The 72,089-nt window shown below is 38.7% G+C and overlaps 2 protein-coding genes across 3 annotated transcripts; one reads left to right on the forward strand and one right to left on the reverse strand.

The window, feature by feature from the left end:
* Positions 1-4,203: 4,203 nt before the first annotated feature.
* On the reverse strand, positions 4,204-7,931 carry nmur1a (neuromedin U receptor 1a). The gene is made up of 2 exons (XM_053322388.1): positions 7,013-7,931; positions 4,204-4,586 (listed from the first exon to the last, which is right to left on the reverse strand). Exons 1-2 carry the CDS (start codon positions 7,929-7,931, stop codon positions 4,204-4,206), a joined length of 1,302 nt encoding a protein of 433 aa, XP_053178363.1.
* A 28,293-nt stretch (positions 7,932-36,224) lies between these two features.
* hykk.2 (hydroxylysine kinase, tandem duplicate 2) lies at positions 36,225-40,806 on the forward strand. 2 transcript variants are annotated; one of them, XM_053322023.1, is made up of 5 exons: positions 36,225-36,383; positions 36,883-37,191; positions 38,061-38,203; positions 38,611-38,791; positions 39,078-40,806. In XM_053322023.1, exons 1-5 carry the CDS (start codon positions 36,230-36,232, stop codon positions 39,518-39,520), a joined length of 1,230 nt encoding a protein of 409 aa, XP_053177998.1. In that variant the 5' UTR covers positions 36,225-36,229; the 3' UTR covers positions 39,521-40,806. The 2 variants fall into 2 exon arrangements, with proteins under 2 accessions (XP_053177998.1, XP_053177999.1); XM_053322024.1 differs by having other exon boundaries at positions 36,886-37,191.
* The last annotated feature ends 31,283 nt before the right edge of the window (positions 40,807-72,089 follow it).

Raw genomic sequence — 72,089 nt, forward strand, 5'->3', positions numbered from 1 at the left:
CGTAATAGTATTACCGATTAGCTCGGCTAGCCACTCAGCTAAGTGAGAAAAGCTATAATGCCTACATACCTTCAAAGTCTTCCCTTTATCCACAACGATCATCTTATGACTCAGGACTTTCTGTACAGCTCGCCAAGTATCCATTCTTGTGAAATATGAAATCCGTTTTCATAAAACCGGAATATTTTCCTAAATATGTCCATGTATTTAGTCCAACACGTAATGTAATAACACAAATAACAAACCATATACGGTCCGTTTACGTCATTTCCTGACCTGCGCGTCCATCTCAGACTACACGTGACTAGACGTTTACGACCGTGAGCCTCTTCTGCTTCTGATGACACCACACACAAGCCAATCGGTGTTTAGGATTAGGCAGTACATGCAGAGACATTGCTGCTACTCCCACTGGCGTTACCATAGACATATGTCTATGGGCGTTACAATGTAATGTACCTCGGTGGTTTCAAGTCAGTTACAGCGAGGGTATGTTCGCTTCCTGTTTTCAAAATAAAAGCACCAACTCTATCGTTATGGTTTTCTTAATAATAAAAGGCAACGGGTGTTTTATTTTGTGAAAATGACCGGAAGTGCGTTACTCGCTACGGCTAACTTGAGTGGCTCCGAATTCGCAGGAACAAAACTTTAAGCAGATGTTATTTGGACAAATTAGCGTCACATTGTGGATCTAAAGGGCTACTTTCTCGCCTAAAAAGGTTAGACATGTGGATAAAGTGGTATATTTACAGAGTTAGAGCTAAAATAAAATCCGGCACCGGACCTGGCAACCCGACTGCTGGAATTACTTTTTGGTTGTTGCGACTACGATCTCGAGACATTAGATGGCGTTGTTCTGCTCATTCTACATATTCTACCTTTAACCTGTGGCTCAAGATCAGAACATACATAATTGATGTAGCCTGCAGAGCTACCTGCTTGTAACAGCGCGGGGGGAGGGGTACTTTACGCTGCAGATGCACATGACCTGAGGGACCTCCACTTTCTCTCTGACGAGATGTCACATAAAAAAAAACCCGCTCATACCGCAGGAATGGTATGACCGTGACTTTTTCATACCGTGGTAAACCTTGAAATCGGTAACCGGCCCATGCCTAGTCCGGGGTTGCCTGATTCTTCAATTCATCATGCCTGCAATGGATTTACGGAGTCCACTTTGGGTGCAGACTCCACCAATTAAGGAGGTTATATAAAATGAATAGAAATATTTAACCACTGCTACTATTACAACAATGTCAAACTAGGCAGAGGCCTAATAATGTAGATTTGTTTGTTGTAATCTACAAGATCAGTGAGTGCAGGGATTTTTTATACACTGACATCAGAGTAAATTGCAAGGTCCTCAGCTCAGAGTTTCAAGTGAGTGTAATATTATAAATGCAAATGCTCAGCTAATTCAAATGATTAAGTATATTAATTATTTTATTCTGAAAATATCAAATGTTATACTATCACATTATTAAGAATTTTATTTAGAATCTCAAATCTATTTAAAGTAGCACTCTTTGCTCAGATACGTCTTACATGAATTTCTAATATGGGTATTGTTCTTAAAAAGTACTCAGTGTGATGGATTACAAGGTCAGTATTGTGACATCTGTTTTATTTTTGGCATTTAATCACCTTGCAGCCCAGCCTTGGGTTGGCAATGAGTACCTCAGATACATATATTATCAAAGCCCACAAAGGTTCAATCTGCAAGTCAAGTTCACATTCAGCAAGTGTTTAGCTGTGTTCTGCTCTGCCAGCTAACTCTGGGACAGGTCGTAATTTTATCCAAATTTTTGATTCAGGCTAGGCAAGGACTAACTCTAGTGTGACACGAACTGAGTTGGTGCAGCAGTTACAAAAGACAAGAAAAACATTGTTGCACCCAATTATAAATGAAGCATCTTGGTAAGATAAATTGTCAGTTAATATGAAGGAACTAAAACACTATATTTACTTATTGAATATATCATGCAGGTCCAGCTCTTGACAATCACCTTTGCACTGAGTGGTCTGTATTTCCAGTGAGTTTGCAGCAAACACTATATGTGACTTTTCACTCTGCGCTCATGGTAAATTAAATTAACTGTAGGACATAAAACCACATGAGGACTGTGATTGAAAACTTGATTAATCACACCAGGTTTACCGCATGAGATAACCTTGCACACTACATTTGATGTGCAACAAAACTGTGACATCCTTTTTAAACAATGCCAAGAAGATGTGCATGAAAACTGTAGGAGATCCACAGCACCGTGTAGCTAAAAGAACATACTGGGCATGATGCCTGTGGTCTCACCGAGCACTGAAGACCTTTAAAGATGTGCTTTAATCACATTTGGCCTTAAATTCAGATGGAGGATTAGCAGCAACTAAAACTAGTCTCCTCTGCTGAGGTTGTCAGCTCAGAGATTTGATCATTTTTAAATGCCACTAAAAACACATTCCAATTGTAATCCTTCCTTTTCAAAGAAGGAGCATCCTCAGTTTTACCTGAATTCATGTCACAAGTGAGAAACACCTTCAGTGGTTTTCTGACCGTTTCCCCATCAATGGCTTAAATACTGTAGCAAAGCTAAGTATGGATGATGTTTCCAATTATATTGTCACATCTCCCAATTACATTGTTTTGGTATTTCACTTAAAAGAAAAAAACAACTTTTTTGTTGCCTTAGCATTAGATATGGTTATTGTTTTACTTAAAACAGAGATTTGGGGATGTTTTGACATCAATTGAAGTCCAACATGCAAAACAACATTAAGTTAAGAGGGTGCCTCAAACAAATCCATTGCTTACACTCTTGGTGTTTAAGTGACAGAAAATGTGCTAAATGAACACTTCTCACTCAGCCCACTGGTTTGCGACTTAAAAAGTAAACTGAAAACTAATGTAGGTTGTTGGCCAGAGTCCGTTGCTCTTTCCTCTATTGAAATAAGGTTTCCAACTATGTAGATGGATAACAGCACAGTATTTAATCAAATTATAGTGGGGAAGTCAGGATGAAACCAAAGAATTAAAATTACTCCCATTTGTTTTTTTTTAGCTTTTTTTTAATGAAAAACACTTGACACGTTTACAGGGTAAATATGTATGATGTAGACAAAAAAGCATAAGACACTGGATGGTAGGAATCAAATAGTTTTACACTCTGCTTTAACAAAGCAAATCGCAGCATATGAAAAACATAGTGTTACATAGTAGTCACATACACTTTTTTTTGTACTTGACAGTGCCATGTTTCTGACAACAAACATCCCAAAAGCTGTTTATATATTGGGAATCAAATGAAATGCCATAGAATGAATATAAAAAACATTATAAAGACATTTAGCAGGAATTACTATATGTATACACAAACACTACAGTAATCAGTACACAGGTATCAATATCTGAACATAGCAATGTCTTCTTAAATTACGCAATTGTTAAGCATGTGTATAATTTACTGTATAACACAGCACATTTCATTTAAATCATTTCTGTGCATACAGTGTAGTTTATTCTGTACATCATAAACCATTCCAGTAGCAGTATTATGAATAAAATACATCTATCATCTTTTTCTTTTCTACACATTGATCCCTTTTCAATGTTGTTGTTTTTTGTTTTTTTAAATCTTCAGTCGTTTTGTGTATTTAATATTCTGTAGTTTACAAGATACCTCACGTTATTTTTACTTAACATCATAATGTTTCACATTCTTACTGTACATGGCAAAGTTTAAGTTTTCAAGCCCTGTCTGGTTTGGACCAACGTTTGTATTCATTGGTCAAACCTGCTTTAACTCCAAGTGTTATATTCCAGTAGTTTTGTGAACAGTATTATCATAATTTTAATTTTCCAAGTGCTCACAAAAATATATATTCATTTAAATGGAATTTGTACATACATGAGATATCAAACACAATGGCGAACTGAAGTGGACATTGTAGTTTACATATCTACATTATTTATTACGGCTATAAGAGCCTGCAGTTCAACTTATGGGAGTTATGGGTAAATTCTTCTTCAAAAGTACCATAGTGAAGCTGAATTTACCCATAACTCCCATAAGTTGAACTGCAGGCTCTTATAGCCTCAATTATACAATGAGTGATTGCATAAAAAAATATCACACGACTGCTGAAGCTTTCAGATTGCAGTGAAAGCAGTAGTGTGATATTTTTTTCTGCAGTGTTTAGTTATTTTATTTATGAAAAACTGGTCTCATCTTTCATCCGGCCTTCTCCATCTTCTGCCTCAGCTTCAACAACGGCAGTTCCATTGCTGAGTGGAGCATCACTCAGGGTGCTGCGGAGGGTCACCCGGGTGACGCTAAGTGAGTGTTTTCTGGGAGTAATGTGGTGTGGCCGATGGCACATGACCTCCTTGAACATCTCTCGAAAGCGTGTGGACATAAGGTTGTATAGGACTGGGTTGACTGCTGAGCTGAGGTAGAAAAAAACTCCAGAGATGATGTGCACATACTGAAAGATTTCGTGTTGGCTGTCAGTCCAGTTATTGATGAAACTCCACATAAGGCGATCAGTGTGAAATGGGGCCCAACAGATTCCAAACACCACCACTAAAACAACTAGAAAATAAGAAAGACAAGATAATGAGAGACTCCTGGGCGTTTTAATAGCACTGCATTGATTGATGTTGCCAACATGCATTCTCCTCTCTCAATTAAATTGTTCCTTTAGGGCCTCTGTGTTAGATTCATAATCAGAAAATGCCTCTTTAAAGGCTGTTTATATTATTGGTATGCTTCCCAGTATGTGTCCCCAATCCCTTTTGGAGTCGTCTATATGAAAGAGCTTGACTATGGGATTCAACACCTGACATCTTCAAAAACGAAGAACACAATGAAACCATAGTATAAGAATCGAAGGACCAAGTTAATTGTGCATTTTGTTTAACAAATTGTAGGAAATTTTGAAACATGTTAAGGCAGTGTACCGCTCCCTGCAATATTTTGGTAAGTTTTACATTATAGATGGTTCAGTTTAGCTATACTGTCAGAAATGGCTAATGGGACATATAACAACTTCAGTAATTGTTACTAATATACTTGTGTCAATGCATTTACACTTGTGAAAACTGATATTTGACTTAATATTTATTAATATGTGAAAGTCAGTGAAGTCAGTCATTTCTGTGGTAATACTTTAGCATTGGATAAAATAACAAACTTATGCAAATGCAAGATGTCAAAAATATCCAATAATACATAACATGGGGTATTATTTTAAATATTAATACATGAATTTATGAGAACATTATGTGTTTTTAAAATATTTTGTGGTATGATAGATTTATATTAAGATTTATTTATTATAAGGTTAAGATTTATTAGTTTATAGTATATTTTTACAGACACGCTGTCCTTTATTAACATTTATTTAGCCAGAAATTTCTGACTGAAAATTTACAATGAACCTCCAAATTCATGCACTTACACACATTTTCACCCATTAGTTGACCCTTAGCAGCTGCAGCTGTTTATGGCGTCATCATCAAAAGTAGTTACTGACTTTTCCTGACCAGTTGAGATTTGAACTGCCTGCGTTCTCTGTGTTTCTCTGACCTTTAGGGTTCCACCCTTTTAGCCATATTGGTGAAAATCTTAGAATACTCTGACCTTTTTAAAGGTAGTATTCTATAGCTTGAAATAAAGATATTTCAACCCTTGAGACAGCTTCATATTTGTTATGTCTCTGGGGAGAAGTGTAGTCACAGCTGTGAGGAGACAAGTCCGTCCTGATGACTAAATTAAGGTAAGTAAGGTCTAAAATAAGTCTTATGAGATTTGTTTGTTCTATTCCTTTTCCAGGAAAGCTGTTCAGGGGATCCATTCGACAGGCACTCCACATCTACAAATGTGCAGGCAAGGAAGAGAATGTAAATCAATGTCATAGCATTGTCAAGCCAAGGTAAAGATTAATACCTGCACCAGGAGTGTGACAGATTTTTCCCTCTAGACATGCTTTCACCTTCACCCTTGTAATACAAAAGCACCTCATTTAGTGTCTTTTGCAGTCTGTATTAAATCCAGTTACATCTGAACGTGTCTGTTTCTGATATGAAACTGGCTAGCTTTATCTGCCATATCTGGTTGGTGTCACCTTTAATTATCATATCTTCAATATTTATTTATATTTATTATAAGCTGTTTATCATCTGCAGAACATGTTGTTGGGAAGTGTAATGTCATCCAAGTTATACCTTTGTGTATCTCCAAGATTTTCACTTTCAACATTTTTAATTGTTTACACCCAATAATTCATATTGGTACCGAAACTGCACCTGTTGTGTTATGTCCAGAGTAAAGTACTGTAATAAGATACTATGTACATTAAATAGACAACAGATGTCAGGTGTGACTGATTATTTGCCCGGATGTTTTAAATCTTGCAGGTCACTTATTTATGGGTTCAAGTCCCCAGCCCAATATGATGTTGTCAGATTGCTTATTTTGTCTGACATATAGTCCACAATCTGAATACATGTACTTATATGTAGGTATTTAATATGTATATTACATTTACAAGAATGTAAATAAGAGAGGAACATAAAATCTCCTCATTGGGTTTTTGTTGGACAGATGGCTTAAACGTATGATAATGATCCATTAAAAAAAGTGCTCGCTATTTATTTTGTCTTCAGAAACATTTGAATCAAAAATAGTTTCATTGCTAAATGCATTTGAGCTCTGCTACCTGCCTGAACATTCCCTGCTGCTGCTTATTGTGCTTGTTAAGAGGGATTTGCTGTGTCTAATGGAAGATAAAGGGAGGCAGCACCTCCAACTAACTAACACCATCTGGATGGAGTCAACAAATCCCCCATGAGTGCTGCAAGATTACAGATGGCAGGATGAGTTATCAATGGCCCATAATGAATGTATATTGGTTAGCTTCATCCTGTCACATGTAAAGGTATTAACAGATGCAGTTCAGGGTAAGATTTAAGTGAAGAAAAAGCATGAACAAATCATTGGAGTCATTTGATACTCACACAACATTTTAGTGACCTGACGTCGGCGAGCCTTCTGCTGCTGAGTACGGATGTTACAGAAGCTGTCCTGACCAAAGCCCGACTTTGCTTCCAGTGCCTGATGCATCTTTTCCCGCTTCAGTTGCAGCCCAATGAGCATGTAGAGCACGCTGATGGTGAGCATGGGCATAATGAAAAATAGGAAGGTGGTCGCCTGGATGGTCAGGTTGTATATCCAGCGTGGTTTCACCACTGTACAGATCGCTGTGTCAGGGAGCTCCACATTTATGTTCCTGCCAGGATTGATAAAATGTCTGTAAAGGGTGGCAATCCCGTGCAAACTTGTGTTGGGAACGGCACACAACACTGACACACCCCACACCGTCAGGATGACCCGCTTGGCATGGGTGCGCGTTACAACATATTTTGCACGTAGTGGGTGCACCACAGCAATGTAGCGCTCCACGCTCAGTGCCGTGACATTGAGGATGGATGCCAAACAGACGGTCTCGAATAGAAAGGTTTTAAAGTAGCAGCCTCCCTTCCCCAGAAGGAAAGGGTAATTCTGCCACAGCTCATAAAGCTCTAATGGCATGCCGAGCAGCAGTACTAGCAGGTCTGACACTGCCAGGCTGAACAAGTAGTAGTTTGTTGGCGTCCACATCACTTTGTTGCGTGCAATGACAGTGCATGTTAGCACATTTCCCACCACACCTACAATAAATATAATCATGTAGATGAGGCAGACGGGGAGGAACACAGATGAACGACGAGGCCCCAGATATTTGTCTAGATACTCTTCTTCGGTCAAACACACATCCTCCAGATCGGCTTGGCTGAAGTTCATGTAAGAGGTGAGATTGAGACACTTTTCCCCTGGAAGACAACCCCACTTGCCTTTTTCAGCCATTAGATCAAAAGAGCAGTTATTAGTTGACATCTTGCTGAAGTAGTCAAACTCGCTCTAGGAAAAATGACATGAAACAGCCATCAGCATTAAATTCCATGTAAATGACAAAGCTTTTGGAAAAGACTCATAAGAGATGAAGGACTCGTAATGACATATTCAAAACAGATTTCTGAGCAAAGTTTTACATGAATCAAAATTGTGTTGATCAATACAAATGGGTATGAGTCAGAACAAAAGACGAAGGCGTTTCACATCTTGAGATCCATCTCTCTCCACCATGTTTCCTGACCAATTCCCAAAACTCTAAATTAGATAAGCTATGACTGCTGTTCCTGCCAATGAGTTTTGAATTCACTCCTGACAGTGAACAGAAAAACGAGGGATTCCTGCCCTTTCAGTTGAGTTAAAAATCTTCACAAGCGTTGCCTCTCACACTTCTTAGAAATAATTTGAAAAGTAGACATCTAAAATATTGTTTTGCTGCTGTCACTACTTTGTAGGATGTAGTCTACCAGTCCATGCTGCAATTGGAACAGGTATAGAAGAAGACCTAAGACTGAGGCTGAGTCTGAATTTTAAAGTTGAAGGCTGGTGTTGTTGGTCGGAATAATAGTATTACTTGTCCTGTGTCACAGCTTCACACAGTTGTATAGACAGACTTACATTTTAATCAATACAGCTGTCTACACCATGTCTTGGCTCAAGTTTCGGTCAGGTTATGGGTGTAGAGCTTCCAGTCCAGTGATTGTGTATTGGCCTCTCAGTGCTGCCAAAACTCAGGTGACCTACTGTACTGTAAACTCATATATACATACATATACTATGTCTGAATGCATTTCGTGCAGACAAACAAAGGGCTGAAGCTGCTACTGGCACTCTGCTAATGTGCCGCTTTAACTATGCCATTATTGTTGACACTGTATAAAAGCAGCTCCACTGTGCGTTGCTCAAAGGCACCTCAAAAATGATACGCTCCTCCTCTACCTCCCCAACCAGATTTAGGGCGCACTCACACTAGGCAATCGTACCATGCCCAAACACGTTTGCCCCCTAAAGTCAGGATTATTTGGCTAGTGTGAATGCAAGTGTACCGTGCTTGAGTACGGTACACTTCCCTGGCCCAGTACGGTTGGAAGAGGTGTGCTTGAGCACGCTACACTTGGTCACGCATGCGCACTAGGGATTAATATTTTCCTGAAAATAAGACATTTTAAATCCCGGGAAAAGAAGCCAATTTCCCTGGGAATCCCGGAAAATCAACGATTTTTAAAAGGCAGCATTAGCTGAGCCCTGGTCATTTCAAGCAACACTAGGCCTAAATGCAACAAGGAGACGTTATGCATATATGGGTTCCCAATCCGACCAGTTTTTGTGTATTATTTTATCATTATTAAAGGGATAGTTCGGGTTTTTTGACATGAAGTTGAATGACATCCTCACAATCAGTGTCGTGGCTTTTCGCCCACTGCGTCCTGTGAGCGGAGTTCTGGCCCGCTTTCGGAGTTGAAGAAAGTAGCCTAGTTCCGGCTAGTTTCTGGGGTCACAAAGATAAAGCATTTTGCTTAAAAAAAACAATATGTGTTCAAAAGAGTAATACATTTACATCACAAAATCGTTGTCCGTAAAAAAGTCAGACCTCACAATCACCTGGCACTATTTTCCCTCCCCTCGTATAACTGCGCGCTGCCACCTGTTGACAGCTGGGCACCTTTCCATCAGCTGTTTCACAGTGTTTATGGTTATATTCTAAAGAATAACATAGCATGCTATGTAAATATGGATCCACTACTGTAATGAATGCTTCAGGCTAGCAGGAGACAGCAACTCTGGTGGATTTGATGCATTTATTGACTGCACATCAATAGATTCCTCATGAGCATTCTGCAAGTCATGTATCCCTAATGTTCTAGTTTACTTAACAAGTTTAAGTAACTTGGATTGTCTTTCATTTATTTCAACATTATCATATTAAATATATCTTGAATCAGTTTTAAATGTCATATATAGAGCAAGTGTTAAGTTGTACCATGAGTTGTTTATGTTCCAGTAACCATTTTGAAAAAGTGCTTTACAGGCTTGTAAAGAAAGATAATTGTCTTGTCTTTCTCAGAGTCATGACCTATTTTCACCTAAAGTGAGTCAAACACAATCACAACACGTATTCATATATAACATGTGACAGAGAAATTGTTTTGTAAAGGCTTTGAAGCTATCAAATTGAATCACCTGTTGGTCACAGATGGAAATCTTTAAGGTTATGTGGTAGTTCATATTTTATTGATCTCCAAGGCTCCAGCCCATTGTTTTTGAACCTAATGATTTAGGGCCAGTGAGCAGCTACAGCACTCACTTGTTGTGCTAAACCACTGTTTATCAAATAACTACACGCAGAGCCTGCTTACTGCTGACAACATCCAATAACAAATCCTTTTTCTAACCCAACAGCTGTGCAACAGTTGTAGACTTTTACTTTCAGTGTGTGTGGTAAAATACAGGACTTTCATAGTGAATTTATGTTTAGGTGTACTGTGCAAGCAAACAAAAGGTGACTGAGTTCAGAACAGAGCTATGTCCTGTTTTTCTGGGTGTTCATAAAATTACCTCAACATATGCAGTGGTGCATATGTGGTGACATGGGATGGGAGCCATGTTAAGTGCAGCATAAGGATGACATGTTATGATTGTGAAGGGATCTTGCAAAAATACTTGGCAAGGCATGAATTCAATATATATATTTAAATTTTAATACATGATCTTGTAGTGTTAGTCAATTAAAACAATACTATTTGTAGATTATGACCAAATTACAGAAATAATCAAAATAAATTATTTGCATACCAAAACTGAGAATATACATTCAGATTTAGTATATTTACCCTGCTGAGCACAATGTTACTCTTAACCTGACCAGAGCACAGTCTGTCTGTCCGTCTCAGTTGAGATAAGTTATCTTAACTCTCCCTTAACACTTTTATTCAATTTCTAGAGAAGAACTGAAAGTGACACCAGTGTGATCTGGGAGATGTGGAAAATGTAATGCACTTTCTGTTTCTGTTTCTTTTATTTATTATACCAACATTTCGGATAAAGGCTTTTCTTTAAAGTGTACACCATGTCCTGATTTGTATTCTATGTCTGATAAATGTAGACTTCAGTACTGGTTTACAAAGTGTTTCGCCTACCCCAGTTTAGGTTAAATGCAAACACTTTCTGAAACAGCATACTAGGGCACTTTATGTGTGATGTGTTAAAGGCACAGTCTGTGCCTCAGATATGCCTAAATGATCTTTTCTAGGAACAGGATTTGTATGGAAGTGTTTTATATTTTATTTTGCTCTTGCACCTTTTGGTACATGAAAAAAAAAATCCCTTACCTTATCTGTACATGCTATCACAAAAACATCACTTGTCACGTCACTCCAGTCACTGAAACTAGTTTTGAAATTGGGGCACATACAAAACTAGGCATGAAAGCAGTGTTCAGACCCAAGTAAAAATCCATATCTTGTTTACTGTTAACAGCCCTCCATCATATTCTTAGAAAACAACTCTTTGCCCAGTGGCTCAGAAGTACATCTACAAGCTGCTACCAGTCTGCCACAGTTCTTGTCCCTGGGGTGCAGATCTCTGTGTTTTTCTCTTTCACTTGAATTATGTCATGAATAAGTCACGCAATGCAAGTCCAAATAATGTCTTGAGAAAAGTCAACAGACCAAAATAACACTGGCTCCAGTTTTTTGCTTCTGATGGAGAACATTTGGCTGCTTCCTACAACAGTCAAAAATGTCATTCATTTGTGAGACTAAATGTGTTTAAATGCATGAATGCGAGGTTCTGCTGTGATGTGATTCTTTGTAGTCTTCTTCATGCTTCTTTGTCCTTGCCCACAAGTTATTTTAAGCATTCACTTTAATAACACATTGCCATCTATCACTTGAAGCATGGACATATACCTGCCTCTCTATTCTGACACCTTTCATGGCTCTCAATTGATATTCCTGCTCACCTGCTCACTGTCTAGACAGTATAGTTATTCTATTTATATGTGGTGTTGTTACAAAGTAAAAATTGGTAGGAGACAATAATGACTAGGAGAGAGAAAAGCAACATGGGTCCAATTTTTTGTTTAAACCCAGGATATCTTACTGTCCTGTGTTTTGTTCTTTTGGTTTTTTAAATTTTTTTATTCCTTTTAATTTACTCATACAGCCAAAAGGACATAAACAAATACTGAATTAAGAAAAACTGAATGAACTATTTTCAGATTTATAACAGAGGTTATTCTTTTCTTAATATTCTTACAAAGATTTTCACTCTAATTACATTTCACTGGTTTTAGTTCAATTACTCTATCTCTATACAATCCATTTATACACGACTTGGTTTTGCTTGAACAGAAAGTCACCACTTATTTTAATGAAAAAGGTGATAGATTTGACAAATAATCAATAATAGCTTCAGTGCTGCCGTCAGAGCAAATCCCATTTTGATGCTTTCATGCCCAAAAAATTACAGTATCAGACATGTTCAGGCACATGTGTCCATGATAGGAAACATCAATAAAATACCTTACATGGATCATTGCTGCATAGTAGGAAATACTACATATTCAGACTTTTACAGTTATTAATACAATATAAGGAATTTAAATGTTTCTTTTCCTTGTGAAATGTGATGAATATTATTTTAAAAAATGACACAGTATTGACAAAATAGAAAAATATTACTCAATGATAGTGGCTTCATTAAGTCATTGACTATATTTTCCAGACAGTGAGTGACCAAATGATTATTAATTTCTATAATAGTTAATATATATACATTAAAGAGATTTAAACCTGAAATCTTAATATCCAGCTGTCCAAAGAGTATACATTTTCTTACCTGGCAGTTATTCCCTGGTGTAAACACAGATTAGTGTCTTGAATGGAGCGTGAACAATGTGCTGCTTGCTCAGTCCTCTCTCCTCCTGGTCTGTCGCACTCTCCTCAAGACCCGCTCACAATCACACACACACGCTCACTCACTCACACATACACATGTTCACTCTCTCTCTGTCACCCACCCTCAATAACCTCCATCCTCTCCTCACGTACATGCAGAGATTGAAACCTACATTTATAATTATAGAATTCTGCCCACACTTAAAGCACAATTACTGTAAATGATTTGTAGCTAATTTGAAAATGTCTTTAAACCACAGTGTGACAATTGACATGGAAGCAACAATGACTCCTGCATCACTACAGTCAATTGGTGATTATTGTTCATATCTATAAATCTTGTCTACATGAGGCTGTTTTAACTATCTCCTGCCTAAAAGATCCTGTTTTCTAGAGTATTATCATCTTTCCTGGTTACTTATGTCCTCTTGCAGCCCCCGAAAGACAGAAAACCTTGTCTCAGTAGTGGCCACAGGGGGTTGCAGGACATTGAGCAGCAGCTGTCATCATCATGGACCAGATTCTGCTGGGCTCTAGATGATTTGACATTGCTGCGGGAAGCCTAAGACCACACACTGACTGGATGGCCCAAGCACAGAGAGATGGGGCTGCGTTACAACAAGCTCCCCGGGCATAGTATGTAATTGTTGACTTCCCCTTTGCTGATGGTATTGAGACCCACATCAGCTCTGCATGAAAAAAATGTAGCTCTCTCAGTTATTTGAATGGCTGCAGTGTGTTGATGCAGTTGGGGTGCCAACGCAGAAGGCTTGGCAAAGCAGGATCATTTAAAAACTGTACTGTAAAATCCTGCATGTGGGTATTGCAAACTGCTGCATGGTGTTTTGGCATCTGATAAGCCTTTACTTGCATAAATCCGTAGATAAATGTCAAATTCCTGGATTGTACAGTATTTCATGTCTAGTACCTCAACAATACGCCCCCACCGTCACAGCTATTTACATTGTTTTAACACAGGACTGATTTCGGTCTGAATGTAGCCTGAAGAAAATGACATACAAAAATGACCTAGAGACATTTCCGAAGTTGCTATAAAAGTCTACGAAAGCCGTCCTAGGCTGCACCTCCACAGTATTGTTGGTCTTCTGAATGGAGGATGTTGACTAACCTTTACTAGTCTCGAAATCATCATAACTCCTCCTTTTCTCTCTCTACAGGCTCTGGCCTCAGGGACTGCAAAGCCATCCTCACCAGGGCAGCCTGGAGTGGTGGTGTGAGTGCCCATTGATGGTTGTTGGACAGCTTCTTCCCCTGATCAGGAAGGTACCTAATGAGAACAAGTAACAATGAATTGTCAAGCTTTGCAGATTTTGGCTGTATATCATCAATCAATCATGTGAGCCAGCACAACCAGGGACAGTGTTGGAGACTGTGGAGATGAGATATCTGTACACATATCCTACAATGACTTCACAGTACTTATGTACATATGCATACATCAAGCGTATAATCAAGATCACCATTAGTTCCCACCTTGCGCACCCTTTAATTGTTGGCTCATTTATTGGTTTCTATGGGGCAACAGACCATAAAAGAGAAGCACAGGCATGACAGATGGGCAACTGTATATGTGTATAATGTCCTGGTTGGCAACACACAGTTGGCTGATGCTGCTCCAGAGAGGGAAGAGGAGGAGGAGGAGAAGGAGGAGGAGGAGGTGGAGGGGACACAATGTGCTCCTGTTCCTAATTCCCCCCATTGAAGATTTTTGTGATGGAGCAGTTTAATGACTGTTCACTACACTCATTAATAGTCAGTGGATGCAACAAGGCACAACACTTACGTACCCTGCGGGGGAACAGTTTTTCAGACCTAATGTACCTGACCACTGCACAAGCTGTACAGCTTGCTGGGTGCCCAGTTGAACAGATGGTCTGGAGAGATTCAACAAAGTAGAGACAGGTAGAGCAACATAGTGCCATGGCTTCATTGTCAGAGCATAGGCCAGAGGCTGCAAAACCAGCTTACAGTATGTACCCTTAGACCATTTCATACTGATGCAGAAAGCAAATGCAGTCTGTACAGCATGTTTGTGGAGAGAACAACTGTGGAAGTGGCAGTCACATCATAGGGTGAAGTTTGTTGACAACCCCTGATTATTTGCCTAATAGACTGGGTCAATGCCACCATTTTGGTTGAAAGCTCTGAGCAGAATCTGCAGGTGGCTAAGAATTAGTGCACCTGCTGGTATATACAGTCAAGGCAGCTTCAGAAACCTGACCAATCTCACTTATAAATGTTCTAACTCTTGTTAGCAAGCCAGAGAATCTATCAATTTGTTTAATTGTACTGGCTCTCAATTGTTAGTCCTTAATTTCCGGTGTTTCTCTTGGGAAGGAGGCAGCACTGTCACAGAAGTGCAGCAGTAATGACTGTTTATGCCTGCTTCTCTGTCCTCCAGTCAGTCTGGACCTTTTTTCCTTTCTTACCACGCACACCGCCAGCATATCCCCTGTGCTGCAAAAGGCCCGACTGAAAAGTTCCTGCATAATAGTCATAGTGTCTGCAGCGGGTGTTTAATTTCTTTAGCAGAGGAGTCCTGCCCTTGCTTGGAGGCAAGGACCCTATTGTTCTTGTGTTGTTTTTTATTAATATTCTACCGCCTCTTTGAGCCTCAATTTGACCCCCTAAACATGATTAAAAACTCACCAAATTTGGCAGGCACATCAGGTCTGGCGAGTAATTCGATAAAATGGAAAAACAAACAACATCAAACTCTCTAGTGCCACCTAGAAACACTAAAACGGCCACTACACCTGATAGGAATGTCATAGAAAGATCAAACCAAAACTCAATTGTTTGTCTTATCAAGACCTACAAATCATGTACTGATACCCCTGGCCTAAATCCAACAGGAAGTGCACATTTTGCCCTTAAATGTGTGATTTTCTACGATTTTTCAGGCATTTCAACATATATATATATATATTATTCCTGCATACTTTCAGCTATAGACTCCATTCAAACTTCAAAATGTAGCCTCAAGTCCCATCTATAGATGTGTGTAATTTGGTCTGGCTATGTATTAAACGTTTTGATCTGCGATAGGTTGCGAGGGCTGGATCTCGAGGACACTGGTCAATCAACCTGTCAATCACGACGTAGCCTAATTCATATCCTGCTTTATCGTCAAATATAAACTCAGGGAGGGCAAAATTTCATAAATGAACATCATACTGCATTGAAGAAGGCTTTAAACTAGCGATTGAGACCATAAACACATTTTGAAAACGTTTACTGAGGTTAGAAATCAAGTGAGAAGTTGGTGAATTCTCCATTGACATGTATTGAGACGGAAGTCCTTTTGACACCAAAACGGTCATCCCCTGGTGGCCTTTTGATAGAATGCAGTTCTAAGTTACTTCATTTCAGAGGACCGGAACTCCCCGCCTGGATCAAACACAAATTATAAGAGCATGACCTACAAACATATGTACAGGTTTCACTGGAAATAAGTTCCTCTCCTGCTTGACTTTGAAAGTGTTGGCAGTTAATTTCAGTTGCTCAGTCTAAATGTCTACACAGACAGAGGGAGAGAGAGAGAGTGTGTGTGCTAGTGTGTGTGTGTGTCTATGTGTGTATATGTGTGAGTGTTTGTGTTTGTGTTTGTGTGTGTGTATATGTGTGAGTGTTTGTGTGTGTGTGTGTGTGTGTGTGTGTGTGTGTGTGTGTGTGTGTGTGTGTGTGTCTGTGTCTGTGTCTGTGTCTGTGTGTAATGTATATCTACTTATTGCAGTGTCGGATAAAAGCCCTGGTCTGAAGGCATCTAAATGCCCCTGATGGAAACCTTTCTACTTCGCCACAGCCCGACGTGCGCAAGGATGCGAGGTCCCACCCAACGCTGCTTGCAGCTTTAATTATTTATACAATAGGTATGTTATCTAGGTACTGTATCTTAAGTCAATAAGACAATACCACAATATCTTGTAAATTTGGCACAGAATATAACTCTAAATACATTTTACACCTACTTATTTATAAAGGAACAGTTAACAACTTTTTGACATTTTGAGAAATGGTTGTTTTGACGTGAGTCAGATTAGCAATCAATATCAATTTCATCTCTTGGCATCCAATACCGAATGGTCCATATTTGTATGCGTACCAGCTATCCTAGGTCTGTCAAAACATGCTATAAAATATGTTAAAATATTCCTTTCAGGAGCTTAAAAAATGTTTAATTTACACATCACAGCTTGCTTATTTCACATATTTTTAAAAAGTGAAACATTTTAGGAAAAGATACACGGTGAAGCTGCATTATTTTCAATCAACAAACACCAGGTGATGTGACTGTGTCAAAACTCTTCAATCCATAAAACATTTCACTTGACCTTTTCTTTAAGCTTATAGTTTACAGTATGTTGTTTTTTTATGTTGAATTAAATTTTATTTTTTACTTCTAATAGACCTACTGTATCTCTTTACTGGATACATGGAGATAAAACTGATATCTGTTCCTCCATGTGCATCCATTTAGGATGGCAAACAAGTGTATTTTTCCTCAGAATGTTTGATATCATTCCTTTAAACAGTATTAATATGAAGCTTAGAAATGGTTGGTAATTAAATCAATATTATCAAATTAATTTTGGATCATCACATGGGGCAAATTGCAGAGACGTGTCAGGTCTGGAAAATTCGTTTTTCTGTTGTTTCAATATCAGATGCAATCGGGTCTAATTAAAGTATTATGTGACTGGCATGATGCAACGCACAGTTTTTTCAGTGAAATTTTGAGCTTTGGAAAACATAATTTCTTCATTGCCTTCAGTTCTCTGATTTTACACCTTGCTTAATCTGACTCTTTCACCATCCTTTGTTATTTTCTGCATCCTCTCTTTCTTGTAAGCCTGTCCAGGGGAAGGAGAAGTCTTAAAACTTATATAAAAATATAACGATTATCCTCACAGGAAGGGCTGTCACCTACTCTGTCATAATAAAGGAGCCATATTTAAAGTGACAATGAAAAAATATTTCAAAAAATCTTGTGATACGCCCCAATTACTTCAGCTCACTGCTTTTATAAAACCTCAGTTGCAGTATTATGCACAGTAGATTAATTTTTCACTTTATCCATGCTTTCTTGTGCTGCTTTGTCCTACATCTGGGTCTCTAGCTGCCTGGTTTATGTTCATGCTGAAATGCTTAATGTGCCATCAGTGTACTTTACTATGTTCAGCTGTCCTCTGAGTGTAATACACATTTGGACTGTTTTATTCAAACTTTGACTTCTGTTTACTTCTAACATGCTAACATAAGATGGTGAACAAGGTATTTTGTATGTGTGGTATATAGTGTTTACATTGTCATTGTGAGCATGTTGTTACATATTTTTCTGCTTTCATTTGGTGCAACTGCTGAAACATTAATTGTGCAAAGGAGGTGGGGCAGGGTGGGTGGGAGGTGTTGGGGCGAGCTTCTTTATTCAGCACTAGCTGCAGTGTGCACCATTATTCACCAGATGCCACATATGACACAGGTGCTTAATTTCCGTGAGACAGGGTCACGTCTCCCCCAGTATATCAAACTTGGAAATTTGTCTTCGGCTCCATGCAACAACCCTTGACATGCTTACAATACAAAGTAGTGTAACTGCATAATAATTAATCTCTTCTTTCTTTTCTATTCTTTTAGACAACAATCCCAAAGTCACTGCAGCCACTGTCAGAGTCTGCATTGAACAGAAGGGAATCAACTGGGCTCCAAACCCATCACAGTAAGTGACTTATGATTTAGCAATTATAATCTGTACTTTTCAAAGTATCCAGTAACTTGCTTAAGAAAAGAGGAGTAAATAAATAAAAGACAATAAACGTGCTCAGTATTTGCACATTTCTCCAGTGGTCAATAATACATCTGTTTTAGCTACATTCCTACATCCAATATTACAGCTAGATACATTTGGTTTTATTCTGTATCAAGGCAAACATTTAGTTTGTCTGATGTGAACCTGATTGAAATTGTCTGGCATGCAGTGAAGGACTTTTTGAAATGTGAAACCAAGCCACGCAAAATGGAGGCACACACCACAGGTCATTGCGTTAAATGGAGGTCCTACTGGTATGTAAGAGACTTGCAGACAGATCTACATATTCATAGTGGTGATAATGGGCTCATAAATAATAGAAACAATAATCACTGCTATAATGCTGCACAAAAGAGTGGAATTGAAATAAAAGTGAAGTTGAGATTAAATGATTTATTACTTTTATTTAGAAAACGTGATTTTCAAACCTTTGGCGAAAAATCAAAAGAAAAAAAGCACATCAAAATTTGTGTCACAATACAGATGCCTTGAAGAATAGCAGTAATATCATATAGAAACATGTTGTAAGTTTGACGGCACATTAAAGCATTATAATGAGGCTTGAGTGATTGAAGATGTCTCATTTTGATGTCCTGTACACTCTCTCCAAGTAGGTCTAGGGGTACAATTGTAACACCCACATTTTTTCTAAATGTACACACATGCACCTGTGACCCCATCACACTTCTATTCTATTCTATTATTAGATTATTATTATTAGTAGTAGTAGTATACTGTATGTGACCACTGCATATGTTTTGATAATATGTCTGCCCTATTATTTCATGAACTGAAAACATACTGAAATACCAATGTTTATGGCTACACCTACTGTATACTGCCATGGTTACGTTACCTAACCAATGTCACTGTGGTAGCAACATACCTGTGACAGAACCCACCTCCCTTTGTTTTACCATTCCCTTAATTTTGCACAACCATAAGCCTTTAAATTAATGAGTTATTACCAATTTCAGTCACATTGCAGTTGCCATGAACGGGGAAAATAATTTTAGAGACCAAGACATTTGCACAAGGCAGTAAACATGTTTATTTCTGCTGTAAAATTGGGCATTTAAACATAGTGCCCTATGGGGATTAGCCTGCTTTTGGGTCAGCCTAAAATGGACAGTCAGGGAATTGTGGCTTTTGGCACTTTCATGTTGGCTTCATTTTTCAGCCCCATAGGGTACCACTTGGATTCAACCGATGCACACGAAGAGTGACTAATTCAAAAGTGCATAGGTATCACGTAGCATATCTGTTAGTCATGAATGATACATCTCTGCCAAGCAGAGTAGTTGACTTAAACCCAGCAAAACTGATGCATGTAAATAAGTTATCACCACACTGACCTTTCACTTACACACATATAATTTTCATAGGCTTTCAAGGCAAATAGTTTTATAATATCCTGTACTTGAGCTAAACATATTACTCTTCCTGTGAAATATGATATATCATATTTAATTTTTTTAAATTGTGTGTTAGGTTTTAGAATTTTATCTGGCACCTCAATGCCTGATCTAGAGTAGAAGATGAAAGAACATCTTGCATGAATATCTTTTTGAATAATTCCATCAGTTGAGCTAGACAATATGTGAAATATGCAGGTTTAGGCAGGACCCTGAAGTCATTAGCACAAATGCCATTGTCAGAACACTGTGGTCTTTTCAAATGTCTGCTGCTAGCTCACTTATCATCAGAAACAAATACATTTAAAACCTTTTAATCCCCTGGAAAAAAACCATGGATCCCTCTGACCACTCTTATCTGGTTCCACAGATACTAGCAGTTTGGAAATAATCATGAGAGACTGTTGCATATTGGCCCATACAGCAGTACCAGCCAGGTTATTACCCAAAATCATAACCACCTCATCAAGTGGTAATGCAGGGCACACAGCGTCAGGAACAATGCCCTGTAAAAGCTCACAATCCAGCACCATAAAATTACGTGGCACAGGGATCAAGCCCAGCTCTGTATCCTTCATCAGTACAAAATCCCCTGACTCCACTATAAATGAGTATCTAGCATCTGTTTCATGTTTTATTAGGATTCTTATTATTATTATATTCTTATGATTAGGGCCCTAGCGCTGACCAGCGTGAAGCCCTATTGTATCTGTAAGGATTATTCTTCTCCTTTTTTCTTTTTCTTTTGACAAAGTGATGGCCTTCTTGACAGCCTAAACGTGCCTCAAAAGTCACCAAATTTTGCATGCAAGTCAGACCTGGCGAAAAATTAGATATTTAATGGTTTGCATTAATGGGCGTGGCTAAATGGCTCTGTAGCGCCCCTTTGGAAAATGAATAAAATTGAGCCCCTCGCCACAGATTGACATAGACAAACAAAACTCGGTACACATGTACATCATGTCAAGACGCATCAAAAAGTCTTTCGGACCCATACCCTAACACCAACAGGAAGTTGGCCATTTTGAATCAAATTATTGATTTGACTGTCGATTTTGGCATCATATTTGAACTAACTAGTCCTAGGGACTTTATCACACAAACTTCAAATTTGCACAGAATCATCTTGAGACATTGGAGATGAAAAGTTATCAGACGCTTTTTCCCCCGTCATTCCTGGTTTCATGTCGATGTCTCGCCATGAAATTTCAAACCCTCATAACTTGACTCCACATGGTCTGAGCTTTTCCAAATTTCATATGTTTGTTCAGTGTCCTGGTCTGAACACATGTATACTAACATATTTAGTGACAGTCATAGCGCCACCTACTGGCGACAGGAAGTCACTTGCTTCATTCTTTCACTAATTACTCCCATAATCTTAAGTATTTACAAATGAAATTGACTCAGCTGAGACATAAGACCTTGGTGATGCTACATTCTGCAGCTCATGACCCATCATCAAATACTGTTGCCATGGTAACACATTCAACGCCATGAAATCCACACAAAATCACACAGCAGTCTCTGCTCCAATACTGTAGAGTGTAGCATAGTGGAAGCTAACCACAGTGAACGACACAGAAGGGATGATGACAGACGGTCTTGACTTCAACAGAGAACACTTGTCCTTCGAATGACCCTCCACATGACATTAATTACACACTCTGGCACCATCAGGTCACCGTTTAAATGCAGGCTTACACAGTAAACCAGGCAAAAACTTAGCACCACTGCAGGAGTGATCGATCTACCACAGTTATTATCCCCATGCATCTTTCCAATCAACCCAAAGGCACGTCTCTGATAAACTACCTTTATGCGTCAGTGCAAAATCATCAGCCAATTCAGCTGCTTTAAGCACAGTGGAGTGCTCATTTACACAGGTAGCAATGCATTGAAGGATAACATTATTAAACTGTTCCAACACAATCAGTTCTCAAAGATTGTCAAAAGAATCAACTTTCGCAGCTGATGATGGGAAGCCAAATTACGGATAAACTCCATTTTTGTTTGCTTATCGGCCTTTACCCAATATATGAATTTCTGGTGATAACCTTCATGACCAACTTGTATGCTTTTAACACACTGAAGCATGAATACTGTTTCCGAATCTGGCCAATTTTTTTGCACCAGCAACTTGTTCAAAGATGGTGAAAAAAGTTTTAGGGTCTTACTCATTAAACTTCGGCACCACACGCAGATTAGCAACAACATCAACACCACCTGGTCCAGAACTGATACACACAGTGACCTTTTCACAGCCAGACATTCAACTGGACAAACGACAACCTGCTGCAGAGAATTTCCCCTAACTACCAAACCAAAACTTACCAACAACTCATCCCTATAGTCTTCATGATGCTTGTGGCAGGTTTTTATGTACTGAAAACCAACAGACTTGAAAGTGACCTACAACCTCACAAAATCACATAGATATGTCCCCAAGACAGTTATCTGAAAACAGCTGACACAAACCACTTCACCACAACACTACAAAAACAAACAAACGGAAAAACCTACAGTATATGGACACAACCCATAAAGGGGAAACACCCAAAGAACGGGCAAATATCTACACAGTGCTTCAGGACAGTAACACTTACCTTTTGTTCAGCACCCAACAATCCAATTCTGGGTCAAAGACCAACATTTCCAAAGAACACATTATGTATTAGGAGTCACTGAAATCTCAAACACTGAATACATATACAGTATCAGTCAAAAGTCTGGACAACCTGTCTCATCCAAAAGAATGAGAGGGTTTGTCCAAACTTTTGACTGATACTGTACATTCCCATGGTCAAGGCACTCATGGAGGGTGCCATACTGAGCTTATTGTCAGAATTCTTGTTTTGGTCTCTGTGGTGTCAGTATAGGTTCTACAACCTAGGTTTTGCATTTTTAATTTTACATCAAAGGATAAGGTCAACATTTAATATTTAGCACCATTTGCCCACAACATTGTTGAAATAAAAATATATTTTATTATCAATGCATGTCTATCTTTTGTTTGCAGTGGGACAAAACAAAGAAGTTCTATAAATAATTGAACTCATGGTTATTCTACAAAGACATTTTAAATTAGGCAGGACAAAATTATTGGTACCCTTTAGAAGTTGTTACAAATAATTGATTTGTAGTAATAAATTAAGCAGACTATTGCGTTTTAATTAGTATCACAGGTGTTTTCAATTGTATAATATCTCATGTAGCCAATTTAAAAGGAGAAAATGACTTAAACTGCTGTTTTTTTCCACTGTGTGCATCACACTGAACAAGAAAAAATAAGGAAAACTGGAGAGTGGTGTGAAGATGTTTAAAAAAGGTAAAAGCCAACCATGGCCAGAATAAAGGTTACATCCTTCCCATCTCCAAAGAGTTTGATATTCCTGTGACGAAGTTTAAGGCCCATGAAACTGTAGCCAGTATCTTTGGATGTGGTTGCAAGAGGAAAATTGGCCTGAGATTATTCAGCTAGAATGGTCGAGAAGGAACCAAGAAAACTTCAATGCCGATCTAAGCTGATCTTCAAGTTCAAGGTACAACTGTTTCAAGTTGCACCATCTGTTGCTGTTAGAAAGAAAATGGACTCCATTATAGAAGACCCAGGAAGACCTCGCTTCTAAGAGGGAGACACAAAAATGTGACAGGATTTTGCCAAAATGCCACAGTCCCTCTGGGAGAATGTGCTTTGGACAGATTAAATTAGAGCTTTTTGGTAAATCACACCAACCTTAAATTTATAGAAGAAAAAAAATAAGCCTTCAAAGAAAAGAACACCATAAAAATAAATACAGAGAAATATGGAGGAGGCTTTGAGATATTTTAGGGCTGCTTTGCTGCCTCAGGCACTGTGTGCCTTGAATCTGTGCAGTTGAATGAAATCAGATTTTGGAGAAACAACAGCAGGATAATTACCCAAACATGCATCAAAAAGCACTCATGAGTGGATGAGAATAAAACACTGAGGTGGCCTGCCGTGGGTCCTGATCTGAATCCCATTGAGCATCTGTGGAAACAGCTGAAACCACCTGAGACAACTGGAGCACTGCGCAAGAAGAGTGGGCGAACTGAAGAAGTGTGGAAACCTTATTCAGAGTTACAGAAAGCACTTGACTGTAGGTCAAAAAAAAAATTAAGTTAAGGGTACCAACATCATTGACTAGATTTCAATAATGTGGGCATCTTAAGTTTCATTTCATCTTCTAATATGCTTTTAGGTACATTTTTGTGCAGAAGGAAAGGTGTGGATTTTGTCTCCCTTCACACATATTAAACGTGCAATATGAAGGGATCCTAAGCCTTAAAGTATGTCTTTATGCTAATGACTTTCAGAGGCACTGTCCCCTTGAATACATGCAAATATGTATGGTAAATAGACACATCACTGATAACCCCCACTCAAACAGGGAAGAAAACAGCATTCAATTCAGGTTAAACAGGACTCTTTATTTTTCAATGCAGGCTTTATCCTAAAACATATCCTAAACATAGGATGAGGTTTTAATATGCCCATATTGCATATTGACACAACAACTTCCAGCATGTACTGTGAGCTGAAGCAACTAATCTGCTATATTGTAGATTTACCACAGTTTTAACCCACAAGCTAAATTGGTCTTGGATTTACATTGCTAAAGGGTGGTAATTCCTTTGTAAAAATTAAATAATCAACCGACCACTGTAACAGCTGCAGTTGGTTGATTGAATTGACTAATTTACCATCTCCATCTGATTTCTCTTGCAACTTATTTCCCCTGCATCTTACTAATACCATTCAATATGACACTATATTAGTGATCTCCTCTCTAGTCAAGTAATGATATTGCATTTGATGGCCTTTGTTGTCCCCAAAACACAGGAAAAATACTTCCCTTTGATTTGTGGAAATATGGTTTCGGATGCATATTGATGATAGTATCATTCATATTGTTATTATTATTGTTATTGTTAATCATGTATTTCACTGATTTTTTTTTCTTTACTGGTGTGTATAGATGGATTCGCTCTGTGCAAAAAACTTACTAGACTACATTTAAAAAGTGAAAATTCAAAATTCACATGTTCAATCAATTGGGATGAACACAAATGGAAAGGGTGGTTGAATTTTGCACAGCATGAGTATGAAAACAATGACTGTGCGGCCATGATTGTATTGTATTTTGTTTCTTAAACTCTTCTTAAAAGTAATTATCTCATTATCTATCAAAATTGCTCAGGATAGAAGGTTAGTTGTCTTGTTACTGTATGAAAACAAAATTATATCTTGGTAAAACAAGTTAATTAACCTTTCTTTAACCTTTCTTTTCTGAATGATACTGACTCTTACTCAAAGATAACAACATAATGCACTTGTGCACATAACATTAACAGGATAAAAAAATACAATAAAGACTAAGGCCATTTTGACATGTCACAGTAGGAAAAACACAATTGTGAATAATGCAGTTAATTATGGCGGCACACCATTTAGCTGCTTCAGTTTCAGGGTCAGGATAAGGTATTGGGTATGCTGGCTCACTGCCATGACTAACTGTCATTAGTAACACCTGTGCTTTTCTTGTCTGCTGTGCAAATAGCCTTTTCTCAGCTTCAATGCTGAAAGAAATGATGTGAGTAGAATTTATTTTGAGGAAGGCAATATATTGAGAGGAAATTATTGTGTGGAAATGCAGTGACATGAGGATGTTTGATTTTTTTATCAGTAGGTGTGTGTCGTTTCATGAATGCATTGTCAAAGCTGTAGGTTATACGAGATGGGGCTGTTATAAGGAATAGGGAATTACTCTTTGTTATGTTGACCAGCAATTACCGGTTACTGAAATTGTTTTATTATAGACTAATTTCTACATGTATGGATGAAAAAAAGGATTTTTTTTTTAATGGTTTATCAACTACATTCTCCCATTCAAGCAATTTTATGAAGAACAGCTTCAACAAAGCAGTGCTATTAGTCACGGACTGCAATCCCACTTGTTATATTTTTATGTGCTGTATTCTTAAAGAAATCACAGTTTCAGCTTATAATCAGAGCTCGCTCTCCATTATACTGGGATATTATGTGTGTCCTTTACTGCCGCAATATTTATGATGGTGACAATTCAACAAACACTGTGATGACTCCCCATTGTTTGCATACATTCTTTAGAAATGGTTCACGGGTGGTTGCTAATTTCTGAAACCAGACTTGTTTCAATATGAGTCCAGCCAATCCAGAAGGGAAATCGATTTCCTTTTTTTTTTCTTGTTTCACTTCTCATCCAAGATTCTTCTGATACCACTCGTCTCTTCTTGTTCAGCTTCATTCTTCTATGTGACATGAATACTCTTCTGGTCATCCTCATGATTAACATGATTAACAATACAATAGCAGCAATTGCGAAGTGCTTTATATATATGTATGTCATTAGTAAAGAGAAAAAATACTTTTTTAACTCATTTAGTAAGAACAAGAATTTCAAATAATTTCTTATGAAATGGCTAATTCAGTGTCTTTTGAATTTGTGTCATAAAGGGCACATTTGACTTTGACAAGATGTAGTGAATGGGCAAAAATTGGGCAATTAATAAGAAAAGATCTCTCACAGCAGAAAAACCTGTATGACTGTTATGATGTAGGTAGTCAAAAGAAGATGACTGAAAAACACTGGATGATGTGAAAATAGTTGTTCTGATGTTAATTTAAATAATAGAAATCTGAGTAGTCATTGTATCGCTGTCTTTCTTTCATACTCTATTTAAAGTCCCTGGTTGTTGCAATATGTGAACTCTATGGGGATTTACAGCATTTTTCAATAGGTTTCTTTTGATTAGTAACTGTGTAATTAAAAGGGACTTAAAATGCACATTAACAGGTCTATATTTCTAACCTGGGCCTCTACTGAAATTTCCTCTGATGATTTGCAGTTCAAAAACTCCTTATTAAACTACTGACACTATACACAGCCCCTCAGTTCAGCCTATATCTACAGCAGGTTGTTTTAGCTCCTGTCTTTAAAGCTCTCCTTTAATACTCACCCTATTCTTATTGGCCAGCTCAACAAACCATGAAACAAATATTAGTAGGATTTCTACTTTTTCTCATTCTTTACTCTATATGTCAACTTCTTAAATACATCCTGTATGTTTGAGTTGAAAGCCGATCCAAAATATGAGTGGACAATGCAAAAAATGGAAAAACGTAGCAACAAAGGCTTTGAAATGGACAGCCATTTATATGCCTGTATAACAAGGTAGAAAAACTATCACAAAGCATATTTAGCATAGATATCTAATCATAGCATAATAAAGCATATGTCCCCTTTAAATTGGCAACTTACATCATCATTATTAGTAATAATTACCATTAGTAATTAATAAGTACCATTAGTAAGTGTATGGACACAAAGAACACAACATGCACAAAGTCTTTCTTGTTGTGTGCCAGCATTTGTAATTGGTATTCGAGGGACTTCCATCTCTATCAATCATTGAACCATAGTGGGAGCCTTGTAGCGTTCAGCCCAAGTTTTAACTATGCAGGTAACGTGAGGCGGGTAGCAAAAAGAGTGATTTGTGCAAATTTCTCAAATGACACCACCCACCTAGAGGCTTGTTATGCCTGGTTGGTCACAATATGCGATTAACTTGTTTTTCCCAAGTTTCAAGTTCAAGCCATAGAGAGTGATTGTTCATATATGAATTTAATTAAATGTTGGATTATTAGCAGAAAGTATATCATAGACACAATGCTTTTGCGTTGTAGGAACTTCTGAGGGCACTATACTATGGGTAAATTTATACACAAAATTCAGTCATATAATCAGTGCTGGCAAAGTCATCAAAACAAGAAAACTAAATGGAATCACATTTTCAAAACCACAATTACAGAAATTTACCTCTTTTACTAACAATAACAGTAAACAAAACAACAATTTCAACAATAACTGGCAGCCTACCCTCACATCAAGTAACACCATCAGCATGGCACATTTAACTCACAAGTCAAAAAATAGATAATGGATAAAAAAAATGCCTGGTGGTTGGAGGTGAGACAGATGGGTTCTGCCCCACAGGATCAGTATGCCAATTTGACTTACATCTATAGGCTGATGTCACTCAGGATGAGCAGGTCGCCTCCCCCTGCAGGATCAATCACCACCTCAGCCAGGCTCCTATACACACCTGTCACACCTCAGGCCATTTCCATCCAGCTCAAGCTGATCTAAGACCAAAAGTGTGGTTCTACAGTACAGCCACATTCACCACTCTAATGATGAGTGTATTACTGTGCAGGAATCTCTGTTAACTTCCAAGATCATCTCTATACAGATGCATTTTCCTTTCCTCTGCACATTTTTGAAAAATACAAGAGTCATGTGACCCCACTATAAATGTTTCTCTGATCTTTGTAGAGGCAGGAAATCAACTCTGCTCATAACAAACAATGAGGGACACAATCTTTCCCAAATCTCTAGAGTTTGTTATGTTGGTAGTTTAAAAAGACTTTTCATATATTAAATCGTCAGTTTAAACCCCTATATTGGTAGTTGTGTAACATGATCCTTGTTGGCTCCTGGAAAATATTCATATGTTAACAGTGTCTGTTTCACAGCTGCCATATTAGACACGGGTTGCTCATGGGATATTTGCTCAAATCATGAGCAGGGGAGAGCAGATCGTTGGGATGAGTGGACAATCTAAATGCCATGTCATAAATATGAGCAGGATGGCAGATGGAGGCTAGAAACAATGCTTTTTATGCATTTTATTTTATGCAGTGTGTGTTTTTCTCTGGGACCAGAGCAGATGTTTCAGTGTTAAACCTGCATGAATGGATTTTTTTGGCCACTTTGGGTCAACTTATCATCTGTAAACAACACTGACATATTTCTTTACCTTCTCAAAGGCTCTTACAGTTAATATTTATTTCTTTTTATTGAACTACATTGCAGTTTTCATTGTTATTGTTACTACTGCACCTCTTGTGCACATCTTTAAATCAACCTTTACTTTAGGTGAAATTCTCCATGTATGGAGAACAGCTCCAGTAATTCCACTGCATTAAGGTGGTGGCACTTGTTACCTAAACTGATCAACTCACTACTACATAGTTTCCTGGAGAACAATAATGTCCTTCAGCCACAGCAGTCAGGCTTTAGACCATTCACAGTACAATAATTGCTGCAACTGCCATTTTATACAACATTATTGACTCACTCAACAGTAGAGTGGTCTCACCGGTAGAGTTCAAACTGTTCTTGTAAGTGGTTGTTGTCAAGTCCCCAGACTTTTGATAAATGTGTCCCCCATACGTCAACTTGAATGGATAACTTCCCGTGGCATTTGAAATGTTTGAGGTTTTGCTTGGGACAGAGGCAGCTCATGAACTGAAAGCTGTGCCTCTTGCAAATGACACTGTAAGGAGGAGATTTCAAGAACTCTTGGTCGACATTCAGTCAAAGCTACTGGAGATATTGCGTTCCTATCAGTAATTTGGTGTTCAGATGGACAAATCAACAGGTATTGCCAATATGGCTCAGTTGATTGTTTTGGCTCACTATCCATGGGAAGGGAACATTTTGGAGGACTTTCTCTTCTGCAACGGGGTGCCTGCAGGAAAACAATTGATTATAAAATTGAGTTCACATGCAATTTGAATAAAAATGGTATTAATGTGATTCAAATTGAAAAGTGTCTGTTTATCACGATGAAACAGGTCTAAATCATTTAGGTTGAAATATTTTAGAATACAAATAGTTCCAATGGCATCCAAGAGAACAAATGGTAGTATTCATATGCTTAATTGATGTTACCTGGCTTTATGAAGGGGTCCTAGGAAGAATTTCCTTGACTTAGGGGTCTAAGAGACCAGCCACATCAGTTTTTTGGCATTGTCACACTTGATTAGTGATGATATATATCAAATTGTGTGCAATAAACCTAAATATATTATATTACAGAAAGTACCATATGTTTTCTGAGCCATTGTATTACACACTCTGAACCAAATCCAAATGCAATTTCTCAAAAAATGTCTACAGATAACTTTTGAAATATGAAAATCATAATGACTTTAAAAATGGTCCCGGCAAAACCTTATTAACATAATGTGCTCTCAGTTTTACAACTGAGAAATAATAATGACATTTAAAACTTGTGTTAAAGGTAGGCTACAGTATATGTAGTGTATTGTAGGTTTGCAGTGCTGAACATTTCTTATTTTCTGGCTGCCAGTGAGGCAACAGTTTAATGATGGTACACGAACAGAGAGCAGACCCCTTTAATTTTGGGGCTAAATTCATCAGACTGATGAGTAATTGTTTGACCTGCCATAAACATCTATCTTCACTCATTGCCTTCCATTCATTATTTCATAGCATTCTCCAAATTCAGTCTCTCTGTGTGAGTATTTTCTGCTGAACAACCAGACCAGATGGTTGCTCACAGCAAAAAAACTGGAAAATGAATTCTGAGAAACAAACTGGATCGACTATTCTGAAATTATGTCTTGTTGGTCAAAAGTTGAACCTTTAATTGATCCCATTGAGACTAATTTCACACAAGCCCACTCATCTTTGCTCCTTTGGCAAATCAAACCATGTTCAGACAGAAGAGCGTATTGTGGTTTGTGGGGTCTGTGGAGTGGTAATGGTCAATGGAATCTTGACCTTAAAGTCCTCATCCAGACAGAAATTAGTTTTTCTTCTTGTGCCTTCAATTATATGTTTGAGTTTCACTGTTCAGAATGACATATGGTTAGAGTTGGGCATTAGAAGGCTGTATTCACATTTATCTGCTGAATGTGGAAAGTTTCTTTGTGCTAAAATCTTAAAATCTGAGCAAGTGCACACTGCATCTTGAGTCCAGTAGTTAAACTTTTAAAATATTTGCATATTCATAGATTCTGCATTTTTCAACAAGGGAAAAGTAGTAGGGAGTGTGAGGGTGCTGATTATTTAAATGTTTTTGTGGAAAACCATATAAGACCACAAATGATGAGTTAAAGCAAAATCAATTTGTGTTCAATGTCATTTCTAGAGGTTATACCTCTATATACTTTATATACTTACACTTTATGATGCTACTTAAAGAAAATGTGGTCGTCACGTCTTCAAAAACACTTTCTGCCAGTGGCTTCTCTGTATTGCCATTACTGCATCATTATGACACTGGGCATTATAGTGTCATTGTGTACTCTATTTCTCTTGCTGATCAAGTAAAATTACCCCTTTGTGACTAATACCGATTGCACATTGTTGTTATTGAAATTTGCATTCACAAGATGAAGCATGCAGTAGATTTGAGGCCTACATGTATGATATATTGTACACAATGTATTTATGAGTTTACAGAATGTTTCATTTAGTTAAATTTCATTGAAGTCATAAAAAATTAACTATGTTTTTTATTGGAATTTAGTATTTGCTTCCACTTGATGGGTTAGATGGGAAAAGACAAAGAGGAGGATGTCTGTGGCTGGCCTTGTAATGTGATAATAAATACAGCCTGTATTCAAAAATATGTGTGCAGAAGCTCAAAACTTAACATTAATAGACAGCGCTTTTCCCAGTTCTATGACAAACAGTACAAGTCAATGGCACCTAACCTTTGAAAAAGGGTATTCCTACAACCCCAAATAACCGACACAAACAATTCCTGGGCTTATGATGGCGCCTTCATCAATGATAGACAAATGAACAGGAGTTTTGCTTCAACTGAATGTCAAATGTTGTATAAAGAAGCTAAATATTAAGTCTGATAGTGGCAGTGTATTGATTTCAGAGGTTTAACAGCTGCTCTGCAGAGATTCTTGGTCGAGGTTGACCTTTGTTAAGATGTGTAGCCTTTCAACTCAAACCCTCTGTAGCTCAGTTTGATGTCTTCAGAGAATTTACAGTGTAGTTATTCTTTAATGTGTGCTGTTATAGCTTCCAAAGTACAGTAATATCAGTTCAGTAATGGATGAAACTCCAAAACAGTGGATACAGTCTTTTTATCTCACTTTACTCCTTGCAAAATGATGAATTCCATACATACATATTTCTTACATTTTATGAGACACATTTACACTCATCAATAGATTAAACACCTTATTAACATAGTTTGCAGCATATAAAGTAAATTAACACAACCACAAAATAAGCCCCAAAACATATTAGTCACATCATTGCATAAATAAAGTTGACATTCTTGAAAACGATGCATACATAACATTTTTAAATATGTGCATTAACATATGATAAAAGTATACACTTGGTTTCTAACAGTAATCATTAATGTCATTACATACTGTAGTTACATGAGTGTATACTGTTGCTGCTCTCTGTGCTGTATAAAGCAATCCCTGCTATAGACGTATGAAAATACAATTGTGTATTAGCAAAATACTCTACCGGTAAATTTTAATTTTTACTTTCTTTCTTTCCGTCTTTCTTTCTTTCTTTCTTTCTTTCTTTCTTTCTTTCTGTCTGTCTGAAAGACAAGATGTTGTAAATAAGCCAGAGTTAGTTGTGTGTGCAAATTTCATCAGCTGTCTCTAGCCAGTTCTTAAGAGGGCAACAATATATGATGGGGTACATGTCAATGGATGGCACATGCAAGCTAGTGCCCAGACCAGGACAATGCATACCCATCAGCCAGACAGTACGGCACAGCTATGGTTTCACATTACACACAGAACAAACAAACAAACAAAAAAACAACAACAATTGATACATTTTGTACAATGCAGATTTCATACATAGTGAAATGTATCCACATGTACATACATGTTTCAAACCAAATTTTAGTTTTTACCTCAATCCCACCAAGTCAACAGGCTTGTGTTGAATTATAGACAATACAGTATGTCATTTGTTTTGCCTGTTTATTTACTGACTTTAACAAAACAATTTAAAATCTTAGTGGAACCTGGCAAAAAAGGCAAAAAAAAAAATCACAATACTTCACTGATCACTTCTTGTAAATAATTACTTATATAAGATTAGTCTTCAAACATTACTAAAGTATTTGACTTACTTCCTTAAAATCCAACTCAAACAACTTTCATTCGTTTGCGAACACATTTTTAATATAAACGTGACGTTTCTAAAATCAGCTTGGAGACAATACATATTTAACACGTTGGACATAAAACAAAGGTGTGGTGACATATTTTAATGTTTATTTACAAATGTGACACTTTGTCTGATCCACAGGTGTGTGGTGTAGAAGGGGCTCCTCCATGTGTTTATTTGTGGTTATTACCATAAAAGTTATAACTGTATTTTTCCAGTTTTGTCAGCTTCCTGGTTCTGTCCTTATGAACATAACTATGAAGGAATCATAAATACTACCTGGAATCATCCTGATGTCTCCATCACTTACTTTAAGTAACCTAAAAATGACAGAAGGTTCATGGTGTGAAAATCAAAACCATTACATACTTAAAACTTTGTAATTCAGAGCCAGCCTTATGTGGATGTTTTTTTGGTTTCTGCCTTGAGTAATTCAGAACTCAGATGTGGCAGATATGGCTGAAAATTGCTCAAAGGATTCAGTCTTATCATCTCGACCATTTGACTCTGTATATATATTAGGGATCCACCTGAGGCCTTTCACACCTGACTGACAGTAGATTTCAAAAAAACACTGCTTTGTGGTACCGTAAAAACATAACATATATACTCCTTTGCCTCTGTGTTTGGCTGTCTCAGCACCCCCCCCCCTTTTTTACGAAAAAAGAAAAGGGGTTAGGGTAGTTTTAAAGTGGTAAATAAATATCAGATAGTGCACAGAAATGAAAAACACACTCAGGTGGTCAAGTGGAAGAAGGCTGGATAAAATGAAGAAACTAGTTATGATAGGCAGTCTCCACCTGTGGCTACCAGACATACAATAACAAAGCAGCTCGGGCATTGGTTGACCATTTGACGTTTTTCCTTCGTCTCTCCTGTCGGTGCTTGTGGAATGCTTTGTGACAGGTGGTCTTAGATGACTGCCAATGCCTTTGTGACTGTTGAACCTCAAGCTCCAGTGGGGCAGGCAGTCAGCACCATGTGGGAGCTGTGATAAGAAAATGAAGATCACTGAAATGTGTTCAACATTAATGCACACACACTCTCAGACAGACACAAACATCTGCCACAGTTGCAAAACATCCCCCATTCAGCTCACAAGATGCATGTACACAAAATACAATATTTGTATCCCTTGCGCTATAGGATCACGAATAAGTGGATAATCCATTTTGTAATAAGCTGCTGACTATAAGCAACCACGTTTGCGCATGCACACTACTGTAACTGTGTGATAAGCTTATAGCAGCAGTCTGTCTACTGAGACTGAACTCTCCAGAGAAACAGGCCTGTGTTCATTTAATTTAGTTTAAAACAACCTTTCTTTACCTATTTACCATGCTAACCATGAAAGAACATTCCTTCTCTGTACATTAGTATCACTTATCTATAGTTAAAGCTGTACTGATTCAAATTTTTATATTGGTTGCTTGTAGTGATGAACCCACAATTAATTATCACTTATCATTTCAACATTACTGTTTTGGATCACTCTTACTGCTCTTATCAGTGCAGTTTCCAGGCACAGCAGGCAGCTGTTTACAGGCTCTAATAAACCCTCTGTATGCTGCCTGCCCAGCATCAAATGGCAGACAGACAAAGGCAGTGATTAGCTGCTGAATATTATGGAGTTCCTGGAAGATAAACCGGTCAAAAGACACATGGGACCAATCTCATGACCAATTGGAAGTGACGTGGATGTGTGAGGTTAAGTGGAAATGTTGCAGTTTGGCTGGCCTGCCTTTACAAACTCTTTTTTGTGACAAAAACCTGCATTTTTTCCTGTGTGAACAACCCAAATTAAATTTTATTTAGAGCATGCCTGTAGTGCCAGTAGTCATTGCAAGGCAAGGCAAAGCAACTTTATTTCTATAGCGCATTTCAGCAGGGGCAATGTGCTTTACATAAAAACAAAATATTAAACAGTAAAAATTGGAAACATGAAAACATACAATTAAAAACCCAATTATAATAAAAAGAAAACAAAGTACAGAAAAATAGAAAGAGAGAAAGAAAAGCTAGACTAAAATAGAACATAAAATATGAGAATGTGGCATAAAACACTAATTTGCTTTAAAATTATTAAAATAACGTATAGCGCAAATAAAAGATAAACATTTTAAGTGGCAGAGGTAAGCACTCTCCTCCTAGACACAGACATATTAAACACAATATCCTGCTCTATTTTGTTGTCATCTGATTCATCAAAGTTAGTTATAGTTTTCCTTAAAGATTTCAATCAGTTTTTACCTGTATTATTTGGATCCCTCGTACCTGTGAAAAAATAAGTAGCCAACATGTTAATGACAACACTAGGTGAGGTGAGGGGTTTACTCAAACTCTTGCACCATTGTGAGTACAGTAGCTGTCCCTGAGATGAGATGTTTTGGGGGAATAAAAAAATTGAAAGTGGTTTCATTGATCCATAGAAGGCCATTAGCCTATAGGTTTCTTGAGAGGTTTGATAACATAGCCTACAGGATAAAAGACACCAACAATAGCAAGAGTTCTGAAAACGCCATTTGTAGGTTTTGCGGGGCAACTTTGGTGAGACAAAAGTTAAAATAAGACTCAAAGCTGTAAAAAGATACAACTATTTGTTCCATGCATAAGTAAATAAATTCCTGTTTGTCCTGTTACATCCAGAGTGACACTACAATACAGCATACTTAGTAGCCTACCTTATCTTCTTTCAGAGTGTAGCAAACAGAGAATTTACATTGGTATACATTAGTGTTTATAGATTAGTAAAGTGACTGTTGACGGAAATAATATAATGTAGAACTAACAAGAGGGGGACTAATTTTGTCATTGCACATCTCATCCAAAGTTGGTACGGACAGTTACTGTCACGCTGCGCAACACATCTCTCCAAGTTGTTTAAGTTAGTTACAAATAGTGTTGGGGAGTAACTAGTTACATGTAACAGCGTTATGTAAAGTAACCTTTGCAACGTTGTGCAGCAGGCTGTAAAATTGTTATGTGAGGCAAGAACCGTGGTGACTTAACAAACACTGACAGATCATGTACGTCGGTTACATTGTGGCGTTCATACTTCCCGGTTTCCATGGGAACGCCATAGACATATATACGACGGTAAATGTCTATGGGGAACCACGTGGGGAACGCAGCCATCGAGGCTTCCGTCGTTCCGTCGACGCTACGGAAATGGGCGTGGTCATCGGATTTCTTAGAAAACTTAAACTTAGAAAGCTACGGACACCAAGGGTGGAGACACCGTAAGGACACTTTAGGTAACGTTACGTCTTCTGATATATGTATAACGCTTTCTTTTACCATTAACCACTGTGACGGTTATTTAATATGTACGGTTATTTCATGCAGTTTGTTGAATATAAAAGCAAAGCATTACGAACAGCTGGCTTCCCTGCCACATTGAACTAATCACAATCCCAACAGGCAGTGTGTGCAGAAAAAAAAAAATCACGTCATGTGTTGATTTTTATGGTTGTTTATACATGCTGTATAGTCAATTGAATCACTATTACACTATTACAACAACAACAACAACAACAACAACAACAGTAACGATACGTGATGGATAACAGCGGAAAATAGAAACATTCCTGAAGAAGCATGCAGATTGCTGCAATACCGTGTTTGACAGTTCAATAAAGTTAACAGTTTATTATACAGGATTATAGACAACAATTCGGCATTTGTTTTGTACTGTATATTATTGCATTATTGCAAAATCATTTGTCCCCCTAATGGCACATTGTTTACGGTCAGCAGGCATGTCAATGAAGCACGCCAAGCCCAACTTCAGCCAGTCTCAGGTGTCTGAGATGGTGAAGAAACTCTTCAACCTGACTCCATCTGAAATCCGCTCGCTGCCCAGCTATGACGACCAGAACTTTTACGTGGCACCTGTCGAGGGTGGCGAGTATGTTCTGAAGATCATGAACTCTGAGGACAGCAAGAACTCCACTCTTATTGAGGTGCAGACCCATGCCATGTCCTTCCTGCACCAGAATGGACTCCCTGCCCAAACAGCCGTGCCCACTACCACCGGTCAACTCATGAGTCTGGAGGAAATAAGTAAGAGACCACTTGGTTTCATAACATTTCACATGATAAGTTTCAGGTATACCAGGAGATTCTAGAAAAGTGAACAATGCTGAATTAAACTGCTGGAAAATGATTTTTTTCACATTTCTACAGTAGTAAACATTAGAGTGTGCAGCTAAATATAAAATACATGGAAATAAAGCCAAACCAAAGCCAAGTTTATTATATGCTCTTAGCCATAATTATGGCTGATGATGGTCATTAGTACACATGACATATTTGTGTTTACTGTGCATTTTAAAATTGCTGCTATTTGCTGCTGTTGGTTTTCACTTCACACATTTCTTCCACATTCCTATATGGTACTATAGTGACACTCACTAATCCAAGAGGGGAAAATTCATATTTGTATCTGTTGAGATATACCACCAGCCTCTCAAGATCTAAATCATAGATGCTTCAGGATTTACCAGCTTCAATTTACAACATGTAGCTTCTTTGACATTTGACAGTGATAAAGCTATAGGATACCAGGTGTTATAAATGGTAAGTGTATAGAGTGTAAGAGTATGTGTGTACATGCTGCATAGTTTGAACTGGTCCTGTGCTATTGCAGAAAGCTCATAAAGATAAGTGTAGAGGTACATTTTGGGGACTTGACCAGTGGAGGAGGTAAGCTAACACACTGTGTCTCAAGTCAAAAAATTAAAAAAAAAAAGTTTCAGCCTATTTCTTTGTAGCAGATCCTCACAGTTTCATATCCTCAGTAATACTAATACTGACACACTCCTGTAATGACTAGAATGCCCTTGAGCAAGGCCAGCATACGGGTCATATTTTATGAGGGCTATGACAGAGTGAAATATCTGTAATACTAATCCTGTCTTTACCTTTGGCAGATTGTGGCTATGGCTGTCAGAAGTACCTGGTGCGGCTGTTGACTTATTTGCCTGGAACCACTATTTCCAAGGTTCCTCTTACACCACAGTTACTTTATGAAACTGGAAAAACTGCAGCCAGAATGGACACAATCTTACAAAAGGTATAATAGTTTCACCACTGTGAAACACTTAGATCATTTACATTGTTTAGAAAAAGTCATACAAATATATCTTGCAGCAGAGTAACAGAGTTATTTCCATGATTTGATCATTCCTCGCTCCTCAATCCTCAGATGTAACTGTAAATTGTTCTTCATTGGGAGGAGCTACAATATGAGGAAATGACACTAGTGGGGGAAAAGTGGATGCAATTGAGCAAATTGGAATGTATCTTTAGTGAAAAATATGAGGTCCTATTAGCCGCACTATACACTTGCATGAATATGATTGGATGTTATCAGCCACACAGCTGTGAATGAGTCAGTGACTGTGAAGTCTGAATGAAACAGGTGATGCAGTTCAGAGAATACAAGTGCCTGATCTAACTTCATGCTTATTTTTTTTCTAGATGGAACATCCTCATCTTAGTGTGCTGCAGAGGGAGGAGTTCAAGTGGAGTCTGTCATATGTTCCCATCCTGGAAACGTACCTCAGTGTGTTAGATGGAGACCCTCTCCAGGAGGTTGTGAAGTCTGTCATTCATCAGTACAAGACCTCTGTGGTCCCCAAATACTCTATTTTTCGCAAGTGTAAGTTATATTACCTCCTATATAGTTTTAACTTGCTTTATGATCTGTTTTTTATTACATTGTAATTGAATTACATGTTTCTTTCTATGAAAGGTGAGTGTTCTATTTTGATACATACATATTTAAACATACTCTAGTACTCACCTCTCTTGACACAGCAGGGACCTTGTTCAAGGGCTACTCATTGGCAGCTTGTTACATGTCAGTAGGGACTGGATGTCACTCAATACATAAGTGATAATGTACTAAGTGCAGCATTTTGTATTTGATTTATCTTTCTCCTAAGGCATTAACCATGGGGACTTCAATGACCTCAATGTGCTTGTGCAACCTGATGAGAGTGACGGCTACAGGATTTCTGGCATCCTTGACTTTGGGGACATGAGCAGTGGCTACTACATCCACGACCTAGCCATCACCATCATGTACATGATGAATGAGCACCCTTGTCCACTTGAGGTGGGTGGACCTATCCTAGCAGGCTGGGAAAGTATCCTTCCCCTCAGTGAGGCAGAGAAAGATTGCCTCTATGTATTGGTGCTGTGCCGCTTCTGCCAGTCGTTGGTTTTTGCCCGTTACTCTGTGACCTTGCAACCCGAAAATGCAGAATATTTGATGATTTCATCCAAGAAGGGCATCCATGTTCTCCATCATCTCTGGAAGTTAGGAAAGGAGCATGTGGAAAGAGTGTGGTTCCAGAGTGCTGCCCAAGTCAGTGACATGAAGTGAGAAATATGTGACGAAAGCTATTTTCATATTTCTCCAAGGATCACCAGTTAAAAGCAATATATTGTTTTCATAGTGAACGTTTCAGTAATACTTTTTTGTGTGTATGCAAGAGGAAGAACTAATACTGTATTGAACAAATGGTAACGGTTACTCCCAGAGTCATTTAGGTAATGGTGCAGTACAGTGTGTAACTTCATAAGTGACTCATAACAAATCATGCAGAGTCACTAATTTCTGCAAGCCAGTCTTGTGACTACTGAACTAAGGTGCTATCACTTGTGTAAACATAGGACATTCATTTTCTTATTAATTTGACAATAATTGTCGTAATGGTCTCTATTTATACAGTAGATATAGACAAATCAACATATGATATAATTTTGTCTATGGAACAATATACTGCATGTGACCTCTCCTCTAATGTGTTTAGTAATACAGTTTATGAGGTGCAAAATTCTCTAAGCAATACTGGAAGTGCAATCACCACATCAGTTTATACTGTGCAGCACAACACTGTGCATTTACCTGCATATGTTCATAATTAATTTAATATTAATTGTGCCTTCATCATTGCTTAAACCACAGCAGTTGAGGCTGCCAAGGCTAATAAATGGTGTAAATATTTAGTTGCCCAGGAGAAATGCAGATTTCTTCTGCAGCTAATGAAACTTTGAAAATACAAACATTAGTTTGAACATGTGTTTATTCATAGGATTATCACTTTGTTTCTTTACAATGTGGTGCACAGGTGGTGCAGTGGTCAAAGTGCCTGTCCACAACCACAGATACAGAGTTTGATTCCCTGTAGCTGTTCCAATGAACACAGTTTTTGGTGTTTGTGGTTGCTGGACCAAGCCCTGATGCCATGTGTCTAAGTGGCTTAAGTTACACACTACCTGTGCACCAACAAAAACTATCAATAAGCTGTGCATCCTGACAATAAAACGTCCTTTTTACTGTGTATTTGTGATGGTAATGAAGCAAGAGGGAACTGGGATACAATGCAATCTTCTTCATTGTGGTTCTTGTGCATTGACAAGTGAATTGTATCTGATTTGCCAAGCAAAAAAATCAACTCTCAGGTCACATGTTAACTAACTTGCAGTAAGTTACAGGCATAATTTAGCAATCCGACTACATGGATTGTTGCTCATACAGGTCCTGGGTGCCATATGATGTTTCCGTAGGAAATATATCTAAACTTTTTCTGTTTGATTGTGACCAGATGTAAACAGGTTAATCATTTTATACTGTTTCAATTACCTCAATAAACAAACAAAAAACAATGTGTAAGAGTCTGGTGCATGTTACAGCAAGGTCCCCAAAACTCCATTGGCCTGTAAGTGAGAGTAATGGTGACTAAATATTTGTCACATGTATCATTCAGGTTATTAGGTGAAACTTTTAGAGAATGATTTACCTCAAGTTTGGTTTATTTTCTCTTTCCAGTGTCTTATTTTTCTGTTTCTATATAATAAATTCTAACTAATGTTGGTATTGAATTTTAAAAATACACTTTTACAGATGAGCTCAGTCCAACCATAGAAGTGTGCAGACTGATGCATCTTCATTATGCCACCAACCTGTTGTAATACTGGAGCACAGTAAAGGATTACATATTACAACTTCATATTATAGATGTTAAATTAAAATATGTAGATGAAAAACATGAGCAAAATGATGCCATGTTGTGTCTAAGTGGTCTTTTCAACATTGTATAAGTCCCAGGTCCCATCTTGAGGAATATTCTCTTATGCTACTATCTTAACCTGTTCCACAACTGAGTAATGGGTGCCTCTGTGGTTGCTCAGTAAATAATTAATTTAATTGATCTTTTACCTGCATTGTAAAAAAAAGGCCTTTTGATGGCCAAACTTGTAAAACATGAATGTATAGTTAATGCTTAACTTACTGCGTGTCTATTATATAACACTAACACAAGCTGATTTCAAAAAAGCTATTATTAGTTGAATATTAACTGTAGTCCTCAAAAAGCTGCCTGTCTTCATTCTGTTGTTTCAGAACCACTTTAGATACTAAAAAGGGTGTGGAAGATTTCACAGTTTGATATTCACTGAAGATAAGACTGTTTGCTATTTCTAATTGTATAACTAAGAGCCTTTAGGGGAAAGCAGTAACAGTAGTAACATGTACAAGTGTGTGGTTTTTAAGAATGCTGCTCATGTTGCACTTATGTGCCTAACAGTGAAAATAGTTTCATTTTCACCAACAGAAATGTCCCAGAAAATGAATATGACAAAGCTGTTATCAGGGGTTGCACAAATCCATCATATTCCAAAGAAAAAAACCACCACTCTAACTCAAAGTGGTTTAAACAATTCAGCAAAACTGTAAACAAATACAGGAATCTGTCGAAGCTCCAGATGTTTGTCCAGAGTTTTCTTAACACATACCTGCTTAGTCACATTAAAAACAAGGAGTGCCATAAACTAAAATGAATAGACAGCACTTAAAACTGATTTACTTTAACATATAAAGAAACAGTTGTTGACTGAACTTAATTTGAACACAACGTACAAAGCTGGCATACTTCCTCGTTTGTGGATGTGGTATACACTTTATCATAGTCATCGTCAACATAGCTGAGTGACACTTGGCAAATGTAACTCAGACAATAACTCACTTGCCTCTGTATCTTTATCTACAGAGCTTTGTAAAAGTTAAACAGGGGCCATTTAAGAACAGGCTGGAAATAAAGCTGCTAATGTTAGCTAGCCTAGTTCACTTAACATTCAGCGGTTCATAAGAAATAAAAAAACCCCTCTGATTTTAATCCTGCTGCTTTGGTTATTAAACTGTCACATACACTGAGTCTGTCAGTCAAATTGTCAGATTTGATCATATTTTAAGAGAGTGGCCAGGTTTCAAAAAAGGGCAGCAGCAATATTAAACCTCAACATTTTTTATGGCATTGTGCACACAAGTCCCCGACTGATCCGGACTATTGATAGAATTAGAATAAAGAAATAAAAATAAGGATATAATCTTCTGAGTAAGTCCTGAGTGACAGAAAAAAGAGTGGTGCAGGCACCAAACATACTCCCAATTGAAATACATTTATTTGAAAGCCGTGCTGAGTGTCAAAAAGAAACAAAGAAAACAAGAAGTTGGTGTTCATGAACACAAACCAATAGCTTAAAATCCATAACTACTTCACAAAGTGAAGTGAGACTGGGTTGACTACACTGCCTCTGCATCTCCATAAGCTGGAGGCACACTACCAGCTGAATTATCTGTTGGTATAAAAGACAAGACATGCACTGATGGCTCAGGGACATTCAAGGAAACAGAAAGGTAATAAAAATGGTATTCAGCCTTTGGGGCTTCCTGACAGAAGGAGCTAGGCATGCATGCTTGTCAAGGCTGCTCACCAGTAAGGTCACAAATGATTAGGTATAAGGTCAGTGAGCCTTGTTGCTGGAGCCATAGTTTGACAAAGCTTGAGGGAAGGTTGAGGAACGTGCTGCCAGAAAGCCCTCACAGGCCTATTACATATACATGTGAAGCAAAATCATATTTATTTAACCACTTAACACACGCCCCTGTTTTTTATGCTGTTAGCCTAAACGACATGCCCAAGTTGTGAGCAGCACAGATCCCACATAGTTTGAGACTCAGAGATGTGTCTGGTATCATTGGAAAGGAAACACTCTCAGGATTTTTGTAAAAGTGTCTGTGTGATTCTGTGACTTACTGACAAAGAGTGGCAGAGGTTACAATGATGGGGTTGTTTACTCGCCCATATTTTGCCTTTACAATGACATGTGTACAGACATTCAGGGACCTCTCAGCAGGATATAGACACAATGAGGCCACAGGTCTTGGCTTCATGCAGTCCAAATTTGGAGTCAAAAGACCAAAAGATGAATTTTTCAGAATTATTTTTCAACAGGTATGTCCATGCGTTTTCCTCAGGTCCTTTTTGGCGACTCCAAATGGACAGCTTTACCAATGCTGTATAACCACAATCAAACACCTATAACTTCACATCCCCTTTGCCTACAATCAAAATCTTGATCTCTAATGAAAGCTGACGCCGTGTTATTATTATTATTATTATTATTACATATAACCATATTTTTTGTTTGGCCATATCTATCTATCTATCTATCTGTTTATTTTGCTATAAGTCATATGTCAAGTCGAAGAAGAACCAACCGTGTACCAAAATGCCGAGTGCATAATGATATATGGTTCAACTCTTTCACGCACAGGGCGCACACCGGTTACGCTTGGAGTTTGTTTATGGACAGCCAAACTTAATAGCTTAGTGTCATACACCGTTGGAAACCTCTGACTATTGGCTAAAGGTTATCAACTTCATTTCACCGAATATTTCCATAGGCTAGAACAGCAGGCAATCAAAGTCATGTCGTCATTGTTGTCGGTCACATGTCCTCATTGGCTTTGGAGATGGACGTGCAGGTCAGGAAATGACGTAAACGGACCGTACATGGTTTGTTATTTGTGTTATTACGTTACGTGTTGGACTAAATACATGGACATATTGAGGAAAGTATTTCGGTTTTATGGAAACGGATTTCATATTTCACAAGAATGGATACTTGGCGAGCTGTACAGAAAGTCCTGAGTCATAAGATGATCGTTGTGGATAAAGGGAAGACTTTGAAGGTATGTAGCATTATAGCTTTTCTTACTTAGCTCAGGGGCTAGCCGAGCTAATCGCTAATACTATTACGGCTGTGAGCAACCATATAAGTCGTGAGTGGTCTTGAATGAATCAGGACAATCTAAGCTTTCCAACGATGTACGGCATGAATATATATGTTTAAGGGTTTGTGTTTAAAACATTCAGAAGAACTTGTGGCTACCTCCTAACATCCGTCCTGCCCCGTAGACGGAACAGCGTGCGTTAAGTGGTTAAAGGACAGGTTACTTTCCCTCCATAGAAACCGACATCTATGTTGTCATTTGAGAATGCATTCAATAACTAGCTGCTGTGAACAATGAGATATTTAGCATTCATGATGAGCAAGGTTGCATACAGTATGCCATATTAGGTCATCAGTGATAACATCTTGACAAAACTGTGGGTGTGTGCACTATTCTATGTTTAACCCCTCTGGAAAAAAATAAGCTAATTTTACCACTGATGAAAACTGGAGCAAACGACAGTCCGCTCATCCAGGGCATTTATTTAATTAAACCAACATCACAAGCTCTGCCTTGTGTGAATAATTCAAGAGAAGGTCAGGGCTAATGCCTGTAATTAAACAGGATTACATGAATCACCTATGTTAATTGCAAGTGCTAAATTATACTATATGAAGCATTACTGAAAATGTCAGTATGCGTGTGTCCACCCTACCTTGTTAGACTGCGGCCATGTTGCTCAGAACTACTGTGTGAGGTTGCTGACCTACCTGCCTGGAAAAACCATCACAGAATCTCCAGTCACAAAGTCGTTGCCAAAATCATTTCTTTGGCTGTTGGATAATGCAACAAACTCTGTCTCATTGGTTTTCCATATCCACAAGTCTGTGTTACAGTTGAACAATGGATATTTATCTATTATAGTACATATAAGCATGTATACAGCATACACCCACTTACCTGGACACCAATATACCTCTATTTTTATACTGTATGAACATGACAGCAATATGAAAGGGGCCTCTTGTAGTGATGAGCCTACAGACAATACTTCCCCTGCAGTGCTTTGGCATTTTTATTTCACTGTTTTGGTTTTACAACCTGCAACTGCTTTATTTCACTCAATACTCAAGCCCATGTACAGCTGTTTTCAGTCAAAAAACAAAAAAAACAACTCCAAATAAAGCCACTGTGTGCTACCTGCCTAGCACCAAACAGCACACAAAAGATATATAGTATTGAAAACATTTTTTCAAACCCTTGATGTCCTTAAAAAAGAAGATGAACTCTAAAGCTTAGTCAAGATTCTTCTCCTGGAGAACTAGGTATTAGTGATAGGCGGAGATCCCTATACAGCCCAAAATAAGCTGTTTCCGTAAAGATAATGCAAACAGCAAGTGTGCTGCAAGTAATAAGATTCCGCTCGTTTTGATGAATAATGCGTCTGGGAAACTGTGCATTCAATCCAGCCCAGTATACCTAGGTATACCTTCATATTGGATGCCTGACAAGTGACGCCAAATGCTAACATAAAGTGACAATGCAGGAAGAAGTGGGGCCTTTATACAGATAGGTTTAGAGTGTGGAGTGAAGGTGATGGTGGATGGGTGTCTAGCAAAACTTTGTGTCCTGTGATAGACCTAGGCTACAACTAATGTTTGCCATATATAAACCATAACCAGCTACTGGATGTGTAAATAACTGACTGTTACAAGTTACGCTTAAGCCTGTGTAAATGTGACAATAATATGTGACACTTACTGGATGTGTAATTCACAAAGCGCTCTCTCTCTCTCTCCCTTTCTTGAATTTAATTGATATTCAGTGATATTAAGGGTGAACTCTATGGGGGATCAAGTGGGGCTGTGGGCTTATCTCTGATTTAAAAATAAAAATAACAGTACTGACTGAGATCAGGATTCATCCATATATTAAGGGACTGCTTTATTACTAACAATGTCACCTTGTAAACCTGACATTTGCATGTAACAGCAGACCTGTAGGTGTGTAGTGTAATGGAAAATGTATGTAAATTCTAACTTCGTCAAAAAGAGAATCACAAGATACTTTCTGCTTGTCTTGAAAATTGATTTTCTAACTCTGTGTGCAACCAAACTGTAGAAGTGTATGTCCTATCTCTGTGACCAGTGATGCCGGTAACGCGTAACCGGCATCTAAGTAACGCGTTACTCTAATATGACGTCTTTTTTCAGTAACGACTAATCTAATGCGTTACTATTTCCAAACCAGTAGTCAGATTAAAGTTTCTTAAATCCAAGTCACTGTGCGTTACTATTTTTTGTCATTTTCCTTAGTAAAAAGATATTATTTGATTTCTTCTTGTGGCTCGGAGAGTGACGTCACGTTTTCAGCATGAGGACAACTCACGTGTGTGACACAAACGTAAACAACAATGGAGGGGGGAGAGAGAAGCGTGTTTTTGACTTCGAAATACAGTCATTATTTTGAGTTTCTGTCCGTTAAAGATAACAGTATAAAGGTTCGCTGTACACCCTGTGCTGGAATCAAAGTATTATCTAGCTTCAAAAACACAACGTCAAATTTGAAGAAACATTTGGGCAGTCAAAATGACGGAGAAAGTCCCACCAGGTGGTGCGAAGGAGAGAGCTGTGACTAATGCAGGAGGTCCCCCACCACCCAAACAACAAAAGCTGGACTTTGGTGCAAAACCGGCAAGTAGGGGAGAGTTAAAGAAGTTGGTCAGGCAGTATGTTGTAGAGGAAATGCTGCCCTTAAACACAGTTGACTCGCCGTCGTTTCGTGCCATAATAAACAAGATCCCCACTACTATCAATGCCGAGCTGCCTTACACAACATCTTTTTCTTCTTACCTGGAGATGGAGTAACTAATAAAGTAACTTGTAATCTAACTTAGTTACTTTTAAAACCCTAACCCTGATTCTTAGGGGGGGGGGGGGGGGGGGGGATTCAGCGGACTTCCCTGTACAATGCCTTGTGTGCTGTATCACTGAACTCCCTCTTGCAAAAATAAATATTAACAAAGCTGTAAACTACTGAAGCCTTTAGTGAACTCATGTTTTTCCTCTCTTACCATTAATTAAGGAGATCTCCATAACAGTAGTAAAACACAGATCCAGTATTTGAAGTTACTGCTGCTGTGCCACATGCCTAAATGCACACAACTGCTTTCTCAGTTTGAAGACCCACACAGTTGCCATGTGACAATGCAGTCAGCTGTGACACACAGCCAGCTGTGGGCAACAAACACCATATTAGTAGGCTACTGATGTTTCTTCGAAATCCTGGATGCATTCAGTAACACCTGAACAATGCATTTCAGACCTGCCTGAGTCACATTAATAGCTGTATTTTGACCCTCGACATTTTCAGTAGGTCATGTTATAGATGCAAAATACAAGAGAAGTAAAAAGCTCAAAACACAAGAAAGTTGGTTCGTGATTGTGGAGAGCATCCTGTTAAAGATGCAGTTAGAGGCTTTTGTGTTATCTGCATTTTTTATTATAAATGTGGAGAAAAGCCTGAAGCACTGGAAACAGCTCTGCTTACTCAACTAGATGCAAAACAAGGGCAAATTGCACTCAGCTGCACAACTTTTGTGCAAAATCTCTTGCATATAGGACCTTAAAACAGGGTAGATTGTGAGTGCAAATGCTGTGCAATTCACAGTGCTATTAGCAGCTACAATCAATGCTTTGTGGATTTGGATTTGTGTTTTGTGTTATGTGTACAGATTGTTTTTGCTGTGTCCAAGTGGCCAGAAAAAAATCAATATGGTTGGCTTAGCCAAGTGTTTTAGTTGCTTAACCATAACCTTATCTGAACCATAGTTTATTTGCTAAAACCATGATCTTACCGTAACCACACTTCAGTTGGCATGTGCAGATACTAAAAAATAGATATATTAAAAAATTTGAATTGTCCAATATCAATATGTTCTTGTCTGGTGATAGGTGTGGCTAACTTCATCTGCCCTTTATAAATTAGGTTATATTAATACGTGTATAGATTTGGTCTAGTGTAAATCCAACAGGCATCACTTGTGCTGAATTCCTTTGAATCTGCTTTAGTGCAGCATGACTTTCTGTGGAGCTGTTACCATTAGCTATGTGGAAGTCATTAGAAACCAGACAGCTGGAACTTTCACTGGAATATTACATGTTGACTTACAGTAAATGACCAGGACATCATTGTCACACCTGATGACAATGGGCATCATAAGGTGTCAGGCTTCCTGGACTTTTCTGTGCCCATGAATAGCTGCTATGTGTTTGAAGTAGCAATAGAAATCATGTACTTGATGCTAAAGCACCCCAGTCCTTTGGATGTATGTGGAGCAGTGTTAGCAGACTGGGAGGGCATTATGGTTCTCAGTGAAGATGAAAGGGATTCCTTTTTCTTGCTGGTGCTTGGTCAGTTTTGCCAGTCTCTAGTTTGTGGATGGTACAATGTCAAAACATATCCAGACAACAAGAAATATCTACTGACTACAGCCAAATGTGGGATGTGGCTTCTTAGCAAACTGTGGCACCTTGACAAGAAAGAAATGGGAAAAAAATGGTTCTTTGATGCCAGTACATACTTCAGCAAATTATAAAGAACTGCTTATCAAAGGATAAGTATATAAAAGAACTAAGATTTACAGTACATTGACAGGCAATGTTTGGATTGCAACTTTTTAAAATGTTCAGTGTCCACTAGATGGAGACATCATCCCACTCATCCAACATCCTGTATAATAGGCCCCTTGAATTGTGAATCAGTCATTCACACACACATTCAGGCTTAAAAACCTTCTAATCCTAAAATCTGATTGAGACAATTATAATATGTTTCTCTGACATTCCAGAGAGGTGCAGAAGTACCTCTTATCTTTAGTGGACACTTTCTGGAGAATAGGAATTTCTGCAGAAAATGTGCAGTTCATTGCAAACTTCAACTAAAAACATAAATATTATAGTGTGAATGAGAATATGTTAACTGGGCTTCTTTTGTAAAATTAGGACTAAATGAATGACAAGATCCTGCTGTAAAATTCATGCCAGTCCAATTATCCTTAGTAACCCAGATGATCAGATAAAACAACTTAACACTATTCCTAAATATGGACAAAGTGGCAGTGACAGTATTTCGATGTGCTGTTGTTCTCAAAACACCTCAGTCAGAGCAGCACCAACACACGTCACACTACACACTACTACTACTACTACTACTACACACACACACACACACACACACACACACACACACACACACACACACACACACACCTCGTCTACCTTTCTACAATTCAACCTCCCACCTCAAAGGCACCATCTGCCCCCGCTGCAGCTCTCGATATGTACCTCCAGTCATGCAGAAAACTGTCTGTGAATGTCTGCCTGTGTTCATGTTTGTCCACCGTCTGTCTCACTGTAGTTCACCAGCATTTGAGCACAGCGAGCCCAAAGCGGCATATATGTGAACCATTGCACAGTATCCCTTCTAAGCCACATCCACTCCTCGCTCTCTTCCTCTGTCTCTCGCTTGCCTTTTTCTCTTTCTGTCTTTGTAATACTTTAAATCCATGTTCCACAAATTATAGCTGAAATGGAAATGGCAACACTCAAAGGACTTAGCTTAATACACCAACCCCTCTTATCAGTGCCATTAATCCTCTTGGTATTTCAAAACAGAGAGCTGGGTCTACACTGCACCTTTTTTAAAATACAGCAGATAAATTTAATTTACACTCCAAAGACCACCAATCTGCAGGCTTTTAAAGTCAGAATTTACTGTTTCAAAAACCACATACTTTACCCATTGTTGGACCTCGTGAATTACTATTAATTTGATTTATTTTATGTGTGATATATGTAAATATTCTTAGCTCTTTCCAGACCAGGTGTGGTGCAAAAACGTTGTGAGAGAAATCAAAACACAAGCAAAGGACACCAGGTAGCATGATCACCTACTGTTTGGATCAGCTAAATGTCTAAACTGTAATTGAACAGCAGCAGAAAGACCTCCAGTTAAAAAGAAACAATTTATTTATATTATCAATAGAAAGGCATAATAAAAAAGAATATCAGGGCACTAATTTGAGAAGATTTATTAATGGAAATTATATTCATTGGATTACTAACTAAATAATTCATTTATTCATGCAATATTATAAAAAATGTTGACATTAAAGCCACTTTAAGATTTTGTAGCACATACAGTGTCTCTAAACAAAGCTGCTTCTACTCTTGCTGACTGAGGAGAGAGCATATTTTACTTCCCTCTCTCCAGCAGTGTTGTGGGTTTGATCTGTCAACTTTCCAATCATAAGTCAGCTTCTCCAACATCGAGCTCAGTGTTACTGATTTCCATTAAAGTCTATTTCTGTGACTGCGGTTGGGCTCCTCAGGGTAACTTTGTCAGATGATTGTAGACTTTTAAACCATGAATGTTATTATAAATGCTATTAGAGTGAAATATAGTACCAACTCAACTTCCACACCTCAAGAAATGCATTAATAACCCAAATGAAGTTGGAATTTTATGGCATAATCCTTGCATCAAAAGTTCACCATTCAAACTGATAATGAATAAAATAGAGAAGTCCCTTTAGCTCACTTCCATTGTGTGTCTTTGTTTTACCAAAAACAACTGGTAGTCTCTGTCTTTACTAGGGTTTCAACAAATGAACAGCTCTTAGCCATCTGGCTAACGCCTTTGCTCCTGCCAAACCGACCTGTTAGGACTAATTCACTTCATGGATCCCTGACAGACGTTTGTGTGATGCATAGTAGCTTTACTCCTGGATGATCTATAGTGGCAAAGATGTCAGAGTTTGAAACAAAGCTAATGGCTCTCTCTTGTTTGTTTCTCATTTCTTATGTTCATTGACAGTTTGGCAACGTTCTTAAGTAACATGTTTTACACAAAAAACATGTCCATTACTTGATTATACTGGGCAGTTTTGCATGCGGTTAACATTTATCAAGAGGTTTTGCTCACAAAGATGTCATTATCTTCAACAAAGGAGACTGAATTATAAAAGTTATTTTCTTTATCTCCTCAATTTTAAGAAATGCTTTTATTTTCTCTCAACTCAGTGGCAGCATTTATATTCACAAGTGAGCGTACTTCAAGGAGTGACCTCTAAAGTGTAGCAACTGTCTAACAGAGGCATAATCACAACAGAATCCAGCCACTAAAATCATACAAAAACAAAAGGGATGATTCTCACAATTGAGAGTAAAGCTGACTAGGAGACAGAGGCTTCAATTAGTAAGCTGCTGTGGTAGCTCAGTGGCTTCTCAGGTCTTATCGGTTTGTTTCAGAGTCTGGGCTTTGCAGTCGGATGCCTGCCGCCGTCTTCTATCATAAACTTTTCCCCATCAGACCTACAAAACTCTCCACTGGGAGAGCAAAAGAAAGCCGTCTGCATAAATTCATAAAAACCTTCGCACATTATCACATGTTGCTTCTCGGTGGACGTCTCAACTTTCGCTGTAACAAGCGTCATGCTGGCCTATCTACATGGAACAGGTGGGAAGCACAACGGCCTTATAGAGCTCCAGCATTAGGGAGCTGCTTAGAGAACGGTGGCTAATCGATTGGACAGACTGGATTTACTGAGTTGACAGAGTCACAGGGTGACTGAGGAGGCAAAGAAGGAGCTCTGTGTTTGTGTGTGTGGGTGAGAAAGGTGTCTGAATCTACAGAAAAACTGACTACCTGAATTAGTAAAACAAGGTAGGTCTGAAAACAGTACAGCTTCTGTAAGTATTAAGTGTAGTCATTTTTAGATGTAATGATGAATCGATAAAAACATCTTTTAAGACCTGTTATGAATGGTGACAAAAATATAGTTTATCCATAGCATATTATTCATAAATATCACTCCTTTTGTATGGACATTGAGTGCATGTTTACTTGGAAATAACTATTCTTATTGTCTACAATTGTCCATTAACATAAGGGAAATGTTTTGTCTCATAGTGTCTGCATACAATGCTGGCACACAAAAAAGATCAATAATGAAACTTAAAAAAAACAACTAATCGGTAATAAGTGATACTTTATGGACTTTTCAAAATGTTTTCTGCCCTGTGACTCACAGTTGCGACACTGTCTGACTTGATGGTGCTGTGATCCTGATCCGCCCACACAGCAAATATATAGATGAACTCAGAGTATAAAAATGTACACTATGTCTGACATTTTAAGATTTCTTTAAGTTTCAAACACCCCCACATGCCCCACAGCCATAAAGTGGACACATAACTCTTCGTCAACTCTTGCCAATTCTAAAAGTCACGAAAAATATATGACATACTGTAGCAATGCAAGATTTGCTGAACATATACTCAAGCACATTCTATTAGTACAAACAAATTGACATTTCTGATAATATTATTGACCTGGATGTGATAACAAAAGATCAGCAAAAAGGTTGAAAGGACACTCTGCATTCCCTGATTCTCTGAGGGTTGCATACCCCATACAGTTATTTTCCAAGTATCTGTCACGGTACTAAAAAAGGTACAAAAAGTCATTCATTTTTATACAGTATGACAGGTTGCTCACAAACTAATTGGATTACAGGCAAAATATTTACAGTCCTCAAATTTTAAGGTTCTTGAACATTATTATGGAGCAACTTAATCTAAATTACATTTTTTCTGACCTCCAGTAGTTTAACAACTCACCTTGCTGAAGTGAGATAGAAGTGTACTGTAGACATCACTGTTCGATGCAACAGAGGGTATTTTCCACCGGTCAATGCACAATATCTTAGATGTAGCTAGTTTTCAGGGATCTGCAATTTCAGACTAGGTTGGATAGAGGGACAACTGTCTTGATTCTATTCAGTCTCTCCCTCATTTACCATCTTTTTTCCCTTAGTCCTTGGTAAGAGGTGAATAGTATCAAGGGCAGAGTAGAGACAAGCTACACTGAAGACAAATGATCCCTTTAAGAGGTTGCTTTAACTCCCCTCCATGAACTGCACATTTTTTCTCTGTCTGACACTGACATCATGCACAGCACATCTCAAGTTAAGAGACACACTCAGCTCGGTGTGCCAAGGGCAGTGACCCAGAACCCAACGTGTCCAAAATGCAAAGAAACTGTGAGATTGGGGGAGATACATGTCTGCCACAAACAAGGGCAAAAATAGGGCGGGAAAAGGTGGGAGATTGAAAGATGGATGCGCCATCCTGTACCCTCCAGAATTTCAGGTCATTAACCAGCATGTCTCAAGCGGTTTTAGACAGACTATGTAGGAGGAGAGAGGCCCTTTCATCATTTCTGCTCATACTGAAAGTCTGTAGCAGAGGGGGAGAGAGAGCCGCCTATGAATTTGTAGAGTTCTACTGCAGGTCACACGAAGTTGATTTGCATGGGGATGTTTTTTTTTAGTAGCTGAAAATGTTGTTTTATTGCCACTATGTTTAATTACTTATTACTCAATAATAAGTTTTGTAATACATTTATACAGTTAGAAACCTCATTTGACCTGAAACCTGAATTTACATGAATCAAGAAGTACTTACAATGTTTGACAACGTGTGCAAGCCCACAGGCTAAGAATACAGTAAATCTAATGAGAAAATTGAGTGACTTTGTTGGTATTTGTTGCTCTCATTTGACTTATAGCAAGCTCAATTATGTGCTGTGTTGTAACAGCTGTTTTGCTGTCACCTCAAAAAGCAAGCTTTATTTTTCCTCCACCCCAAGCCATTCCGCTTTTTTTTTAAACACATCGCTTTGCATCTGGTTTATGTCAAGGTAGCTAGATTAAATAATTTATGGGAAAAGTCATTCTAAAAGAACCCAGCTCTTCATCCAGTTATCTTTATTACAACCTAACTAGTTTAAGGTGTTTACATGACAGTTAATCAGAGTACTGCTTCACTGAGGTTATAACCGCATCATTAGAGTGAATGTAAACACATTCTATGATTCAGTGGATTCATAATTGACTCTAACATGTGGTATGGGACATCCATTGGAACAGACTGCACAAGTCAAGCATAGTTCATAATGTTCAACGTACTGTAATGCATGTGTGGTACAGTAGGTGGCTGTGTGGGTGGGTCAGCATGTGTAGTTTGAATATGTGTACAAATATAGCTCACTGTAAATGTAGCTGGGTTCAACATGCACACTATGATGGAGTGTGTGTTTGTGTGTGTGACTACTGCAAGAGTGCAGGGTGGACAGTTAGATATTTAAACAGACTGTCATTCTGGACGGCAGCCCATGAGCTTCACTGGAAGAGAAACTGAAATTAAGAATCATTATATGAAAATAAAGGGAGTAACAACACTAATCCAAAAAGTTAGTTTTTCTGGACGAGGGGGGAAAAAAAGCAAAGTGTCCTCCCCTTTTTAAATCCCATAGCTGAAAGTGTGTTTATCTCTCTCCCTTTTGACAAATAGCATCCTTTGAAAGAAAAGTTGAGAAATTAAGAGAACAACTGTGGGGGAGGAAAGCTATTCTACTGAAACAATAAAGTAATGTAAAATTGTGCAGGGTGGCAGGGGTAGCTAAGCCAGTAGAGAGCTTTTGCCAGCACTCAATAATATTTTGTCTCTGTCATAGGCCCTCTGTTTTTAGATAAAATGGGCTTTTAATTGAACATGTAATTTCCAGTAATTCTGCAAAATGTCTTCACTCTTTGAGGGGAGAAATTGAGGTGACTCGGGGTTGATGTTTGTTTCCCCACTGTTGGCAAGATTGAGGAAACAGAATTAAGACTCTTCTTTATTTTTGCCATTGCTGTTCGTTAGTTTGTCAGCACTCATAATAGTGACCATAATATTTTGATTCTTTTCTGTATAAATTTGGGGATCTAAAGAAGTTCCGCCGTGGACATGTGTTTCCGATAAGCGCCTTGATGTGATTCTGTAATGTTTGACTGTGTGTATGAGTGCGTGATTGTGGACACATATGTGTGCATGTGTTTACAGATAGATAGTCTGAGAGTAAATGACATTGGAGACAGAGAGGGGAAGAAGCCGACAAGAGTGGGGAATAGATGGCAAGAGATCAGGAGAAAAAGCAGCCAGCGAGTGGGAAGTTTGGACATCTGAACTGTGAATCACTGGGAAGGACTGAGGGAGTCAGCATGACTCCTGATGACCCTTCACACCCATCTACATAATGCAAAATCCCTCTGAGATTTATTGTTGGCCTCCCTTACTCCTTTATTCGGCCAACATCAGAGAACACTGCATACCCATGAGAATTTCCTGTAAAATGTAGCCCAGATCACTCAGCTTTGGCTCCGCAGCACCCTCTGCAATACAAATAATGTCCATTATATCAAGAGATTTAATATTGCGTTGGTGTTTCGCCAGTTTTCTCTGAAAATACATGGAGGCACTAGTGAAGACTGTAGACTAAAACTATAATTTAAACAAAACAAAAGTAGAGAAAAACTTCTAGAAAACAAACATTCACACCCTAATTGCTGTTGTAACCTTTCCCCCTCTCTAAGCTTGAATTTTTCCTCTTTGAACCTAAACCAGTTTCTTTTGTTAGTCAGAACTTGTTCCATGTTTTTCAGCTGGTGCCTGTTTCTGCACCTTGATCTGACTGTTCCAGAGACTCATTACTGTCTTCAGTGCTGCATTTTTATCTTGTTTCAGAGTCTGCATGCATTAGTCTACCTGTCAGACCAGATTTCCTCATAGTGAACGCAAAAAAAAAATCTCAACGTAGTCATTCGTTTTATCGGCTATATATAATTTACTGCATCATTTAAGATTGCGGCTGGCAACTTCACTGTAAAAAACGCATTATGAATTATCTTGAACTCATCTAAACGTTTTGGCTCCGTTTGTGTGGTAGTTTGCATAAAAGCTTGCCCCCTCTAGCACCTAAGTATGTTAAACCGCCCTCTAAAGTGTTTTTGCAAACACTATTTGACACAGGTCTACTGCTATTGCACTAACGATAAAAAAGATTCTCTACTCAGCGTCTATAGACAGAGGGGGAGAGAACTGTGGGAAAAAAGGTCAGAGGCGTTGTTTTGGCTGCATGCTACAGCCTCATAAATCAGACGCTGTATAAACTGGCTTTGCTGAGAGAAGGACACAGAGGCGTCTGTTGGCCCGCTGGATCAGAAGCAGACAAACAGAAACAAGAACTGTGTTTATCTGTGGCTGCGTGTGTGTCTGTGTGTCTTGTGTGTATGTTTAAACATGCTTGTATGTGTGTATATGGTATGTATACTTAATTGGCCCACAGGGTTCATTAAATCTCATTTTGGCTTATCTTATATGTATATGTAGTGTGCATGCGTTTGTGAATATGCATGCAAGCAATGTGTAAATTTAATGACTCTGTTTATAACTCCATGCCTTGTTGATCCAAGAGATGTGGCCTGTCTGACTCCTGGAAACATTATAATGATCTATTGCAACATTCTGTGTGTATATTTGCTTGTGTACAAGTTATGACTCCAATTACATTTGATGTGTACTCTGTATGCTACAAATTCTCTAAAATGTTTCAGTTGGTGTGGACAAACAACAACAAACTTGGGAAAGATTTGACACCAAAGAGTGAATTTATCATCTTGAAAAGCTTGTTTTTTCCAGGGAGGGATCATCTAAATGCTGGTTCTCATTAGTAGACATAGAATGATCTGTTTAGGGAACAAATAGGAAAATGTGAGCAACATCAGTGTGACATCTGGAACTCAACAAGATGATGTCCCAATCACTGTGTACAGATAAACTGAAACATTTCAGTGTTGCCAAATCTAAACTCTTCAACAATTAATATCCTATAAAGATGCATAGTGATGATTCAGATTGAAACAGACCTCAAAATGTGTTGCTCAAGTTTTTGAAATAATTGTGAATCATCTTAATTACACCAGCCAGCTATAACTAGGGATGGGCATGATTAATCGATGATTGATAATTGATCGTTAAAAATGTTGTTGATCACATGAATTTTTTTATCTATCAAACGCTGGTTTCAAGTTGTGTTGCGTAGTGTGAGTCTTGAAGCAATGCAATGAATTTCACTATGTGGCAGCAATGAGACATCTTACCAACGGGGGGCGATATTTGACAGCTGCCGTAGATATCAAACGTAAACATGAAGAGGTCAAGGCGAAGTTTGGCGTGGGACCTTTTCAAACTAAAAATGACAGAGTTCATTGTAAACCTGCACCTTGGCCAGGCTACCCAGGATAGCACCACAATGCCTCTGCTTCCCGGCTACTTTGGTCCCGTCAGAGCGTTTCAGCTGCTCAACTGACTGTCACCAGGCTGCGCTCACTGATCCCTGAGCATGCTAACATGCTAACATGCTAATCAACAAGAATCAGTAGGCTGGCGTTACGTTACTTTGTTAGCAGTGGACAGTCACCACTGTATACTTTTAGGTGAGTCACTCTTGTTGTTTTATGAGGCTGTAGTTAAATAAGCATAATTGTGAAGTAACACTATCTCTGTCACTCACTCTCCCTCTTTCTCTCTCGGCTGGACTGGGTGCATTTTGGAGTCCTTTAACGTTATATTTTGGCAAAAACTGTCAGTCCGGAGTAATATTCTTTGTTTTGATTAAGTTAATAGATTTGATTGTTTTTTTAAAAAAAGTGTTTCTAAAAGAGGCTCAATTCATCATCATGGCATTTTTAAGATAAAAAATAATGATTAATCGATAATTGATTGTTAATTTTCCTGATGATCGATCAACAAAATGTATTCAAATGCCCATCTTTAGCTATAACATTAAAATCACTTGCCTAATATTGTGTAGGCTCCCTTCATGCAACCAAAACACCTCTGACTCATTATATACTCCAAAAGATACATACTGCACTTAGTCTGCAACAATATTTTGGTGGTTCATGTCAAAGTAACACCAACATGAATGCCCGGACTCAAGGTTTGTCACAGGGTCATCAATTGTCCTTCCTTGGACTACATTTGGTAGGTACTGACCACTGCGTACCAGGAAGACCCCACACGACTCTCTGTGTTGGAGATGCTCTGACACAGTCATCCTACCATCACAATTTGGCCCTTGTCAAAGTCCCAAATGTGCTAATGCTTCAAGCCTGGCCAGTGATATAACATGGCTCCACTATCAGAGGCTCTTTTTGAGTTTCTTTGCTCACACTTAGGATTTTCTTTGTAGTGCTAATGACTTTATTCCACTAATAAGGCACAGTGGGGATGACCCTTAGCTACAAAGTTTGATCCCTCAGTTCCATTCTCATGTGGTTCAAATTACAGAGAAAACAACACAGTGGGTTGTTTTTCAGCTCAAAGAAAGTAATGCCACTATGCCTGCAGTCATGTCCTGGAGGAGCGTGGATGAAGATGTGGCCCACAGCAAGTGCTGTGCTGACCTGGGGTAACTTAAATCAGGGAAAGTGGTATTTCAGCATCACTGTGGTATTCGTGGAACCTGACAGCTTGTACCAGCAAACCTCCAGAGAGGTGGAGTTTCGTTTTTGAGAGACATTTCTGAGAGACATTTTGATCCACAGTATTTGAGACCTGTCTTTTGTAGAATTATGTAAAAGTTTGAATCTACGTTTGCAACTATTTCTTCAAATATGCCAAATAAGCACTTAATAAACAACAAAACCAGAAAAGTCCACCTTGTAAAGCCAGTAAGCACAGTATGGGCAGACTGCTATTAGATGAGCAATGAGTATAGTCTCCAGGACATAAACAAATCACTCCACCGCAGCATCTCCAACATTCAGCACCATAACCAAACCGAGGGTGCCGTCATACCAAATGGAGCAAACTAGTAAGACTCAATACATTTAATTCATTTTCTATGTGAAGCAGCCTCACTTATTAGTGGCACAGTGGGATCTCTGGTTTTGACACTATCAGGGTCAAATTACAATATACAGCTTTAGTGAACGTCACTTCAGTACACCTGCATGTGTTTTTTAAGGGGAAAAAGTGAACTTTATCACATTCAATTAAACCGTACAGTATAGAATGAGTTTTTAACACTTAAATAGCCTTTTTTATCACTGGCTATAGAAATAAGGTGGGTGTTAGGAGGCTGTATGCTTAAAGAATGTTGCCATGCACTTCAGGTTTAGAATGAAGAGAGCTTTAAAGTAAATTTTTGCAAGTTATGTGGTCATTTTTTTCAACATCAATCTGAGATATCTTCAGTATGCTTTTGTGCCTCAGTTTGTTTGGACACAACCATTCTTACATAACATCAGCAACAACATCAGTGAAGTCACATCTACCTTATGCTTTGTCGGTACTTGGGAGGTTTATGGTTGATACACATACTCCATACTGCTTTATCTTCTGTTATGTTACTACTTACATAGACAGTCAATTTTACAATCCAACTGTTCCATTCAATAGATTGTCTTTGTTTAAATCATCTCAAGGATAAGTAACACTCGGTTTTTCATTTCACATCACTTCACAGTACACTCCTCAAGTGGTATTGAATCAGAGAGCCGTGACTGTATTTTACCATTTAGATGAAGTCCATGATAAAAACAGACATGAATAACTACCAATGCATTCAATAAACTATCTACGGTTTTACTCAACAGTCAATCCAGTCCAAGGGCAACACTCATGTGTCTTGTTTCACTTCCTTAATAATATATATTTGGCTCTATGCACGTGTGCTTTTGTGCACTGTGAGTGCATGTTGATGGGTGTTTATGGCTGTATCAGAGTTCCACTCAGTCCTGCCAAACATATTCTTACTGAGATATTTTGACAGTGTTATTTCTGTCAGAGCCCATCATTTTCAGATCTCTGTAACTTTGCATTGCAGTATGGTTATTGAGTTAAACCCTATTGAATCGATCTCCAGTATTTTAGGCAATTGAGTATACTTTGACAAGGTATCTTTTTGATTTAATCTTCTATATCAATGTACAACAATTTAGCCTCTTATTGTTTGTTCCTATTTTAGACTATGAAAATCATCATTACTACAATACATCATTACAACTAAAGTACCTAGATTGCCTGCAGCATACATTTGCAGAGAAAAATAATTAATGTGTATGTGTGTAAGCACACTAGAACAGTAACATGAGCTTGGGTGTGTGTCTTTGAGTATATACAAGGTATTCATTTTTTGACTATTGATCTAATCCCACATCATTGTAAGTCATTTCAGATCTGCTCACAACTTCCAGTGTCCTTTTAATTTCCAACCAAAATCAACACTAGACTGCTTTTCCTCCCTCACTGACAAATGACTCAGGCGTCTTTTAAGGATCTGTGATTGGGACAGTTTATGTTAAGGTTCTGATATTCAAATTCACAGTCAGTAAGACACTGATGAATCCATTGGATGAGTAACAGGAAGGCGCTGTGGCTCATTTTGGAACTCTAGCTGGTGCCATTAACAATAAACTCCGGTAGCGGTTGCATGATATTTAAACAAACCACAGGCACAAACCTCCCACAGCTTTAAACATTAAACACTTCGTATCCCTGGCTTGATGGCGTTTTCTCTATAAAGTAGAATTCTGATTAATAAGGTGTTATAAGAAACTACACATAAGCTCTGCTGCTTCCAAAGTCTGTATTCTTGCTTGCGTGACTGTGTCTTGAAGTTTGTAAAATGTTGGATGCAATGCCTTTCACTTTGGGCATGCTGTTGGAATTAATTGACCTGTGTATATTTTTGCAAGACATTTTCATGCAAAATGTATTTTCAAATCCTGTTTTATTTTTGGCTCATAATGAGACATATTACAGTGTTTAGTGACTGCATTGTCTCTGTTCCCTCGCTCACTGCACCAAGCACACAAAGCAAATAACTCAGTGTGCCTATGAAGATGACTTTAAAGGGGGACATTTTCTTGGTAAGCCACATGGCTTTTTGAAAGCTCGGAGACATCATTTAACTGCTTAGAGATGGGGTCAGTCACTCCACTGTCCCCCTCCTGTGGGTGAGAGGGGCCAATCAGACTGTCATTACTCTGCTGACAGCATGTGTTTGCTGTTCTGAAAGCAGCTGCAGGGCATTCTGCTCGACTGCTCTTTGTTCCACATGTTTTAGATAAGCAAGAATAATATAACTCCTCTCTTTCTTGAAGGTTTTTAAGACTTGGACAAGTTTTCTGATTGTTGCACATAGGAAAGTGGATCTCATATTTCCTGTTTTACTCTCCAGAAAAACAATAACTACAACTTTTTGCCATCTTTTCTGCATGCATTACTCTTAATATTTCACAATAATATATAAGCCATCTGCAAGGCTAGGAACCATCCAACTGGCAAAAACTAATGGTCATTCATCAACAATTTGTCTACGATTCAATGATTGTAATACTGTATCCATCTTCCTTGGCAGGTCTAACAAATCGGCCAAAAGGTCTTACTGAATCAACACCCACAGGAAAAAAGAAACCTCTAAGTAACAAGAGAAAGGACTTTATTTGTCTTATAAAATGTCTTGGGGACACGGGTGATGAAACCATTAAACGGTTATGGGGGACATAACCCCAATGACACTGATGGTATCAGTGATAAGTGGGCGGGGGAACACACCAGGGACGGACCATGCGAAACTCAACCACCCCCTGAAAGCCCTGCTGTTCACCCTGCCGTCCGCAAAGCATGGAAATGGAGTCCCTGAAATTCCACCCTGGCGCTCCCTCCCCTCCCTCTCTTGGTCTCTCTTTACCCTCAGTCAATCAGGATGGGGTCCAAGTCTCCCCACAATGGCCGCCACCAGCACCGCTCACTGTTCAAGCTACCATTTCCAACCCCATTCTCCCGCTGACTAATTAGTGTTATGGTTAGTTAGCATTTTTGGCAGGCGGGGGGGTTCCCTGTGACATTATGTCTAAAGCACTTGTCAAAACATTGGTTGGAAGAGCCGTGCTGGCCTGCTGGCTGGGGAGGCTAAGGCAGGGTTAGTGGTGGTGGATGTGGGGGAGTTGGAGGGAGCCAGTGAAATTGCGGGTGGGCGAGAGAAGGGGAGAGAGCCTGGCGTCTCAGGCAAGACCCTGACAGCTCCAGTCTCCAGGCTCCCTGCCCACAAACAGCAGCGGGAATCAGAAAGACTGAAAGGCTGGAGCTAACTGCAAACTTGTGGCTCCTCTCCTTTCCCTACAAACCAGGTTATAGATTTTCATATTTTCAGGGAACGAGCTCAGCGGCTGTCGTCATATGACCATAATCTCACTGACTGTAAGAACTAGAGCAACAGAGGAAAGTATGCCAGTGAGCCAATTTAAAAAAAGAAATCCGTTTTATCCTCCTCCGTGCAATTTATCCTCTTCTTCTTCCTAACTCAATCTTTGTTTTTTTTCCTGTATACTTCTCCTTTTGTTTGTCTTTTCTTGCTCTTCTTACCCCAGCTATTCTGCACACTTTCTCCCTTTCTTTCTCCTCCTCTTTCCTTCTCATGTATCAGATTAGATCTTACGCTGATGTTTTTTCAAGTGTCCTCTATTTTCATAGAGTAGTACCCCCTGCTTACCACCCATTTACTTCTGATCTTAACTGATACCCCACTGATAAGCTATCACTCATTTCAAAAGGGAAACCCCTCAGTAATATGCCCTGTTGTGAGAGTTGGAAAGCATGGTGGGCTCCAGAGTGGAGACAGCAGCACTACAGTTTATATGCCTTCCCTCAGCCAGACAGTTCAAATGGAGCATTAAGGTAACATTTAGACTCATATACTAATACATATCAAGTTGTGGTTGCACACCAGGCTCATCAAGAGGACGCCAGAGAATGAAATATTATATACATATTTCATATTATTCTTTCATATTTCAGTGATATGTCAAATGTGTCCACTGTGAAATCACTGTTGGTGTTTCATGAAATTCTGGCTAAGAAAAATTAAACCCACATAAATACATTTTTTGGCAACTTGGGTGTGACAGAAACAACCTGTAAATACAGCAGGGACAAATTATCACCTTCTAGAGTTGTTTTGGTGAATTTGCTGGCAAAAAGTTGCTGATTTACAAGACTAGGCAAACATTCATTATTGTTAGGAACTGTACTTTTAGCCAACAGCAGAATGTAAGTCCAATTTTCACTCTCCTTAAGTGGAAACTATGCTGTTGAGAGCAGGGAGACTGAAACAAAACAAAAAAGTTGTGGGCCAAAAAAAACAAAACAATGAGCTGAAAGACGCTGAAATTCTCTGTGGAGCTGAGGGAAACTAAAGGGTCTGTGATAATTATGTGTGACTTTGTTACTAGAAGTGACCCCTTTCACATAAAAGTAATCATGTGATCCATTGTTATTTTATAAACATATTACTTTTGACTGATTTTAATCACAGAGCATCACAATGCAGCCAAAAGCTCTAAAGAAGCATCATCATGCAGAAATGTGCGTGCTCATTTCATGCTTTATATTATGTGCGATGTATTAGGATTCATAATCACACAAATCTTATTGGTACAGTTTTGTTTTCCAGTAAGAAATGTACAGTTATCCTAAAAGGGCTTAAACTCAGATCACTATAACAAACAAGTATCACTGCGTGGGTGATTTTAAAACTCCATACCATGATGTCACCACAGCAGCAATCCTCTGCCAGTGCTTGACTGCCCAAAATCCGACCCCTTACCCCCTCCACCCTGCCCCCCTTCCTTCTCCTGAGTCCGGTATTTATTTGAAAAGTACAGTCTACTCTCCTTGATTTATGGCTTTTAAAAAGGAGGGTTTATGGTATCCCTGCCAGTTAAAGACTCCCAGGGTTGCAGTTTTTTTGGCTGGAAGCTAGCCGTCTCCCAGACAAGACCATTACTCGTCATCTTTCCACACAGTAAAGTGCATTCACAAGTCCACTTTCTCAGACCAACTTACAGTACCTGTACACTGCAGAGTACACTTCTCTTTAATTTTCCATCCAGTGTACAACGCAAGTACAAAGCTCTGTTTCCTTTGAAACCCCTTCGGAAGCCTTGCCTCTTCCCTCTGGATACAGCAGCTCAGCTGAGGTTTTTCTTCCTCCTGAGTCCTCATGAGTGGTGTTACAAAAGGAGACAGGTTGCATATCAGCATTTTCCATCCGTGACCCACAGTATGATTTCACACCACATACTGTTTTACTAAACAGGCCTACTGGGCAAAGGATGGAAGCCAAAGAGCACTCATGCATTCTTATTCAGACTTGCTTGTCTGTTGATCCGTCTTTACATCCACCCATCCTTACACGTCTGTACACCCTCTGCATACATACTCTACATCTACTGCCAACGCCGTAGCAAGGATTTTTCAAATACTGAGGTCAAAAACAAGACAACAAATCATATGTACAGATAATGTAATCCATGATATATTTATACCACTTTCTTGCTGTGCATTTCTCATGGTCACTCTTGTGGTCCAGTTCTTTCTTATCACATCCAATTTTGCAACTTAAATCAACTCCTATAACAGTATTCTACAACTTCCAGGGTTGGACATTTAAAAAATTATAACTGCAATATTATTTTCTTTGTTTGTTATTAAAATGTGAAATGGAGCACGGCCTGCTGGGAAAGGGAGAAAAGGGCTCATCCAATGAATGAATAGTTTGGAAAATCTGGTCAAGTCCAATTCACAAAAGTGATTTTCAAGTCGCAGTTCAACATCTACTGCAGCGAATATTTGTTCTGGAAGTGAGCACTATATAACTGTGACTTAAAAATCTCCAGTAATATGCTGTGTATATTTGTGAATTTGTGACGAATCTGCTGACGGAAGCGCAACACAGCTGGAGCTATTCGGTAAGGAAACCAGTTAAATTAGAAGCCAGTTGGGACATAACACTGGGGCCGGTGGATTTCAAGACCTCACTCCGCCGCTGGCTATAGCCGACTACTTTCGTTTTGACATGGCAGCGGTATAAGTACGTGTCACATGATGCTATTTTCACTTCACAATGAAACAAAACTTCAAGAAAAAAATACCAAGGACATGACCTTGGTGTCCTCAATGGTAGCTACAGCCATGTCTACTGCTATAATTCCTAAAATCCAACTTCTTCCATCTGCAGTCTCTGTTACAGTACAATGTAGCTGCAGTGCAGAGGCTGTTAGAGAGCTCCACCGGGCAGTGGAGCTCATCAATAATGCAACAGAGAGTAACTGATGGTTGGGTATGGTGGAGAGGAGCATCTGCCCTTGGGGCACGGAGGTCCGGTCAGGCCCGGGAGGCAGAGCGATAGGCGGGTGCCCTGGGGGCACCAGGCCACCGACACCAGCATTGCCTGAGGAAGCCTAGTGAGAAGCCCTGCTGTTTGGATTAGCTCTGCCAGACTTGATGTGTGTGTGTGTGTGCGTGTGTGTGTGTGTGTATGTACATCTCTGTGTGTCTTTGTTTTTGTGTGTGTAGAAGCAGGGTGCTAAAATAATGTGTTCTGTGCACTATCAGTAACCATTAACACTTCTGATTATTATCATTTTGGCTTAATGCTCAACAGCAGACTGAGATGTAGATAAATAAACATGAAGACACACTTACTGATAGCAGTAGTTGCATATATGCACGGACAAGTTTCCCGGCTAATTTTTTTTCTTTTAATTTCAAAGTCACTGCACAATGTCACAAAGTATTTTTAACCTATAGAAAATTCATTATAAAGTCTTTATAGTTTTTTTAATTTCAAAGCCTTTGATACAGCATCTTAAAAATACTCTGGATATTCTCAACTACTTCCATTATTGTGATGCATGTTAACCCTCAATTGTTTGTCCATGCCAGACAGATTCAAAGTGGCCATAAATCACATAGAAATATGAGTTTTGATTTTCCCCCTACCCACTTTGTTGCTCACTAATGAGACATCTCCACAAACAGAAACATGATCTTCCCTCGAAGGTTCCAAAAGGAAAACCCCAATTCCTCCAATACCAGAACTATGTCGGGTTATCTTACCAAGGTTCCCTGCTCAGTGTGATTGCCGCTAGCTGTAATTACTACTAACACTAACCAGGATTGGGCTGTCCACAAAATGGTTGTGCGACACCGATGTGGTTTGGAACCGTACTCCTCATGAGAAGCCTTCTCTGGGAAGTAATCCCACCTTCAGTCCTTCTTCTCCCACTTCCAGACAGCCAAAAATTACAGGAACACTACTGCGAGTGTAAGGGTGTGAGGGCATGTTGGGTTTGAGCGCCAGACTTTCGCAGTTGAATCCCTTTCTCTGACATTACTGTTCGGGGAAGGAATCGGGGGATTTGATTTAAACCTGCAGGTGGTTACAGTGCAGTGGCTGTGGAACACATTATCGCTGGGGTGATCTTGCTTTTAGCTCCCCATCTTCATCCTCCTCCCACCAGGCAGGATGACATTTATAGGGTCCCGTGCAGTGGTCTGTGACCGTGAAAACCATCGTTGCTCTTGAACGCACATCCCACCCTTCCTGCTCCACAGCATGTCAGTCGGATAGCAGAGAATGTGGGGATGGGAAGTCCGCAGGGCAGAGCAGAATGGTTGACTGACTTGTGTGCTTGGTCTGCTCTAACTCAAAATATGGAAATGTGGGCTGCTAGTTGATTTTACACCAGTGACCTACAGAACTATGAATGCAAATGTTCTGCTTCTTTTGTGTTCTTCTATGCCACAGTCTATTATTTTCTATTCCGTTAAATACACATGTAGATTTTTGAAACACTGAAAGCTACTATGTGTTGAACTCACATAATAATTACATTATTTCTTCATATACCAATGTAGCAATATAATTTTAGTTTGTCAAAAAATGAGTCAAATTTCTTCAGTCTGTTTTCAGCCTTTAATAGTCAGTGTTCTAAAATTAAACCCATACGATATGGAGAACCTGAAACTGGTAGTAACACACTGGCCCACATGCAGCACTGATCCCTGCCTACACCCATTTCATTATAATACTTATGCAAGCATAAGGAAAATTAGAAATGTGGTGAGGAAACAGCAAATGTTGCTTGGGAATAGATAAATGATTTAATGTCTGCCAAGACCCAATGAAAGAGAAAAGCTAAGGAGCTGGAAAATAAAATGAGCTAATGCTAATGAAAGCTGATGAAAGATAAAAAGAAGAGCAATTTAAGTAAGGGTCTGACATTTTTGGTAATATGTATGTCTTTGTTTTCTTGCCGAGAGTTAGATGTGAAGATAGGGGGAAAATGTGAGCCTGGCTGTATCCAAAATCCATCTACCAGCGACCCTAAAGTTCATTAAGTAACATGCAATATCTTGTTTCTGTAATCTATACAAAAACTGAAAACAATTTGTGATTTTATCAGTTGTTATGTGCTGCACTATTCCTTGACCAGCAGCAGTGATTTCCTGAAAGTACTGTTGGTTAGCTGTCAAATTGATGGTAATGACAAGACTTAAATATTTCCCAAAATGTCATACTATTCCTTTAAGTTTTCATTTATTAAGTATGAAAAAATGGAAAGTTTTTCTTTTTTTAAAACATGATTTGGGGTTACAGGAGATGCATTAAGATTAATATTTCTTTTCACATTCCTTTTGATGATTTAACTCACTGTATTATTTATTAATGTATGCAGTTACATTTACATTTACATAGACTTGTCTGATAATCTCGTCAGTTTCTGAGCTTCAAAATAGGAGTGGGGGTTGGGTATCAGCATGCATTACTGTCGGTCCCTGCTTCCTTTTTTTGTCTTACCACTAATAAGCACCAAAGCCAGAAATGCTCAAATGATACACATAGTAGCTTTAAGTTACATCTAATATCATAATAGTTGAGAGTCTGTCTATAGGTGACAGGCAAGATGGTAACACTCAAAACCACTCATGTGTGAGCACTCAGCTTTAATAGCATGAAAACCTTTATCCTGCCAAAGAGATACGATAATATAATTTCCCTTTTCAGTGCCTGTTTAGCAATTTCATGAATTTGTTGGCAAATGAGTGGCCCTACCTTCATATCCCGACATCAGAATTGTGCCTTTGACTTTAAAATGTTTTTTGAAATGTGTTGACCTGCATGAAAAGGAATTTGTTAGAACTTTTTTGAATGAGAAGTAGATTTTATGTCTCTGCTACTAAATTAAACGATTTAATGAGAGGGATGTTTTTTTCTGAGAAAACATGCACTTCAAAGAGCATAAGTAATGGCGAGCCAGCAACGAGTGCCTGTAATATTTCCCGTTTGCTTGTAAAACTCGACAGATAACAAGTTGATATAGAATCAAAGCGAGTTGCTGTTACTGGTATGGGAGAAAATAGAGGAAATGTGGGGGAAATGAGGGTTGTGGAATGTCTGGCACTGTGTGTGACTGGTTGGCTGGCTGGTTAGCTGGTTGGCTGGCTCTCTAAATGTGGCTTTTCATGGATATTTATACATACAAGTCCTTAAAAGACGCCCAAAAAACCACCAGTCACTTACCTCCCCACCCCCACCACCACACCCCTAGCAGACGCATGGTTGCATGGTTGACAAACATATGACTGTATTCTTCACTCTTCCATCATAAGTTCCCATTACGACATACACATACAGTATACATTAATGTACACATAAACATGCTCTGCAACCACTCTCCTTACTCAGCTCTTCACACTCACACACGGGACTGATAAACCCCAAAAGTGCTCCTTTATCATTTGCAGATATTTATTTTATACTGTTTATAGTTCTGTACGTCAAAATCATCAGGGAAAGTGTGCTCCAATATGTTGATTTAAGAGAACATTTACATAGGCCGCTCTCTTTCCTCTTGCCTCTTTGTCTCCCTGTTTCCCTTCCTAACCAGAACCACATTGACCCTGCCTTTGAACACTGAACACTGAGAGCAGATATACGTATAGAAATGAACTGAGTGGGTGCACACAGAGCTGGGCTGAAGCCAGACTAATAACTGTACCATATTAACAGGTCACAGAAAAGCCATGTTTTTACATGTAGTGGGCTGAAGTCAAATAAACCAATGGTTTGCCATAGGCTTTGCCTGGTGTTCTGAATGATTACCTTGTCAAAATTACTTGGGATGTGTATTAATTCAGCTGCTGATGAAGCTATAAACAGGACCACATTTAGGGTTGTGCACTCATTTTCTACATGTTGTATGTTTACTTTGATTACCTGGATGTCTTTGGTTAATTTGATTGACCAGAAATGTTACTGATGAAAATATATGCGTCTCACACTGCTAACATGAACAATTATTTTGTGCCAGTTACAAAAGTGAAATGTTTCAAGCGGCAAAAGAGAATTTGAGAGGATTAATGATCAACAATTGCGTGGCTAAGACTGGAAAACATTTCATATACTCGACAGAAAAAGTTTTATTCTAAAGTTAAAAAGCTAATTACAAAGCAGTAGAAGCAGCAACATGTTACGTTACACCATAAAATGTTTCTGGGTCACAGATTTACTAACATATCTCTATGGAGGTAATGAATTTACTGTTACTGCCAATCAGGTACCGCTGCAATGCTGTTGTAATATAAGTTTTTGTATCTCAAAGAAAGAGCCAACTACACATGCACACACAAGACCTAATTCACTTTGGAATACATTACTGAAAGACAGCTGTCCTGTTGGAAAATCTGACTGTGGAGACATAAGTACAGTGGATTTAAGTAGATTTAAAGTAAGTAGATTTAGCTCCCGATCATATCTTTACTAAAGTACAAGAAGTGAATAGATATGGATACTGGGGGCGTGCTCACTGATACACTGACAGGTCTCATGGTGGGACTGGCTGGTCAAACTTGAGTTGTTTTTGTAAGCAGGTCAGACGCTGTGACCATTAAATGTTCCCTTTGGCATTCTGATTTTATTGTGCCGTCTACACTGCTTCCTTCTTCCTAGAGGTCAAAAGTTTGACCAATAGCAGCAAACAAACATACGTAGTTCGTGGACACAATGCGTCAGCAGTATAGTCCACTGGTAGTGTGGATAACTGCTGTCTGCTGCATACATGTTTATGTACTGTATGGAGGTACATGTCCATGTTTGAATGTTGGCTTGTCCCTGTGACTGGCGCTGGCAGCGGTTGGCTACTGGCAGGAAGAGGTTAGAGGATGGTTAGAAAGATGTACACACACTCATGCACACATATATACACATACTGGCTCAAACAACACTTATTTTGAGTCCCGAATATTTATTTCAGTCCCTCTCCACTCTTTGTTGGTTTAACATATCTTGTTAAGAAACAATAAAAGTTTAAATTGAAACAGAGCCTGTGCTTGCAGGAAGGTAATGGAAAGCATCACTGTTCAATATTTGCATATGTGTGTGTACTTGTCTGTCTTTGTGTGTGCACATCTGCAATAACTCTTACACAATTATTAGTGTGTGTTATGCATATGTGGATCTTTGTCACAGTGAAACACATGCACATGTCCATAGTTTACATGCACTCGCTCAATCATGCTGTTTACAGACTTTAAGGGTCCCAGAGTTCCAGGCATTACTCATAGAACTCTTTTAATGGGAAACCGAGTGAGATTTGGCTTGGTGGAGACTCATGCACAGACAATAGCTCATTGATGCTTGCACCGTGTCACTCCTACCTTCTCACTCCCTCTGCGCCTTCAGGTGCTGACAGACTGATAGGCAGCTATTGTTCCACAGCTGAATCGGAGGAAGGCAAGCTGTGGCCTCTCCCCTGCTCCCTTGTTTCCATCTTTCACTTTACTGCTTGTTTCTCCTGAGCTCTCTCTTTTAATTCTTGTTGGTTTTCACTATCTTCTCTCTGTGAATATTCTTTTATTTTGATTTCACAGATTTCCCTCTTTCATTTGCCCACTCATCTCCTGCTTGTTGCCCCTTTGTGCTGTTCTCACTTCCTCTCCCTCATCTTGCTGTCTCTTCCTTCCCCCCACCCTGACTCTTCCCCGCAGTGCATCTGTCATTCCCACTCTCCCTCCCTTTTTATCTCCCGACTGTACGTATCCGTCTATCCGGGCCTGGAGTGCCACAAGCAACTTGGCAGGTCACATTCTTTGCTCCTCCATCTGTTGGCTTGATCTCCAATTTCACTTTATCGACACTGTCATCTCTTTTACTACATTGTTCTCTCCCTCTGTCTGTCTCTCGTGCTCACTCCGTCTGTCTGTGTCATCACCTTCATTTGTCCACGAATCCGTCTGCTCTCATAACCATCTCCACCCAAAGTTCCCAGGGGTCCAATCTGGGGTGACTTCATGGTGAAAAGCATGTTTAAAGTTCAAAGCAAAGTTTGCTCCGTAGTGGCAATTTAAATTAAGACAACTATCATCTGAAGTTGCCTCAGTGTCACGCTCTGATAATTGCAGCAGCACTTTGTGATAATTGGGGTGTTATCAAAATTCCACTGTGGTAACGAAACCATATCCTGTGTCTTGAAAGTGTCCTGTTAAGTTATACAGCAGAAAGTGTTATTTTAGTAGTAGATGGTTGAATGTACAGGTTTTAGAGCAAGCAATGTCCATGTTTGTCATTTTTCAGCTATTACATTTTTTCAATTCTTTGCATAGAAGATTAAGAAATGTGTTCACTTCATTTGGTTCTTCTTTCTGCAAACAAATTTTCTCCACTGAGCAAGAGTTTTTTCTTTTAGAAAAATGTATCAATCAGTTGCAGACAACTGTAAGCTGGGCCACTTACCTTTCAGTGTTCTGGCTGCTCCTTGTCATATAAATTATTTGATGCAGTTTTACATATAGTACATTCTGTAGGGTAACAGCTGTTTCTAAATATTAGATGGAGTCTCAGCAGAGATTGCCTCACTCTTTCATTCATGTTGCATTCTGGCATCAGTCCACTGAGTGGCAGTGTCATGTCATAGCTAAAGTTCAAGCAGACAGACACACACACGCACACACACGCACACACGCACGCATGCACGCACATACACACACACACACACACACACACACACACACACACACACACACACACACTTCTAGACTAACAACATCCTACAAACCAGTTGGAAAGATATATGGACAAAATACACACAAAAAGCATGCATACACTGACACATACATTCAGTAACAGAACAATCTCTTCT

Source organism: Scomber japonicus, chromosome 7 (genome assembly GCF_027409825.1).
Source record: "Scomber japonicus isolate fScoJap1 chromosome 7, fScoJap1.pri, whole genome shotgun sequence".
NCBI lineage: Eukaryota > Metazoa > Chordata > Actinopteri > Scombriformes > Scombridae > Scomber > Scomber japonicus.

Bases quoted from the DNA above. Each gene is read 5' to 3' on its own strand.
- nmur1a (XM_053322388.1), bottom strand. From the start codon at position 7,931: ATGTCAACTAATAACTGCTCTTTTGATCTAATGGCTGAAAAAGGCAAG. The intron at 4,587-7,012 runs GTGAGTATCAAA...CTTATTTTCTAG, and splicing joins TCAGGTCACTAAAATGTTGT to TTGTTTTAGTGGTGGTGTTT.
- hykk.2 (XM_053322023.1), top strand. From the start codon at position 36,230: ATGTCTATGGGGAACCACGTGGGGAACGCAGCCATCGAGGCTTCCGTC. The intron at 38,204-38,610 runs GTATAATAGTTT...TTTTTTTTCTAG, and splicing joins TGGACACAATCTTACAAAAG to ATGGAACATCCTCATCTTAG. The intron at 38,792-39,077 runs GTAAGTTATATT...CTTTCTCCTAAG, and splicing joins ATACTCTATTTTTCGCAAGT to GCATTAACCATGGGGACTTC.